The 72,089-nt window shown below is 42.5% G+C and overlaps 2 protein-coding genes and 1 pseudogene across 3 annotated transcripts; 2 read left to right on the top strand and 1 right to left on the bottom strand.

Annotated features, from left to right (window-relative positions):
- Nucleotides 1–28,906: 28,906 nt before the first annotated feature.
- On the top strand, nucleotides 28,907–29,227 carry LOC308248893 (NADH dehydrogenase [ubiquinone] 1 alpha subcomplex subunit 1-like). Its single transcript, XM_080669343.1, has one exon. The coding sequence runs from the start codon at nucleotides 28,970–28,972 to the stop codon at nucleotides 29,180–29,182; it is 213 nt and encodes a 70-aa protein (XP_080525469.1). The 5' UTR covers nucleotides 28,907–28,969; the 3' UTR covers nucleotides 29,183–29,227.
- Nucleotides 29,228–41,392: 12,165 nt separating this feature from the next.
- LOC308248531 (small ribosomal subunit protein uS3-like) lies at nucleotides 41,393–42,214 on the top strand (annotated as a pseudogene). Its single transcript has one exon. The product of its transcript is annotated as a small ribosomal subunit protein uS3-like (transcript).
- A 1,642-nt stretch (nucleotides 42,215–43,856) lies between these two features.
- MOGAT1 (monoacylglycerol O-acyltransferase 1) lies at nucleotides 43,857–71,840 on the bottom strand. Its single transcript, XM_080670127.1, has 6 exons — nucleotides 71,293–71,840; nucleotides 60,710–60,888; nucleotides 59,656–59,860; nucleotides 56,543–56,717; nucleotides 55,570–55,769; nucleotides 43,857–44,183 (listed from the first exon to the last, which is right to left on the bottom strand). The coding sequence occupies exons 1-6, from the start codon at nucleotides 71,384–71,386 to the stop codon at nucleotides 44,029–44,031; spliced, it is 1,008 nt and encodes a 335-aa protein (XP_080526253.1). The 5' UTR covers nucleotides 71,387–71,840; the 3' UTR covers nucleotides 43,857–44,028.
- Nucleotides 71,841–72,089: the final 249 nt, after the last annotated feature.

Here is a 72,089-nt window from a genome sequence, read left to right as displayed (position 1 = left end):
ATGTTGACCCAAATGTGTGGGATCTACTGGAAATTCCCCAGACGCTCCAGAAAATCTGACTTCTGTAGTTTAGGCAAATGAGAACATATTTTTCTCACACAGCCAGGTACCTGGAAGTCAGCAGTTGCTGGCTTTGGTTTAGCCGTTCAGTGATGTTGGAACTGAGGGTCAAGCTCTCCCTGACTGTTTTGGTCTTTTCCTCACAGTTTCAAAGTGACTTTTGCAGCATTTATCATCATATCTTCACTCAAGACAGAATTAAGTGGGGAGACTGCCAGAAGCCACCCACATACACTCTGTCTTATCAGGAAATCAAAAGCTCACCCACATGTTTCAGCAGGGACTTTCTCCAAGGTCTAGGTTACTCTAAGATTAGAACTGGTTTATCTGTTCACCTCAGAGTAACATTGAAGTGTGATTATAAAGGAAGAAAGTAGAGGGTGGATATTAAGAAGGAAATTGTGGCCGAAACCAGTTTGGCTCAATGGATAGAGCGTCGGCCTGCGGACTGAAGGGTCCCGGGTTCGATTCCGGTCAAGGGCATGTACCTTGGTTGCGGGCACATCCCCAGTGGGAGGTGTGCAGGAGGCAGCTGATCGATGTTTCTCTCTCATCGATGTTTCTAGCTCTCTATCCCTCTCCCTTCCTCTCTGTAAAATATCAATAAAATATTTAAAAAAAAAGAAGGAAATTGTGAGTGATGGCCATATTTTTTCAACAAGCAGCCGTTCATCTTTGCTTGAACACCTTCAGGGCAAGGGAACAGCCTATTTCATTTGAGGCAACTTCAGAAAGCTTTTATTTTAAACCAGAATCTACATCCCTGTGACTTGTCCCTGTAGCTTTTGGTTCTCTCCTGTGGGGCTATGTAGATGAATTTGAATACTCCTTCTGGGTGACATCCATACAAATATTTGAAGACAGCTGTCACATCTTCTCTAATTCTCCTCTTATCCATATGGAGCATCTCCAGCTGGGTCCTCGTGTGACATGACTTCAAGGGTTCTTACCTTTTTGTTTGCTCTTCTCTGGGTCTATTTCATTTATTGCAATTCTCTCTTTTTTTAAAAAATCCTCACCCGAGGATATTTTCCCATTGATTTTTAGAGAGCGTGGAAGGGAGGGGGAGAGACACAAACAGAGAAATACATCGATTGAGTGCCCCTCACACGAACCCTGACTAGGACCAGAAATCGAGCCTGCAACCGAGTTATCTGCCCTTGACCAGGAATCAAACCCGGGACCCTTCAGTCCACGGGCCAATGCTCTAAACTAAACTGGCTAGGGCTCATTATTGCAATTTCTATTAGACTTTGTTTCTTCAAATGATACCATTGGTCAAGGAGTGGCCTGAGCAAAGCCAGAGAAGTTGACAATTCTCTCTCTTATTCTGGGTTATTGCTAAGGCAGATTAAGTTTGAATTATCTTCCATGCACTTACTGATTCAGCCAAAAAAGACCATAAATGTTACCCTCCCTTCATGTTTCCTTACACATTTGGCCTAGGGATCCTATAGCAGAATTGATATTTATTAGTAGTATATTTTATGGTGTTTGATTTGACTTCTATTTCTAATTTATTGAGTTCTTTTCAGATTTCAATTCTATTATCCAGGACAGAGATTATTCCTTCCATAATCACATCATTTCCAAATGAGACAAATTGATCCTGTTCTTACCTTCATATAAATGCCCCTTAACTATTTTCCAGGAAAAAAAAGTCAGGATAAACTCTTTCAATCTGCCACCAGTGACTTCTTTCTAAACTGAAGCTGATCACCATTCAGATAGGGTCCTTCAACATGGTAGGAATTCACCTCATGATCATTCAGCGCACATTTTATTTATCTTTGTCCTCGGATACCATGAGATCCTATCTCAACTACTTTGCAAACATTTTGTCCTGCAAATTGGTCTCCCGGTCAAATAACTTAGAATCCTGGTGAAGTTTATGTGAGAGGACTTTTCCCAACTGAATACACATTAGTTGAATCCACACTAGACAATATTAATTCCCCTTCTGAGGTTTTCAAATTAGCTGTTCATACTGCAGTCTAGAACTTTTTATGATCATGTTGTACTTCTTACATTGGATACTGGAAAATCAGTGCAAAATTTAGAGCTGAATCACAACAATTGCTATCAAATTGCACAGTAAGCTGGGGATTAGCACGAAGGCGAAAATTATGTGTAATTAAAGTTGTCTTTGAAAATCACTTAAATGACTCATGAGGTCTAATATTCATGGTGTGCCATACACTCTTGTACTGTAATTCTTTTCCTTGTCAAAGCTTGATAACCACTGAGCTACACTAAAGAAAGCTACAAAAGCGGGAAGGAAACCAAGATGGCGGCATAGGTAAATACCCAAAGTGCTGCCTCACACAACAATTTCAAAACTACAACTAAAAGACAAAATGGACATCATCCAGAACCACAGGAAGGCTGGCTGAGTGGAAATTCTACAACTAGAAGGAAAGAGAAAGGCCCACTGAGACTCACAGGAGCTGTGGAAGGCAGAGATATGGAGGCGCGCGCACATGCGGAGCGGGCTGGCAACTGAGTACGCTGCTGGCTTTCTCAATCAGGAGGGAGACAAAAGCTCCCAACTGCTCTGAACTCCAATTCCGAGCGAGACTCTGGGGACCCAGACACATACGGGGAGAAACTGGACTGTCTGGCAATGGGCAAAACTAGAGGGCAGCTTTCCCTCAGAGGTGCTTGCAGTGATTACCACAGGCCACTGAGACCCAGGGGGCTTTTAGGGCAGGGCTGACAGGAAGACATTGCTGCTTGCTCCGCCCTGAGACTCCACCCCACACCAGCTGTGCGCAGAGGCTTTTGCATAAGAATGGCCTGGACCTTTGAAAACTAAACTTACCTAACAAATTGCAGCTAAGTTAATGAGACCCAGAACATCCAAAAGAAGGCCCAAGGCTCCTCAGCAGCTTGCACTGCTTCACAGCTGGGCCTCATCTTGGCACCTCCAAAACCCAAACAAAGAAGAGGAATCTGCAGATCTCTCCGCAGCTCCTGCTGGGTGGCCTCAGGCAGTGGTTGACTTTGCACCTCCTTGGAGATCCAAGAGCCAGTGTACCCAGGGGTCAGAGTGGGACCATACAGATTACAACTCTTCAGCCATAAGGGACACACTCAGGGGGCAGACTCAGTGAGCACCAAAGCCCCACTGAAGCAAGTCTTGCCCCATAAGGGTGTCTCCAGCACAGAAGTTCTCCCATCGTAGACACAGCTGATCCTCGCAGCCAATTGGCCTGGAGGTCAATTCCTCCCAGTGATACCAACAACAATCAAGGCTTAACTACAACAAGACTGTGCACACAGCCCACAAAGGGGTGCACCAAGAGTGTCCTCCTCAGGTAAATGGGGAGGCTGAGCCACTGGGACACCTAGAACACAATGCCACTCTATCAACTCAGGGAAGCAACCAAAATGCAGAGACAAAGAAACAGGTCACAAATGAAAGAAATGGTGGAAAGCAAACTACTGGATATAGAGTTCAAAACCACAGTTATAAGGTTTTTCAAGAATTTTCTAGAAAAGGCCGATAAATTTAGCGAGACCCTCAAGGATATGAAAACGGACCAACTAGAAATTAAGCATACACTGACTGAAATAAAAAATAATATACAGAGATCCAACAGCAGACTAGAGGATCACAAGAATCAAGTCAAAGATTTGAAATACAAAGAAGCAAAAAACACCCAACCAGAAAAGAAAAAAGAAAAAAGAATCCAAAAATATGAAGATAGTGTAAGGAGCCTCTGGGACAACTTCAAGCGTACCAACATCAGAATTATGGGGGTGCCAGAAGAAGACCGAGAGCAAAATACTGAAAACCTATTTGAAGAAATAATGACTGAAAACTTCCCCCACCTGGTGAAAGAAATAGACTTACAAGTCCAGGAAGCACAAAGAACCCCAAACAACAGGAATCCAAAGAGGACCACACCAAGACACATAATAATTAAAATGCCAAGAGCAAAAGACAAAGAGAGAATATTAAAAGCAGCAAGAGAAAAACAGTCAGTTACCTACAAGGGAGCATCCATATGATTGTCAGCTGATTTCTCAACAGAAACTATGCAGGCCAGATGGGATTGGCAAGAAATATTCAAAGTGATGAACAGCAAGAATCTATAACCAAGATTACTCTACCCAGCAAAGCTATCATTCAGAATTGAAGGTCAGATTAAGAGCTTCACAGATAAGAACAAGCTAAAGGAGTTCATCACCACCAAACCAGTATTATATGAAATGCTGAAAGGTATTCTTTAAGAAGAGGAAGAAGAAGAAAAAGGTAAAGATAAAAATTATGAACAACAAAAAAATATCTATCAACAAGTGAATCTAAAAGTCCAGTAAATAAAAAATCTGCTGAACAGAATAAACTGGTGAATATAATAGAATCAGGGGCATAGAAAGGGAGTGGACTGACAATTCTCGGGGGGAAAGGGTTGTGGGGGGTGCGGGAAGAGACTGGACAAAAAGCGTACACCTATGGATGAGGACAGTGGGGGGGAAGGTAAGGGCAGAGGGTGGGGTGGGAACCGGGTGGAGGGGAGCTATGGGGGAAAAAAAAGGAACAATTGTAATAATCTGAACAATAAAGATTTATTTAAAAAAAAAGAAGATAAAAGAAAAAAGAAAAGCTACAAAAGGAGGCCCATCACTGAACATTTAAAACATTTTATCAAATCCAGCTCTAGCAGTAAAGAAGGCTTCATTGCTTTTCATTATTAATCTCAGAATAAATAACCAGGTATAAGACTTTACTCTCTCTGAGCCCAGGTCACAGAATAACTTAGCAAGGACTTATATGTGTCCTATGCAAATTAGCAAAGGAAGTGGGTAATAACACAACAGTTTGACACATAATGAACATCTGTACCAATACTCAATAAAGACTATTTTTCTCCCTTTCGGTGACTGTCGACTGTTCAAAAGCTAATTTTACTAGAATTACTATGACGAAGAAGACAGAATACCCATAGTGTCTCAGAGGATTTCAAGGAAGGCTATCTATAGGATTTGGGGTGGGAGCTCATGTGACATAGAGCTGATTTTTCAATACAGGGGAACCAGTTGACATTGGGCAGAGTTTATGACATAATGGTTTAGCACTGGTGGGCACAGTGAGGTCAGGGTTTTAATGAGTAAGCTATTGTCTGATAGGCAAGCTTTCTTCACAGTGAGAAATCCATTTCCTGATAGTTTTCCCAGATGAGCAAACTATTTTCTGTGGATAAATTAGTTTACAGGAATCTCCTGAAGCAAATAGCTAAACTATTTATTGGTTTACACTTACCTTCCTAGGCAATAATTTCCAGAATATAATAACACAAGTGTTATCAGTTCTCACCTTTTTCATATTCTTGGACACAACCCAAAGTTATTTTATTTGTGGAATCTAAATTCAGACATCTTTATGGAATAACGATTAATTTTCCTTAGAGAACTATTTTCAGAAGATGAAAGGATATGTTTCCTTTTGGGTAGAAAAATCACAGACAGCCCAGCTGGTGTGGCTCAGTGGTTGTCTTCCTGTGAACCAGGAGGGAGGTCGAGGTTTGATTCCTGTCAGGGCACATGCCCAGATTGCGGGCTTGATTCTCAGTAGGGGGTGTGCAAGAGGCAGCAGATCAATGATTCTATCTTATCATTGATATCTCTGAAATCAATAATATATATACATATAGGTATATACATATATATATAATTTTTTTAAACAAAGACCACATACATGCCTACAGGCCTTTTGTAAGAGGTATATGATAACCTGTGGCCTATCCATGGAGCTTAAGCACATCATAGTCACAACTGGGCAGGCCAGCGAAATTTTCGTTGTTTTATGACTCTCATTATACCCATAACCTCAATTTCCCATTATGGATGCCATTAATCAGGAGAGACTAAATGTGAGAAACATCGGATGAATTAATAGTTGAATGAAGAAATTCATCTCCATAACTATAAAGAGAGTTCAAAGCATATAACCTTCAAAGAAGCATGTCTTACAAAGCTCAGCATATTAGCCAAAAAGCCAATATATTTCTCATCTCCTGTCAAGGTTTACTGTAGACCAGGGAAGTTAACTGAGTTAGGAAATATTAACATGATAGCACTGAAAGAAATCTCCATAATCAGTACCGGACATCAAAATCACAGTATGCGGGAAGCAGGGCTGATAGACAGGTGTGAGGCTGACAACTTAGGGAATATTTCTCTAGACAAATGGACTTTGCTGAAATAGCAACTTTCCTGCTGATAGCAGATCAGCATTTCTTCTAATCAGACTCATCTTTTCTGCAACAGAATCACTGGTTCAATGACATAAGGATCATTTCTGTTGTCCTTTTGAGACAAGTTATATCCCACCAGAAAACTTTGAGCCTGGGAGTGCGTTTGGTAGAATATTTTGTTACTGTTGATACCAAGAATAAAGACCAGATAAAACCAGAGTCTCTCTTAAGAGAATCTTAACAATGTTGCTCACAGCTTTAAGAAAATCACCTAGGGGGGAGGATCCAAGATGGCAGCGTAGGTAAACACCTAAACTGCTGCCTCGCACAACAATTTCAAAACTACAACTAAAAGACAAAACATCTATCACCCAGAACCACGGGAAAGCTGGCTGAGTGGAAGTTCTACAACTAGAAGGAAAGAGAAAAGAGCATTGAGACCTGCATAAGCGCTGAAAAACTGAGGTACGGAGGTGCACGAATCGGGCTGGTGGCAGGCGACTGGGAGCCCTGCTTTTTTCAACCCGAAGGGAGACAAGCCCCCGATTACTCTGAAATCGAGTTTCTGGGGGGACATGGGGGACCCAAACTCCTACGGGGTGAAGCTGGACTGTCTGCCATCGGGGCAGAAAGTGAGGGTGGCTTGCTTGCAGAGCTGCACGCAAAAATAATTGTTTACTGCGCTGGGGCACGGGGTGCGGGGACATGGTTGGAGACACAGAGCCGGCTAACTGGCAGCCATTGCTGTTTGTCACGCCCTAGCCTAGTGATGTCCTGAGACCCTGGTCCGCACAACCTATAAACCCACCCAAGCTCCAACCAGCGGCTTTAGCCTATGAATGACCTGCCCTATCACAGCTTAACCTAGCAAACTTGCAGCTCGGGTCAGACAGCTCCAAAACCTCCAAACCCCAAGCAAAGAGGAGAAAACTGTAGTTCTCGCAGTAACTCCTGGTGGGTGGCCTCAGACAGTAGCTGACCTGCACCCCATAGGAGATCCAGAAGCCAGTGTACCTAGTGGTCAGTATGAGACACCAGATTTCAACTCCTCACATCCAGAAGTGACACATTCAAGAGGCAGACTCAGTGAGCACCAAAGCCCCACTGAAACAAGTCCTGCACCATAAGCGTGTCTCCAGCGCAGCAGTTCTTCCATTATAGACACAGCGGGTCCTCACAGCCAATTGGCCTGGAGGTCAATTCCTCCCAGTGTACCAACAGCAATCAAGGCTTAACTACACCAAGACTTTGCACTCAGCCCACAAAGGGGTGTACCAAGAGCGTCCACCTCAGGTGATTGGGGAGGCTGAGCTACTGGCCCCTATAGGTCACCTACCACACAAAGCCACTCCATCAACACAGGGAAGCAGCAAAAAGCAGAGACAAAGAAACATGTCACGAATGAAAGAAATGGAGGAAAGCAAACTACTGGACGACATAGAGTTCAGAACCACATTTATAAGGTTACTCAAGAATCTTCTAAAAACTGCTGAGGAACTTAGTGAGACCTTTAAGGATCTTAATGAGAATGCCAAAAAAATGGAAAAGGACCAGTCAGAAATTAAGCATACACTGTCTGAAATAAAGAATATACAGAAATTCAACTGTAGATCAAAGTACCCCAAGAATCAAACCATAGACCTGAAATATGAGGAAACAAAAAACACCCAACCAGAAAATCAAAAAAAAAAAAGAATCCAAAAATTATGAAGATATTGTAAGGAGCCTCTGGGACAACTTTAAGCGTACCAACATCCGAATTTTTGGGGTGCCAGAAGAAGAGAGAGAGCAAAATATTGAAAACCTATTAGAAGAAATAATGACAGAAAACTTTCCCTACCTGGTGAAAGAACTAGACTTACAAGTTCAGGAAGCACACAGAACCCCATACAAGAGGAATCCAAAGAGGACCACACCAAGACATGTCATAATTAAAATGCCAAAGGCAAAAGACAAAGAGAGAATCTTGAAAGCAGCAAGAGAAAAACGGTTAGTTACCTAAAAGGGAGCACCCATACCACTGTCAGCTGATTTCTCGGCAGAAACTATGCAGGCCAGAAGGGAGTGGCAAGAAATATTCAAAGTGATGAACAGCAAGAACCTACAACCAAGATTACTCTACCCAGGAGAAACCAAGATGGCGGCATAGGTAAACACCTAAACTGCTGCCTCGCACAACAATTTCAAAACTACAACTAAAAGACAGAACGGACACCATCCAGAACCACAGGAAAGCAGGCTGAGTGAAAATTCTACAACTAGAAGGAAGGAGAAAAGCTCACAGAGAATTGGAGGTACGGCAAAGGGGCTTTGTGCGCGCAGAGAGGAAGGGCGGCTGAGAGCTTGGCTGACTTCCTCTGGCGGAAGGGGGAAGGAAGCCTCGGACCGCGAGCTGGGAAAGGCAGAAGTCTGAAGGCGCACATGGGCCAGTGCGCACAAAGGCTGCGGAGGTAGCCATAGGCTTTCCCTAGTGAAAGGGAGTCAGAGGATCCTGACTGAGCCCCAGTTCTGACTGCAGTGAACCCCGGTTCCAGGCGAGCCCCTGGGGACCCACGCTCTTGTAGGGGGAGTCTGGACTCTCGGGCGGAGACTCAGGAGCCGGGGAAGGCGGAGGACTGAAAGTGCGCACACGCGCCGCGCCGGTGCGCACAAAGGCTGCGGGGGTTGCCACAGGCTTTCCCTAGTGGAGGGGAGTCAGAGGATTCTGACTGCACCGAGCCCAGTTCTGACTGCAGTGAACCCCAGTTCCAGGCGAGCCCCTGGGGACCCACGCTCTTGTGGGGGGAGTCTGGACTCTCAGGCGGAGACTCGAGCTGGGGAAGGTGGAGGACTGAAAGCGCACATGCGCGCAGGGGCGGGGCTGACAGGAAGCCAAGACTGAGACTCCACCCCATCCAAGCTGAGCACAGAGGCTATTGCAATTTGGCAAGTCTAATCCTATAAGGCTGTCTCCAGCACCGGGCTTCTCCCAGCATAGACACAGCTGATCCTTACAGCCAACTGGCCCGGAGGTCAATTCTTCCCAGTGATACCAACAACAATAAAGACTTAATTACAACAAGGCTGTACACACAGTCCACAAAGGGGTGCACCAAGAGTGTCCACCTCAGGTTAACTGGGGAAGCAGACCCACTGGGCCATATTGGAAACCTAGCACAAATATCTACCTTACCAACTTAGGGATTCAGTGAAAATGCGGGGTCAAAGAATCAGATCACAAACGAAAGAAATGGAGGAAAACAAACGACTGGATATAGAATTCAAAACCACCGTTATAAGACTTTTTAAGAATATCCTAGAAAAGGCCAATAAATATAACGAGACCCTCGAAGATATGAAAAAGGACCAACTAGAAATTAAACATACACTGACTGAAATAAAAAATATTATACAGAGACCCAGAAACAGAATAGAGGAACACAAGAATCAAGTCAAAGAATTGAAATACAAAGAAGCAAAAAACACTCAACCGAAAAAGCAAAAAGCAAAAAAAAAAATCCAAAAAGTTGAAGATAATGTAAGAAGACTCTGGGACAACTTCAAGCGTACCAACATCAGAATTATGGGGGTGCCAGAAGAAGAGAGAGAGCAAGATACTGAAAACCTATTTGAAGAAATAATGACCGAAAACTTCCCCCACCTGGTGAAAGAAATAGACTTACAAGTCCAGGAAGCCCACAGAACCCCAAACAAAAGGAATCCAAAGAGGACCACACCAAGACACATCATAATTAAAATGCCAAGAGCAAAAGACAAAGAGAGAATATTAAAAGCAGCAAGAGAAAAACAGTTAATTACCTACAAGGGAGCACCCATACGACTGTCAGCTGACTTCTCAACAGAAACTATGCAGGCCAGACGGGAGTGGCAAGAAATTTTCAATGTGATGAATAGCAAGAACCTACAACCAAGATTACTCTACCCAGCAAAGCTATCATTCAGAATTGAAGGGCAGATAAAGAGCTTCACAGATAAGAAAAAGCTGAAGGAGTTCATCACCACCAAACCAGTACTATATGAAATGCTGAAAGGTATTCTTAAAGAAGAGGAAGAAGAAAAAAGTAAAGAGAAAAAATTATGAACAACAAATACATATCTATCAACAAGCCAACCTAAAAATCAAGTGAATTAAAAACCTGAGGAGCAGAATAATCTGGTGAATATAATAGAATCAGGGGCATAGAAAGGGAGTGGGCTGATAATTCTCAGGGGGAAAGGGGTATGGGGGGGTTCATGAAGAGAATGGACAAAAATCATACACCTATGGATGAGGACAGTGGGGGGGAGGTAAGGGCAGAAGGTGGGGTGGGAAAGGGGTGGAGGGGAGCTATGGGGGGAAAAAGGAGAAATAATTGTAATAATCTGAATAAAGATTTATTTAAAAAAAAAAAAAAAGATTACTCTACCCAGCAAAGCTATCATTCAGAGTTGAAGGTCAGATAAAGAGCTTCACAGACAAGAAAAAGCTAAAGGAGTTCATCACCACCAAACCAGGATTACATGAAATGCTGAAGGGTATTCTTTAAGAAGAGGAAGAAGAAGAAAAGGGTAAAGATAAAAATTATGAACAACAAAATGACATCAAATACATACCTACCAACAAGTGAATCTAAAAATCAAGTGAATAAAAAATCTGAAGAACAGAATGGACTGGTGAATATAATAGAATCAGGGACATAGAAAGGGAGTGGACTGACAATTCTCAGGGGGAAGGGGGTGTGAGGGGTGCGGGAAGAGATTGGACAAAAATCTTACACCTATGGATGAAGACAGTGGTGGGGGGTAAGGGCATGGGGTGGGTGGGGAATCAGGTGGAGGGGAGCTATGGGGGGAAAAAAAGAGGAACACCTGTAATAATCTGAACAATAAAGATTTATTTAAAAAAAAGAAAATCTCCTAAAAAGTAGTCCAAGAAGCTTCATTTTAACAAAATCACCTCTTTAAAGATTTAATCTCCAAGTATGGTTGCATTCTGAGATCCTAGGGATTTGGATTTCAATGTACAGATTTTGGGGGTCACAACTCAGCCTATAACAGAGGTAATGGAGGGAGGACAATTTCCACATTAAATACACCAGGAGAGGCGAAGCCCAGGGGATACTGAGTAGACAGGTATGTGTCTCGGAGAATCCTGGGAGATCTGGCAAATTCTCCGGCAAGAAGAAGTTAAAGAATTCTGGGTTCTGAGGCCTATGGGGAGCTAGTGCCAGGATCTGACTTAAATTTCAGGCATGGATGTGTGCAGAAGGAAGGCTCAGCTGCCTGAGTAACTGTGCCTGTTGTGATGGTTTGTTTGCGTGTCTATCTTTCTAGACTCTGAGGCTCTCAGGGCCATGGAGTGAAATTCATCCATCTTAGCATCCCCAATGTCTAGGGGCTGGAAGAAACACAGCAAAGCTTGTTAAATGAATTAATGAGCCTCTTACAGGGGCAAAGAATGAATGAATGCCTTCTTTTCAAACCATTTGTGAAGTGGGTCACTTTGCAGGTTGGTGGTCCCATTATTTCTATGTTTATCTTCTCAAACTCTGGTTCCTGTTCCCCATCCCCAGGGTACATGCATACACGCATGTGTACAGATACATGTGCACACGGACATACATACACACACACACACACACACACACACGTGAGAACCACTGGTGCAAATCTAATTCTAGACAAATTCTTCTCAAACTCTGTGTGTGTGTGTGTGTGTGTGTGTGTTTGTGTGTGTGTGTGTGTGTGTGTAGCCCGAGATTTGCATTTGTAACAAGCTTTTAAAGTGCTGTTGATGCCCTAGCCAGTTTGGCTCAGTGGATAGAGCATCAGCCTGTGGACTGAAGGGTCCTGGGTTCGATTCCAGTCAAGGGCATGTACCTTGGTTGCAGGCTTGATCCTTAGTCTCAGTAGGGGGGGGGGGGTACGGGAGGCAACCAATCAATGTGTCTCTCTCACATCAATGTTTCTCTCTCTCTGTCTCTCCCCCTCCCTTCCACTCACTCTAAAAATCAATGGAAAATATCCTCGGGTGAGGATTAACAAAGAGTAAAAACAAAGTGCTGCTGCTGCTGCTCAAGGAATCACGCTTTTGAGTAACCAGGCTCTAAACCCCTTATATAGTGGTAAGTGCTAACGTAAGTGCTGATTCGTTTTTCCCAGCTTTCCATTAGTGCACTTGAGAATTGACCATGACCTCTGTGTATCTGCAGGATCACTTTATACCATTTTACAGAATTCATAAACATGGGGACTCACAAATCCATTGAATGCTATAACCCTGGAGCCTGCCCCCTGCGTGACTTTATATATGTAATATTATTCACTTGGAAAGCCTTTTCTTTAATTGCCCCATTGTTAATTCTTTCAACTGCAAGTGCAATTATAATTTGATCTTCAGTGGTAGCATATATTTCCATTCGGTCATGGGATACCTTTATTCTAATCACACTCCATTATCTAATCAAAGTCCATTTTTGGATCATGGGTAAAATGCTGTCCCTTTAAATAGCCTAGGAGTCTCTCTTAGAGCTGACATATACTTAAATTGGCCACCCAGATGAGCCTCGTGTGACGGAACAGATATGACTCAGAGGAGTGGAACTGGAAAATCCCTCTCTCAAAATTAAATCGTATTTTCTCCAACTTACATAATTGGAAGTATATTTCCCCTGCAATGATACCCTTAGAAGACAATATCAGGAGAAAGTCACTATTAAGAATCCATTCAACATTTATTGAGTTCACAGATACTTACTGACCCCCTACAATGGGACGGGGACCCTGCAGGAGCCTGACAGACAAGCTGTGAGGGGATGGTGACATGGGAGGTGCTGCAGGTGCTCAGGGCAGGCCTCACTAGGGAAGTGTCGCATGGACGCTGAGGTCCACACCAGGAGCTGGCGCTGCGGAGATCTGCAGAGGGACACCTCACAGGAATGCAGAGTGATGTGATCTAAGAAGAGTGGACTGGGAATGAAGGGAGAGGAAGTTTCAAAGTCAAGATCCAGGAAAAAAAAAGCTTTGTCTCACTTCAGCCACTTGCTAGCTCTTGCACGTTGAACAAATTTCTCTGATCTTTTCTAGGTCTCAGGGTCTGCAACGTTAGTTGTTCTCAAACTTGGCTGCATTTTGGAATGCCCTGGAAACTATCCAAACATTGACGACTTAGTTGGCCTGTAGTGAAGCCTTGGGCATGGGGACTGTTAACAATCCCCAGGTGATTCTAATGTACACAGCTGTTTGAGAGCTCCCTGCCTCCCTGCCCCTGCCCCCCTTCTCCCCCCCCCCCCCCCTCCGCAAACATCTGCCCAGCCTCCCTGGGCCTCTGTGTCTCCAGCTGCTGAGTGGGCAAAGTTGACCTGGGTTTACCTATCCCCGTTTGTGTTGTTATTATTCTATGACGTGGGTAGATGGTTTGCTTGTCTAACCACAGGGCTGAAATCCCATCTTGGGCCAGCCTCCTTTCTCCCAGCTGGAGGAGGCAACGTGATATGATAGTCCCCGCAGGGTTTCTTTCTGTCTCTCAGCCTCTCCAAAGCAAAGGTACTTTTCCATCCCTTTCAACTGCAGCACGAAAAGAGAGACCTACAGTCTCTGCGGGCATTTCCTTTATGGCAGGAGGCGAACAATGAAATAGCTCTCAGCTTGCTCACCAGGTAAATTCAAGACAGATTTAGAAACCTCAAACTTGAGCCATCGTTGGACAAAACAGAATGAGAATATGTTTGTTTTGTTCCTTGACTATTTCACACCCCCCCATGCTCTTTTAAGTTCCTTAAAATATAATTCAAAAAGACAGCGTTTTCAACAGCCAAAGCTCACTAAAGGGCTTAACTCTGTTCATGACCCAGCCACTAAATTCCAGCTCAAGTGGACTAACCAGGTTAAGTCCTTTGCATTAGGGTTTTCGGTAACATCCACATCTGGGTCCGCTGAGCTGTCAGCCCTCCTCACAAATCCTCTATCAGCTCCAGGTGATAGCAACTTAATCTAAGGAGAAAGCAACAAAGGAAGAGATCTAAGCACAGCCCCTGCCCTTTAGAAATAGAATGTGAGCCGCATGGCTAATTTACAATTCTCTAGGGGCCCCACTAAACAAGTCGAAAGAAAGAGCTGGAATTCATTTTAATTAATATTTTATTTTATCCCATCTAGCCATAATATTATTTTAATACATGTTTGACATAAAAACCTTAACAATGAGATGTTTTACATCATCTTTCCCATCACAAGTCTTTGAAGCCCTATGTGTATTTTACAGCACATGACAAGTTGAACTAGATACATTTCAAGTGCTCAGTAGGCAATGTGGCGAGTGACAGTGGGATCTCAACGGACCCTGTCCCCTCCTGCAGGGCTGGGGGTGGAGTGAGGTGAAGTCTAACAAAAATTTCTTGAAGCAAGTGTGAAGCAGTGTGAACCCTACCTAGGAAAACATGTTGCCAAATTAATTATTTTATTAAAGAGGTGAGCTTGAATGAAAAAGGTTTTGTGGTCAAATAGAGCTAGGTTCAAATTCTGCCTAAGTCCTATGCTTTTAGACAAGCTGTTTACTTTCTGAGCCTCACTTTCCTCAACTGTGAAAGGAGGGGAAATTTGTCCTCATTGGTGTCTTATGAGAACTAAATGGGGAAACACGGAAAGGCACCCAGCAGAGCACTGACCTCGGACTGGTCACTGAAGAACCATGGGCAGCCACCCCTCTGACGGTGCGACCCTTAGTGCCTGCCTACAGCAGGTAACTGGTGTTTGCTGGGTTCACTATAAAATGATGGCATTAACAATAGCAGCAGCAGTCCACCTGATTCTTGTTGATAGAAGTTCAAGGGCCTTAAACTATACATGTTGAAATAAATCCAAATGCTGTTAATTTATTTATGTGTTTTCCTCTCATTTCTCTGACCTTTACACAGGAACTACTATTTGGAGCAAGTTGCCATATCACTTCTTAACATGGCTCCAAGATTTGGTGAAAACTTTAATTGTTGCCCAGCTGGTATGGGTTCAGTGGTTAGCATTGGCCCATGAACTGGGAGGCCATGGTTTGATTCCCGGTCAGGGCACATGCCCAGGTTGCAGGCTTGATCCCCAGTAGGGACTGTACAGGAGGCAGCTGATCAATGTTTCTCTCTCATCAATGTTTCTGTCTATCCCTCTCCCTTCCTCTCTCTAAAAATATATTTTAAAAACTTTAATTGTTCTTCCCTTGAGTTTAACTAGCACTGTTCTTCAATTAAACTTTAATTTTTCTCTTAGATGACTTTTCTTTGCTAAAACAGATGGCTGTGATTTTCTTCTCTTCCAGACTCCCACTGTTGGGTGAAAATTGACCTTTTCTGCTTTCTGCTTTGGGAAATCCTCTGTTAATTGCTAGCTCAGTGCAAAGTGCTGTGAGTTTATCCGCCGGCCTTCATAGGAAGAGTACAAGCTGAGAATGGAAAGCCATGAAGAAAAAAAATTAAAGTCAGAGTTGGCAGTGTGAAGAATATCATCATATCATCGCTTTTAAAATATATAAGGTGTTACCCATTTTTTAAATTTCAAAAAGACATAAAATATGTAATTTTAAAACAGTTTGGCCTTGATAGTGGGGGAGGCCATGTATGAATGGGGGCCGGGGGGATATGGGAATTCCCTGTACTTTCTGCTTAATTTTGCTGTAAACCTAAAACTGCTCCAAAACATAGTCTTCTTAAAAGAAAAAAGAAGAAAAAAGCCCAGCTGGTGTGACTCAGTTGGTTGGGCATCAAGCCATGCACCAAGAGGTCACCAGTTGGATTCCCAGTCAGGGCAAATGCCCAGGAGGGGGCATGAAGGAGGCAGCTGAACTCTGTTTCTCTCTTCCCCTCCCTTCCCCTCTCTCTAAAAAAATCAATAAAAACATATTAAAAGAGGGAAAAATTGGCTTAGGTAAAAAAAAATTATAAACATAGAATAAGACCATGGTTACTATGTTAGTGTGCAATTTAGTTCTTTCTTGTTTTTAGCTATAGTGAGACCTAGAAAGAAAGGGACTTCTAAAAATATCCATCAAGTTAAGTGAATAGACAGAGGCAAAACTCAAATTAAGATTTGCAACTAGCAAGTCAGCTTGTGTACTTATTGTTTTGCCAGGCTTAGAGCTAGCAGGGTCAAGAACAAGCACAGGGTTTTTTTTTTGTTTTTTTGTTGTTTTTTTTTTTTTTTTTTTTTTGTGTGTGTGTGTGTGTGTGTGTGTGTGTGTGTGTGAACAAACCAGCCTGGGTATAAGTTCCATTGCCTGAATTCTAATATTAATATAGTATCTAATAAGGCTGAAAAGATATCAGTGAGTTAAATTGTACTAGTGTCTTAGTTTGGGTTCCTGCAATCCAGACCCTAAGACAGCGTAGGACAAGTCATTTTAGGGAGAGGTGTTCTTAGTAAGTACCAATGAGGGAGCAGGAAAGGAGAAGGGATGCAGGAACGACCAATAAAATAAGTGGAATGTAAGTGAATATTTTCTCTAGAGGCATGTGGGCTCAGTCTCACTGGGACCCTCTGAGGATCCACGTAGAAGCTTACAGAATGGGTCCAGGGCAAGGGGAAGCTGGTGGTTATCCTCCCTCCTTGCCTCCCTCCCTTGCTTCCTGTTAAATTAAAAGAACTTTTTAGACTATTTGACCCTCACACTGGGAAATGAGCCTAAGTATCCGAACTTGCTCACCACCACCTGGTGGCAGCTCCTGGGATTGCAGACAAAGAGCTTTAGCAAATAACATCTCAGGTAGGAATTTTTCTATCCTTTTAATAGCCCCAGTTTCCTAATGTGTAAAATGATAACACACAGGAAGTTTTAAAATTTTAATAATTGCAGCATTTTTAGTTCTATATTGATCAATATTAGTTTTGATGACAATGAAAAGATAGTGCTGAAATGAAATGAAATATTTTATGGGTCCAGAGCAAATGCCATAGCAACATACATGATTCTGAGCACTAGAAAAAAATGAAAAGGTTTCTCTTTCATTACGGGGCTCCTCAGAACCTTTACACTATGGCCATATACTCAGAATTTCTAAGGAGAGAATTTAGTTTGCAGCTTTCTGATGATTAACAGTGGATCAATCAACAGTTCCATAAACCAGTGCTTTTTATATCACTCTTTGGGAATACTGGCCTATATATTAATTTGAAGCAAACATTTTGTTTTATGTAAAGACTGGAGCCTGATGCACGAAATTCGTGCAGGGGGCTCAGCCCTCGCAGCCCTGGCTTTGTCTGGAAGGTCATTCGGCTATCCGGTCTAATTAGCATATTGCGCTTTTATTATTATAGATTTAAAAAGCTTCAAAGTTCAATAAATGCATTTGATCTCATTTTTTAAAGTAAGTAAAAACCATTTGCTTACTCAAATTTTACTATTGCTTTACAAGTTTTATTTTTTTTAATGATTTTTAGAAAACATACAAATAAGATAAATAGACTGAATCTAGTCAACTAACAGTTGTCAAACTGGTTTGGTGTAACTTCTTCACTTGAGTTTAACTAGCACTGTTCGTAGCCATGAGAGTGACTGATTTATCACATTGGCTGGAGAAAATGGAAGTCCTGTTTCAGGAAATATCCAGCCTGGCCTAATTTTGTTTTGGGCTGGAAGCTGTGAAAATTCACTCGGTACAATGCATTAGTGTTGTGCTTGGGGAATTCAAGGACCTGGTAGAGTCCCTAGAGGTGCAAAGAGAGAAGGGCTGAGAAACTCAAAGAGCCAAACTCGGATACACTGAATGGCCTATAGCTAACATCACTAAGATGCTCTTAATGATCCAGAAAGAAAGTACCAGAATTGAAGATCAAACTAAACCCTGGGAGACCTATTGTCTAAGTCATCCAGATAGCCACCTGACTAAATAATAGTTATTATTATTAACTACTATTTCTGTTTAAAAAAGAAAACTTTCTACCCATCCTCATGCACACACAGATGTGTGTGGCCCTAAGCTGATTGAGCCTTACATAGCCCTTCGTGGTTCTCATCCAGCACTCTGGTCCTGCTCTTGGGCAATGACCAACTGCAAAGAGGAGGTTATAGTTCACCTCCTGTGCCATCAGACTTACTGTACTCAGTACTGGTATATATTGGATGTACAGTGGACTCTTGAACAACACAGTGGTTAGGGCTGTGGACCCCTTGCATAGTCAAAAATCCATGTGTAACTCAACTACTAATAGCCTACTCTTGACCCAAAGCCTTAGTGATAACATAAGCAGTCAATCAATACATAGCACTTTGGCCCTGGCTGGGTTGCTCAGTTGGTTAGAGTGTCTTCCTGATATGCCAAGGCTGTGGGTTCAATCTCCAGCACACACACAAGAATCAACCAATGAATGCACAGATGGGTGGAACAACAAATCGATGTTTCCTCTCTCTCTCTCTCTCTCTCTCTCTCACTCTCTCTCCTTTTCCCTCTATCTAAATCAATCAATAAAAATTTAACAAATACATAGTACTTTGTATGTTATATGTATTACATACTGTATTCTTATAATAAAGTAAGCAAGAGAAAATATATTATTTTAAAAATCATAAGAAAGAGAAAATACATTTTGAGTATTTATTGGGAAAAAAAAAACGATATATAAGTGGACCAACACAGTTCAAACCCATGTTGTTCAGGGTCAACTGTATTATCTTTTCGACATATGTCTAACCCTTTAAATGTCTGTTCAGAAAGACCTGCTGACTTAGCACCTGAGTGATGCAGCTCTTCCTGGTCAGGCAAACAAAAAATTCACCTTTTTTCAGATTGCTATGTGGCTGTCGTTCTTTCTTTCTTTTACACCATACAATATTAAGATACCTAATGTGAAACCAAAGACCAATTTTGTAAACATTTTGGGATACTTGTACTGGGCTTGAAAATTCACATACCTCAGGCCTGGGCCAGTAACAGACAAGAGAAGGGGTGTCAGCAATACAAGAGGATACAGGGAACTCTGCAAACTGGTGAGTACGCACCTCTTCTGAAGAGGAAGCTGATTCTCAGCTCCAGGAAGAGTGGCCATGTGGCAGTGCCAGTCTACCATTGAATCACCTTCTGATTCTTTCAGGAAAGCCGTCACTCTGCATTTAAGTGTGAACATTCTCAATGTTTGAAAGGGATAAATAAAATATAACTGCAGGCCAAGTAACGCCTGTGGGCTCCCAGTGTTTGACTTTAGCCTTAGAATATTATAGATGTTGTGTTGGGCAGCAGTAATAATAAAAAGAGCCTGCAGGCTACAAAGAAATAGATATATGCAAGTATTGAAGTATAAGGCAACATGCTATATAGTTAAGGAAGGTTCAATGTTGACAAGGGGCACAAAGGAACTAGGAATCCTTCTAAGATTGAACTCTGTCTCATCCTATGTTTGCAATATGTATCAGACTGTTTAGTAGAAACTTGAATGTGTGCAGACCCTGGCTCAGGTCTATAATGTTAGTACAGGAGTAAAGTGTTCCAGAAAAGTAAGCTGAAGTCACTTCCTCTTTTCTATTATAAGAACATTCATCTTAGGAGTAGACTTGGTCTATCCCCTCAGCCTCCTCCACTGCCTTCCCAAGCAAAGTAGACTTTACTAAAGATATAACACCATCATTTTCAACCAGTGGTGCTTTTTCTCCCAAGGGGACATTTGACAATATCTGGAGATATCTTTGGCTGTCAGACCTGCGGGAAGGAGGCAGATGCTACTGGCATCTAGTGGGTTAGTGGCCAGCAATGCTGCCAAACATCCTACAATGCACAGGACAGCTCCATGGACAAAGAATTATCTGGCCTAACCTGTTGATGTGCTGAGGGTGGAAAATCTTTTTTTTTTTTTAAATATATTTTATTGATATTTCACAGAGAGGAAGGGAGAGAGATAGAGAGCTAGAAACATCGATGAGAGAGAAACATTGATCAGCTGCCTCCTGCACACCTCCCACCGGGGATGTGCCCGCAACCAAGGTACATGCCCTTGACCGGAATCGAACCCGGGACTTTTCAGTCCGCAGGCCGACGCTCTATCCACTGAGCCAAACCGGTTTCGGCAAGGGTGGAAAATCTTGACTTAGACTTTACAATCATACACACTACAGCAAAATTAGATATTTATTTCTGTCTGCTTTTTGATGTACTATGTCTAAGAATTGTTTTCCCTCTCTTGTCTTCCTTCAGCAGTGCCCAGCCTAAAAGGGTCTTCTCTCAATTATGCAGAGATCTGCTTTCCTCCTACTCTCAAAGTGGCACCACACAGCCAGTTCATAGATCAGCTAAACCAATGGCCTCCTGTTAACAGGATTCAGGCTCCATAGAAGGCAGTTTACTATTACTAGTCATTATTACTATTATTATAATTATTACTAATACTACTAGTTAATCATGTCCTTGGGTTCCCATCCTTCCAGCCCAAGTTACTTATCAAAATATTTCTTTCCCATAAATAAAGTGCTTTCCCAAGAGAAATTCTGATGAATAAAATTTCTTTAACCTTTTATTGGTTGTTTCAACTGATTATTGTCCTCTTCAAATTTGTATTTAACAGGAAATCTAGCCCATCCTTGTGGGCCTTTGTTATACGTGGTTATAAAATTCTGACCTTACTCTTTTAAGGTATAGAAATTTTAACACATTAAAGAATTGAAACAACACATGCAACTACACATCAAATTAACGAATGTGCTACTTTTCCTGATTCCAAAACAATGCAGGGTTTTGTGAAGCTGCTCTAGTTTTTCTCACTGCTCTTTGTCAGTGTTAGACTGAGTGGAAGTTGTGTTGAAGATGTGAGCGGAAAAGAGGAATGTTGTGTGTGTGTGTGTGTGTGTGTGCATATGCATGTGTGTGTATTTGTGTGTGTGTGTTAATAGTCTAGCTGAGGAAAAGAGGTGAGACCTGTTACCTCCATGGCTAATGAGACTAAAAACATTGGGAAGCCCACACCTGGGCATATATCACATTAAACAAAGCATTCACAAGTTAGAATTCAAGTACAGAGTCCAGAAATTCCACTTGATCTAAGTTCAGAGAACTGGCTTGAAGGACTGCAATTCCCCTCTGACTGTTCCTGAGGGGAAGAACTAGGTGGGTGGGTGGCTAAAAGTAAAGATAATGTTTTCACTGCATAGCTTTTAGTCTATAATAATAAAAGTGTAATATGCTAATTAGACCAGACAGCCAAACAACCTTCCGGATGACCTTCTGGACAAAGCCAGGGCTACGAGGGCTGAGCCCCCTCTGTGAATTTCGTGCATCTGGCCTCTAGTATTTAAAATTTTTTAATGTTAAAAATATAATACCTACTCAAAATAAAAATAAAATGAACATGTAAATTCAATAAGATGCGGTATGTGTAATTATCTGCATATATAAAAGGCTAAGCAACCTTCCAACCAACCAACCGTCTGACCGGTAGCTATGATGCGCACTGACCACCAGGGGGCAGATGCTCAACGCAGGAGCTGCCGAGCTGTGGTGAACTGCTCTCTCACAATCCAGGACCCCTCAGGGAATGTCAGAGAGCTGGTTTCAGCCCAATCCCCACAGGCCAGGCCAAGGGACCCCACCTGCCAGAGGGACCCCGCTCACTCTACAGATGCCCTTCAAGCCTCGGAGCTGCCCCAGGTGTGGCCAGCCAGAGAGGGACCGAGGGAGGTTGGCTCCAGGGCGTGTCTGGTCCATCTCACCCAGTCTCGCCCTGCAGGCCACCTTCTAATTAATTTCCTTTCAATATGCACAAATCTGTGCACCAGATCACTAGTTAGTTCATATTGTGTATTATGATCCCATAAAGAATGTATAGCTAAAAAATAAATTTCTGGAAAGGCAAAAATGAAAAACAGAGACAAATGTTTTATCTTTTTAATTTTGAGATAATTTTAGATTTACAGAAAAGTTACCCAAAAGGTATAGAATTTCCTCAGCTCCTTTGCCCAGCTTGGACTTACATTAACATGGTACATAAACATAGTACCATTACCAACATAGGACATTAATACTGGTACAATATCAGTAATTAAGCTAACCAGAACTTTTAGCCAAAGTATTAATCTTCATGCCCATTTAGAAATTTCTTTGCTGACTTAAAGAAAAAGTTCAGAAGTGAAAAATAGACCAGAAAGTTTCTAAAAAGTCTCTTTTTTCAAAGTAGCACTCAGATACATTTCTTTAATTGCCTAGATGAAGCATAGTTGGAGTTATCAATTGCCCCATCTTTCTTGCCACCCTCCTCCTTGCTAAGTGAGTTCCAGTTTCTCTGATTCCTCGTCCACTTCTCCACATAGGCACATCCATGATGTAAATCTGCAGTTTGTTTGCAGGAGACCCAGGCAAAGTGGTGATGTAGCTTTTATCTTCACCACCCTCCCCACCTTCCATTCTGTGACTTTCCTCAGGGGAACCTCAGGACCGCTGCCTCTGTACCCCAAGACCTGCCCTGTTCCCCAGCTCCCACACACCCTTCCAGGTGCATCTTGTCTGGCCTTAGTCTGTGACAAAATATATATATATATATATTTGGTAAAATGTTAGTGCTGGATTCATATGCTGCTCCAAGAGGAGTTTACCTGAATATGGAAATTCTATAGGCAACATGGTACACTGGATAATGGTGATGGGGGAAAAGGGGGGAGGATAAGGCAATCTGAGTGTCTGTAGAACTGTCACTAATGAGCTGGGTGACCTTAGCCAAGTCACTCTGTTGTGGCAGAATGCACGGGAGAATGATCAGTCAGCAGTCTGAGGGAGGAAAGTTTAACCTTTATTTTGCAGATCTGCTAGTCCAGGGGAATTCCGGATCCAAAGCCTGAACTGAACTTGTGGGGAGGCTCTGACCTATATATCTCCTCCTGTGGCGGCCCCTGAGGGTCCCTGCAGCTCCGCCCAAGTCAGTCTTGGCAGGACCTTGGGGGCATGCTCCGCAGCTCCGCAGCTCTGCCCAAGTCAGCTGTGGCGGGGCCCTGGGGTTAGGCCAGGGGTGGGCAAACTTTTTGACTCGAGGGCCACAATGGGTTCTTAAACTGGACTGAAGGGCCGGAACAAAAGCATGGATGGAGTGTTTGTGTGAACTAATATAAATTCAAAGTAAACATCATTACATAAAAGGGTACGGTCTTTTTTTTTTATTTCAATAGTTTTATTCATTTCAAACATTTTAACAAGAAGAATGTAAACACTAATTATTATAATTTGAAACTTCAGAAAATGGAAGAATCATAGCACAATAACATACCTTATATTGAAGATGGCAAAGGCAAAATAAAATTGCCTAACAAAGGAAAGGTACAAAAGCCTTTCAAATTAAACTTAAATATAATAAAATAATTTAAAACTAAAACAAATAGAAAAGAACAAAATGTGTAAACAGTAAATTAAACATTTTCTTTAGTGCACCTTCCAAATTATGCCCGGGACATAGATGTAGATGGCAATGTAGACTGGGTTGAAAGGTTTTTGGTCTTTAAAACATCAACTTCAGTGGGAACAGTGTTGTTGGTCTCCTTTTTAGCTAATGCTCTGATACTGTGCTCTCCAGGGGCGTGTCTCCCTACATCACCACGATAACGTGTCTACGCATTCCCAGGGTGATGTCGGGGGACGCGTCCGCGGGCATTACAAGGAGCCTCTGGAAGATTGAGAGGTTGTTCCTTCTACTGAATGGGCGGATATAAATCCCCCACTCAGAAGAAGGAGCTGCGGCCGTGTTTCCCAACGTTGCCATGTTAACACTGCTGCTGGTGAAGGAGCGAAAGGGAGAGCAAGAGAACCCTCGGCTCTTTCGGCTCCACGGGCCGGATAGAACAGCCGAAGGGCCCGGATCCAGCCCGCGGGCCGTAGTTTGCCCATGGCTGAGTTAGGCTCTGCAGCTCCGCCCAAGTCAGTCAGAGTGGGGAAGTAAGACTACAGTTTTAACCAGATACTGAACTAGGTTGCAAGCCCCCCCCCCACCACTCGCCATTTTCCTTTTCAACTCAACAGCTCTGGGTCATGTTTTCCTATAAAAGAGAAGAATGAGGCTAGATGCATGTTTCTTAATATTCTTGGCAAGAAAGATAGCTTTGAAAATCTGATGAAATAAATCTGCAGACCCATACCCCCAGAAAAATGCACATGGTGCCTAAGTATTTTTGTATATCTGAAAGGGACAATGATATGAAAATACAGGAGTCACAGTCTTTCCTCCTCATTTCACATTCTAAAGAAGATGTTGTTCTACTTTCTCAGAGCCTTTGTTATACGGTTCAGGGTAATGTGCAGAAAGGAGAATTGGAAGTAACAAGAGAGGCTAGATTGATTTACCAAAGGGTCAGGATGCTAATGTAGAAGGTAAGTAAGAATAGATCTGGGGTAGATAAAATGTACTTCATCAAAATTAAAAACTTTTGTGTTTCCAAGGACATCATCGGGAAAGTGAAAACCCACAGAGTGGGAGGAAACATTTGCAAATCATATGTCTGACAAGGGACTTGTAGAGATGAGGAAGAGATGAAGAACTCATACAGTTCAACAATAAAAAGACAAATAAGCCAATTTAATAATGAGCAAAAGACTCAACTAGACATATTTCCAACAAAGGTTTAGAAATGATCAGTTAGCTCAATATCATTAGTCTTGTTAGTCATTAAGGAAATGCAAATAAAAAATGCAATGAGATACCACTTTATACCCATCAGGATGGCTATAATAAAAAAGTTGGATACCAGCAACTGTTGGCAAGGATATGGAGAAAATGGAAGCCTCATATATTGATGGTAAAACTGTAAAAATGTTTCAGTAGCTGTGGAAAACAACTTGGAAGTTCTTCATAAAGTTAAACATAGAGTTATCATATGACTAGCAGTTCCACTCTTGGGTATATACCTAAAGAACTGGAAACACATGTTCACAGAAAAACTTGTACATGAATATTTATAGCAACATTATTCATAATAGCCAAAAACTGGAAACAACCCAAATTTCCATCAACTCATGAATAAACAAAATATGGTATATTCATATGATGGGATATTATTCAGCCATTTAAAAGGAATGAAGTAGCCGAAACCGGTTTGGCTCAGTGGAAAGAGCGTCGGCCTGCGGACTGAAGGGTCCCGGGTTCGATTCCGGTCAAGGGCATGTACCTTGGTTGCGGGCACATCTCCAGTGGGAGGTGTGCAGGAGGCAGCTGATCGATGTTTCTCTCTCATCGATGTTTCTAGCTCTCTATCCCTCTCCCTTCCTCTCTGTAAAATATCAATAAAATATAAAAAAAATAAATAAATAAATAAATAAATAAAATAAAAGGAATGAAGTAGTGATACTTGCTACAATATAAATGAACTTTGAAGACATTATGCTAAGAGGAAGATGCCAGACACAAAAGGCTGCATATCATATGATTCTATTTGTGTAAAATGTCCAGAAGAGGCAAATCCTTGGAGATAGACAGTACATTAGTGGTTGCCAGAAGGTGACAAAAGGGATAATGGGAGTGGCTGCTAATGGGTACCAGTTGCTTTATGGGTTGATGAAAATGTTCTGGAGTTAGTAGTGATTGTTGCACAACCTTGTGAATGTGCTAAAACCCACTGAATTGTACCCTGTAAGCGGTGAATTTTATAGTATGAGAATTATACCTCAATTTTTAAAAATATTTTTTTATTTATTTCAGAGAGGAAGGGGAGAGGGAGAGAAAGATAGAAATATCAATGATGAGAGAGAAGCATTGATCGGCTGCCTCCTACACACCCCACACTGGAGATCAAGCCTGCAACCTCGGCATGTGCCCTGACCAGGAATCAAACTATGACCTCCAGGTTTATAAGCCAATGCTCAACCACTGAGCCATGCTGGCCGGGCTATACCTCAATTTTTAAAAAACAAGAATAGGTCTTGGGGCAGACAAGGAGAGAAGAAATGAGGAAGACAAGGGAGCCGTTTCAGAAAGAATGAGAAAAGAAAGTTCAAGACACTTGCCTTGTATAAGATGTGGGAGAGATGAATGAACAAAGATGATTTTTAGGAAGTTTAATGTATATTTAGGATATATTTACACATCATTTTGCTACATATTATAGAATCTTCAAAAATTACGTATTTTAATGTATTTTGGAATTGTATTTATGGATTTGGGGGATGGGATATTGAATTGAGATTGGTTCCAAAATAATTCACTTACTTTGGTTTACACATGTATTCAGTCAGCAAATGTTTATTGAGCAACTACTGAGTGCCAGGCCCTCTTCTGAGGACACTGGGGTGCAGGGATGACTAACACAGGGTGAGGTGCTGCCCTCCTGGAGCTTTATAGTCTAGTGGCGCCTGTATGTGCGCGTGTGCAGAAATGGAGAGCACAGACACAGACTTGATAAAAGTTTCAAGTAGTGATAGTGCTTTTAATAAAGAGAAGGTAGAGAAAAGCAATAAAGAGTGACAGGATTCTGAGGGCCCCATTTTAGGTGTACATGAAACCCTCAAAACCCAGGTTCTGAATGACTGAATAAAACTATCTCTAAATATCCCTTTTATCTAAAAAAAATAAATAAATAAATCTCTAATTCATGGAGTAGGTATGAGAGATGTAAAAGTGACAAGCACTCCACGTTAAATATAATGTCAATAACTTGGAACCTGCCACCTTGAAATTTGCACTAATATAAAGAGGGGCTTGGCTGAGATTTAATTTATTATCCATAAAGAAAGAGTTTGCAAAATAAACAATGTTGAAGTCAAACCACTTCACTAACTCCCTCCCTTTGAAACTCACAGGCATTTCCCGAGGTGCACTGGGCCCAAGGCATTGAGATGGCACAGAGAGGCCCACACTGGGTGGCTGCTGAGGCTGGAAGGAACTTTGGTGATGACCTATTACTGACTTCAATCCCTTCATTGTACAGGGGAGGAACTGATATTCAGAGGCTCGAGGGACTTGGCCACATTTCCACAGTTTGCTGGTCACAGAGCTGGGATTACAGTCCAGGTGCCCTAATTCCAGGTTCAGTCAGAAACATTCATGAAAAATAATTGATATGTTAATAGAAGATTGTCTGTTTACTAAATGAAGGGCCTAAAGTTCCCTCTGAAACAATATATTGTTTCTTCATTCTGCCTCTACCAGTTAACAATAATGAAACAGCATTTTGTTTGTTGATTTATCAGGTTCTGTATGAAACAATACATCGCTTCTTCATTGTTTCATCAGTTAACAAGAATGATTGACTGATTGTTTTCATTCATTGGCACTATACTATACGCCATTAGGAATGAGAACGACATTCAGATAAATGTCGTTTATCTGAATAAACGACACTTATCCCTGACCTCAAAAGATAAAAATGAAGAAATAAGACATGTTAAATCATTATGATGAAGGGTATATCTTAGTAACACCATTAGATGATACCATGTGTCATGAAGTTCCAGAGGTGTGAAGTCACACCTGCTGGGAGGAAGGAAAGCAGGAAAATACAGGGTGAGGGAAAAGTAGATTTATAGTTGCAAGTATGTGAAACAATTTATTCTATTATTATTTACTAGAGGCCCGGTGCACAGTTTCATGCACCAGTGGGGTCCCTCAGCCTGACCTGTGCCCTCTCGCAATCCGGGAATTCTCGGGCAACCTCAGCACTGCCACGGAGGTGGGAGAGGCTCCCGCCACCACCACTGTGCTCACCAGCTGTGAGCCCAGCTTCTGGCTAAGCGGCGCTCCCCCTGTGGGAGCACACTGACCACCAGGGGGCAGCTCTTACATTGAGCATCTGCCCCCTGGTGGTCAGTGTGCATCATAGCAACTGGTCATTCTGCCATTCGGTCAATTTGCATATTAGCCTTTTATTATATAAGATAGATTAATTATTGCATTATTTCCCTTACAAACAACTATAAAACTACTTTTGTTTCACCCTGTATGTTCTGACTTTACAAAGCTTCAGAAAATAACTTCTACAGTTTATGGAAACTGTTTAAGTCTTCAGGCAACAAAAAACATATAAATTATAAGGAAAAACCAGCAATTTCCTTAAAAGCACCCAAATAATTTAACCACAGGGCATTTTTTTTTTTAATTTTAGTGGAAATACAACGTCGTTTCAGACAATCGGTGGAGTTTCAGACAATCAGTCCAGAAGTTAAGGAAACAAGCAGAAATGCCACCCACGCCTGGGTCAAGCCCAGCCTGCTCCCACGCAAATTCCCCCCCCCCCCCTCATTTTCTCACCATAAGCCCTGGCACAGGGGCCTAGCACAATGCCATCTAGTGGAGTTCAGGAGGCCAAAGAAACAAATGGTGAAGGAAGTACATTCGGGCCTCGGTCCAGCAGAACAATGCGGCCACTGTCTTCTGTTCTGGTTTCTCGGGTCTTGTCACATCTCCACAGACCACGAATAAAGAGATTTGAGTTGGCCGAACCACCCTCATTCTCTCGGCTTTTAGCTCTGTGGTTGCCAAACCATCCTTCCCTCACATCACCCCACTGGCTTTCTCCTCCCATCGCCCTCAGCACTGAAAGTTCATCATTGTCCAGCAGACGCAGAGGGAAGTGGGAAGTGAGAAGGGAGAGCTGGGAATAATGAGCATGCCTCCTCTCTCACAGTGGGGTGAGTCTGGAGACCGAGGTCCAAATTCTGACTCTGCACCAAATGGCTATGCCAATTGGAGCACACTATTATCTTTTCTTTAAAAAAAAAAAAAAAATGAGGGGAAAGGATCGAAGTCGGCCACTTTTAAGGACCTGGAGGTATTTTTCTGGCCTTGGTAACCTTGCCGCGATGTGGTTCGAGATTCTCCCCGGGCTCGCTGTCATGGGCGTGTGCTTGCTCATCCCCGGAATTGCCACCGCTCACATTCACAGGTTCAGCAACGGGGGCAAGGAAAAAAGGGTTGCCTGTTATTCATATCAGTGGTCTTTGATGGAAAGAGATAAGCGAGTCTCTGGAGTTAATTGTTACTATGGGTCAAAGGGTTTGGAGAATATCGATTAAGGAAGCACTTCCTGATTAATGAAAAATAACTCAGTTTTGCTCATCTACCCCTGTTAGAAGGTTATGCAGTGTATTATGTAATGCATAATAAAAGTTAAAAAGTAAGAAAAAAAAAAAAAAGAGAGAGAGAGAGAGAGAGAGACTGCAGTTAAGAAGTGAACTTTATTTCCCGTATAATAATTGGTTTGGGAGCATGCCAAAGCTAAAGGACCTGGGAGGAGGACAGCTTCTTTCTGATCATTCGATACCCCTGTACGTCACTGTCTTTTACACTTGAAATCAGCCTTTCTCCACGTATACCAACAAAATATCATGTCATGGAGTTGAGCCCCGTACTGTGAGAATTTAGGCACAACCTAACAGGCTTATCCCTATTCTGAGTTTTGCCCAGTTGGGGCTTCTCAGGGATTTTCAGTTACCAGTGTTTTCTTTTAGGCCTGTAAGCGCATAGCAGTAAAGGCTCTCTGCCTATACTTTCCAGCCTCCCTTGTAGCCCTGTGACTAAGTTCAGGCCGATAGAATGAAAGTGTACGTGATGTGTGTACTTCTGAGCCTTGGCCTTAACATACAACTCAGTGCTTCTCAGCCCTTTTGTTTTTCCCATGGGCTGGAATGTGAATGTAGCCGCAGGCAGCTCCAACTGTGTATCCTCCTAGGGCAGTGGTCGGCAAACTCATTAGTCAACAGAGCCAAATATCAACAGTACAACAATTGAAATTTCTTTTGAGAGCCAAATTTTTTAAACTTAAACTTCTCCTAACGCCACTTCTTCAAAATAGACTCGCCCAGGCCGTGGTATTTTGTGGAAGAGCCACACTCAAGGGTCCAAAGAGCTGCATGTAGCTCGCGAGCCGCAGTTTGCTCACCACTGTCCTAGAGGATGGTGGAGCAACCAGATAGAAGGGACATGGGTCTTTGAAAGAACACACCCATCTTGGTCAGTTTACCTCCAGACTATCATGTGAGGAAAAAAAATTAACTTCTTATTTAAGCCTCTATAATTTGAGATCTTTCCTATGGCAGCTTAGTTTAATGCACTGTAATGCAACCCAGTTTAGTGGTTAACAAAGTAAGTCTATGGATAAACTGCAAATCAATTGCATGAGGTGATTTAAAAATATACAGAATCCTGGATACCACTCTCAGACTCATTTATCAGTTAATCTGGGGTCAGGTGCAGAAATCTGTTTTTGTGGGGGTTTTTTGCTACCTAGATTTTTCAGATGCATTGCCAAGATTATAAACTACTGACCATGCTCAGAATAAAACATATTCTTTATATTCCCCTGGTTTTTCCATTCCTCATTTATTTTCTGATTCCTTGGTTAAAAGTCAAATGTTAATGTTATTTTGGTAAATAACTGTTTGTGTCTTTCCAGAACTCATTCACCCTGTTTCTCCTTTGGGAACTACTATCCTTTGTTTTCTGTCCATGTGGTTCAGACAAACCAGCCAACCCAACAATATCCCCAGCTCTGGGAGGGGACATTCAGCCACACAACCCAGGCCAGGCCAGTCAGCATATTCCAACCTCTTGACCATAGTGATATGTTCAGGGGTGGACACATGATCCAAGTCAGTTCAGTGAGGCCCAATCCCAGGAAAAAGAGCAGATCTTTTTCCTCTGGGAAGCTGACCTGGTAGGATGTGTGTCTTCAGCTGCTGGTGCCCATCTTACTACCATGAAGGGGGTCGGAGAGTGAAGTCAACACAATGGGGAGAAGATCAGAGAGAAGGAGTAAGACTGAGTTCTCAGGATATCATGTGAGCATCTGGATCCATGCCTGAATCCCTAGACCCTTCATCCACATAATTCAATACATTTCTCTTTTTAAGAAGGAGAGTGTCCTATTACATATATATTGATATATTATATATGTATATATAATACACTAGAAGCCCAGTGCATGAAAATTCATGCACTGGAGGGCGGTCCCTTAGCCCGGCCTGCCCCCTCTCACAGTCCAGGAGCCCTCAGGGGTGGGAGGCAACCCAGCGATCAGGGGAAGGCGACGCCCCCATCACACCTCTGCAGCTGCCACTGCCGGCAGTACAAGCCTCGGCCGGCCCTGGTTACCTGGAGCCTCGGGCGACCCTGGGTGGCTGGGCAGCCACTATCTGAGGCTTGCCTGCGCCTCGGGCTGGCCCTGGGCGGCTGGGGGGCTGAGGGGACTGAGGGACTCTAGAGGCAGGCACATGGAGCGGCCGGACCCACCTGCCACCCCGGCAGGACTGAGGGGACTGGGCACCGCCATCTTGTGGCTGTGGGCACTACCATCTTTAGGGCGTGGCAGTCAATTAGCATATTCCCTCCTTATTGGCTGTGGGTGCCGCCATCTTTGTGAGGGCGTGATGGTCAATTAGCATATTCCCTCTTTATTAGATAGGATAATGTATATATTATTATATTAGAACTGTTATAATTGTATTATGTTTATGGTACATGTGTATGCATGCATGTTTAAATGTTTTATATTTATATACAAATACACATACAATCTATACTAATAAAAGGGTAATATGCTAATTAGAGTGGACGTCTTCCGGATGTCCTTCCAGACAAAGCTGCAGTGGCTGTGAGGGCCAAGGCTCAGGCAGCTGAGGGCAGCTGTGAAGGGCTGAGGCTCAGGCCGGCAGTGGCAGCAGCAGTGGGGTAATGGGGGTGGTGCCTTCCCCTAATCCGCCAGGTCACCTCCCACAAAGAGAGGCCAGACTGGGGGCTGAGGCAGAGGCGGTTAGGGGCGATCAGGCTGCCAGGGGGGCAAGGTAAGGGCGATCAGGCCGGCAGGGGGGCAAGCTAGGGGCAATCAGGCCAGCAGGGGGGCAAGGTAGGGGCGATCAGGCCAGCAGGCAGAGAGGTTAGGGGAAATCAGGAAGGCAGGCAGAGGGGTTAGGGGCAATCAGGCAGGCAGGTATGTGAGCGGTTAGGAGCCAGCAGTCCCGGATTGTGAGAGGGATGTCCGATTGCCGGTTTAGGCCCCATCCTACAGGCCTAAACCGGCAGTCAGACTGATCCTAAACCGGCAGTCGGACATCCCCCGAGGGGTCCCAGATTGGAAAGGGTGCAGGTCAGGCTGAGGAACCCCCCCTCCGTGCACGAATTTTGTGCACTGGGCCTCTAGTATAATTATAAAGTTAATTGTAAAGTTCAAAAGAGAACAAATAGAAATTTTCTAAGGGAACAAACAGGTAACATTTTAGAGATATTTTCAAAAAGAATAATCATTAGATCAACATATCTAACAAATCACTGTGCTGTTTTAACTAGCCACTAGAAGAGTGCTAGCTCTGAATTTTCATGAAGCTAAGGCAAACGGGCCTTTGAGTGATTATGCAAATGTCTGTGGTACAAGTGTCAATAATTTTCTGGTTACAGTTCTAGACTTTTTTCTAAAGTTTTTTCATGTAGAGTTGGACCCAGTTTTACAGTCATTATAGAGCAACTTAAAACAAAACATATCAAGTCTGGCCCAGAAGATCAGCAATACAGATTTTCAGTTTAAGATATCTGGTAAACTTCAACTTGTTCATGACAAAGAACATGATTTGGAAGCTTACGCTTCTTGTTGATCTCAGGAAAATTGAAGTTGGCTTGATAGGCTGAGCTTGTCATCACTTCCCAATACTCCATGTTCCAGGTACAGATCCTGTCGGCGGCAGCAGTGGTGGCCTCCCAATGCCATTCTCCCCCTCCTCTCACCAGTGAACAGCCCATGACATTTTTATTTTATATATATATATTTTTTATTTATTTCAGAGAGGAAGGGAGAGGGAGAGAGAGAGAGAAACATCCATGATGAGAGAGAATCATTAATTGGCTGCCTCCTGCCCACCCCCTACTGGGGATTGAGCTCACAACCTGGGCATGTGGCCCTGACTGGAATCGAACCCGGGACCCTTCAGTCCACAGGCCGACACTCTATCCACTGAGCCAAACCAGCCAGGACCCATGACATTTTTAAATGGTTGAAGAAAGATCAAAAGAAAAATAACACTTCATGAGTAGTACATGAAATTCAAAATTCAGTGTCCATAAATAAACACAGCCACATTCATTCATTTACACATTATCTCTGGCTGCCTTTGCACCATATGGCAGAGTTGAGTAGTTGTGACAGAGAACGAATGGTCTGCAAAGCCTACGATATTTACTGTCTAGGTCTTTATTGAAAGTTTGCTGATCTCTGCTAAAGAGAATGGAAAGTCAGCTCAGCCAGTTGGCTCAGTGAAGGAGCTTCTACCTATGAACCAGGAGGTCATGGTTTGATTCCTGGGTTGCGGACTCGATCCCCAATAGGGCGCGGGCAGGAGGCAGCCGATCAATGATTCTCTCTCATCATTGATGTTTCTATCTCTCTCTCCCTCTCACTTCCTCTCTGAAATCAATTTAAAAAAAATTTTTTTTTTTCAAAAAAAGAGAGAATAGAATGTCAATCACTTTCCCACCATATTTGTACCTCCTGGGTGATAACCACATGGCCCAGTTCTGACCAATGAGATGTCAAGGAAAATTTGCAAGAGGATTCTGGAAAAAATAATGTGGTTCTTAATAAAGTAAAAGAAAGGAGACTTCTTCTTTCTTCTTGCCTTAAATACAGGTGTGACATTCAGAGCTCTGGGGATATTTTCTGTCACCATGACGAAATAAGCATGAGGTCACCAGCATTTCTATCTGATATATTGCTTTGTTGGTCAACGATCTAATGCTTTCTTGAATCTCTGGATTTAATTTGAAGCAGTCTATCGTTTTTCTGAAACTAGTCTGAATAACGGTCCCTGGGGAAAGAATAATTTGGACAGATGCTTCCCAAGGGAAACATTCTGTTTCTTTAGGAATTTGATTGTGGTCACGTAAGCCCAGACTCCAATTGAGGGGAGTTCAACTTCAGCCCAAGTTCAATCTGCCAAGGTACTTGGAGTGGGAAGGACATAAAAACATTTAAGAAGCAGCCTTCCAAAGTTAAATGTGCTCATTTAACTGTAGCAAAGAGGTAACAGCATCAGTGATGACTTATTCCTACTATGCAGTGCATCTTCTGTCTAGGAAAGAGAAGTTTATACTCAGCTGAAATTTGATTTTATTATGTTCTATTCCCATTTTTATTACATTTTGTGACCATGTAGATAATGAAATCTCTAACACATCTATTTCACCTATGGTCCTTTTGGGAACAAAGTATAAATCAATAAGTGACCTTTAAATATACATATTTTTAACAAGTAAGAACAAAACAAAATAAAAACTTTGAGTAAATGCTATGAAAAGATGAGGGTATTTCTTAACATTTCAGACATGTTAAGTATATCTTGGGTTTCAAAAGTCCTAGGGTCTAGAGACCAATAGTTGGCAAACTCATTAGTCAACAGAGCTAAATATCAACAGTACAACGATTGACATTTCTTTTGAGAGCCGAAAACCGACTTCTGCGCATGGGCCACGAAGTTTCAATTGCACTGTACGTGCGCACACGCACATGGTATTTTGTGGAAGAGCCACACTCAAGGGGCCAAAGAGCCGCATGTGGCTCGTGAGCCGCAGTTTTCCAACCACTGGTCTAGGCAATCTTTTATTAAAAACATTTTTGCCCTGGCTGGTTTGGCTCAGTGGATAAAGCATCAGCCTGCAGACTGAAGGGTCCTGGGTTTGGTTCCGGTCAAGGTCACATGCCCAGGTTGTGGGTTCAATCCCCAGTACGGGGCATGCAGGAGGCAGCGATCAATGACTCTCATCATTGATGTTCTATCTCTCTCTCCCTCTCCCTTCCTCTCTGAAATCAATAAAAAAAATTTTAAAAAAATTTAACTCCATTATAGGAGAAAATAATTTCTCCTTATAGAGAGAAAAACCGAAGCCCAGAAAATATGGGCACAGTCACTGAATAGCGCTCTCCACAGGACCGTCCCTCGGAATATTCACTGCCATTAGTGCAAGGCCACCGGGACAAAGCAAGGCATCACCAGGAACTCCTGACAGAATCTCACTCAAACGTGTGGAGACCTCACCTTCCAGAGCCGTAAGCCTGTCTGTCATTCACACTGAACTCCTAGTACCTGGGAAACTGCATAGCATCATGGGATATGTATTACATATGTAAAACATAGCATGTACATAACTGTGTCACTTCAGAGCATCATAAGAAAATTATTTATTTCCACAAAATTATTTTAGAAGCTGATCTCTGGGACATTAAAAAACAAAAAGCTCCCTTGCCATTCTTTGCAGAGGTGGAGAGAGCAGCTAGCTCTGCCTTCCCACCCAGGGTGGCCACCAGCCCCAGTGTGCGTGGGACCAACGGGAATCCCAGGATGGAGCTTTCACAGCTAAAGTCAGGCAAGTCCCGGGCAAACCATGACAGGTCACCACATCCTGACTGCTCTGCCTGGTTCCATTCCCTGCATGGCTCCTACCAGACCCACAGGCAAGGATGCCCCTCTCCACACAGCCACACAGCCAGAGCTCTGGGCTGCTGCTGTTCTTGTGACACTTGCCTCCCTCTGTCTCCGATGAGACACTTTTCTGATTATGGGCCCCCGGAGGGCAGCACACAAGTCCCACACTGGTTCTTTTCACCCAGTGCTTGATCACATTCATCCAATTGACTGGGAAGGCATTCAGAAGAACTGGGCCCCGGGTGTCTTCCTCCATCCTGTGTCCTGAATGCTCGCATTTATGGGCAGAAACACACCTTGCAGCCTGGGCCACCGCCCCTCCACAAAAATCTTAGAATCGCTGGGAAATGCAGGAAATTCCAATTGAGTCTAGTAACCACAAATAAAGCTGGAAACAATTCTTCAGTGGATTCTTGCCAAATAGCTCCGACGGAGAAATAACCCTGATGGAACTCGGTGAATTAGCAGGAAACACATTATATAACCCAGACAGAGGATCTAACTGAAGTCGCTGCATGCCTGGTTCACAAATATCAGCAGCCAGAGCACAGAGAAATCACAGGCAGGATGAAAAAGGAATGTCTCCTTTGAAATAAGGGCCCTGGGGCAGTTTCTAAGCCTATAGAGATGTGGAAAGGGAAATAACTTCTGCAACCAAGTCAGGCAGAAAGGATGTGGTAACAGCTTCAGAGCCATTCAAGAGTTCAAGAGCAACCGTTCCTTATGAATAGTGTTTTCTCTGGCCACAGATGACCATTGGGGCACGCTGCTTTCAGAAGCTCTGTCATCTAAACATCTAAACTCAGTAATTGTAGCCCTACCATCCGGATGGTTTGGTTCATGGAACTCTCAACAGTAACAGTGGAAATGTATAGTTCTAAAGGTCATGTTTCCTGTGCTGATCTGAACAAACACAACTTTACTATTCTGTTTCTGATTTGAACAAACACAACTTTACTATTCTGTTTTCACTTGACTATTTGAACTTTGGACCAGTTGCTATAATATCATCTGTCAACTTGGCAGAGTATCAGGAGGTGGGGGCGCTTTCAGGGTCTCCCATAAGATTTTCAAATGTGTGTCTAGACAGAGATTGATAACAGTAACCAGTGTTACCCATAGCAGCCTTTTCAGAAAGTGTGAACTTCTACTGCAGGACTCACTCCTTCAGATTACCAGAAAAAGGCCAACAAGGGGACGGACCTTCCTCCAGGGGGGCGCCATCTCTAGACAATCTCACACAGGCAGCATTGGGTGTGCTCCTGTCCTATCACTGAAATGAAGGTCCTCGGGACAAGGACACACCATGGAATGGAATGTGAGAGGTCCTTTAACATGTACTGCTGTCCTTAGGGTTGCCTGGCAAAGTTCTTAGACCCTCTGAGGCCGTTTCCTATGGGATAAAAATAGTACCAACCTCTTTGGGCTAATTTAAGAGGTAGATGTCATAAAGTATTTAGCCCTGTGTCTTGGCACATTGTAGGAGGTCAATAAATATTGAGTGTTGTTTTTATATGGTAACATTTTAATTAGCATATGTTGCAGTATTAACAAAATACCGGGGAAAATTAAAGTCAAACAGCATTTTACACAATAATAAAACAGCATGTTCTTTACCCAGTAAGACACCCGAAAAGAATATTAAAAACACCTATTTTGACAAAGAATACCAGAAATACCAACATTCTCAAAAAATCAAGGGCTAAACTTTATTGTACAAAGTGCTGGCATCGAAGAGAGGCAACTTCACTTTTGACACATTTTTAAAGGGAATTTAGGTTTTAGTTGCTTCCATTATTTTGGCAAGTGTATGACGGACTCAATTTTATAAAACAGCTTTATTGAGGTATAATTCACAGACCACAAAATTCACGTTTGAAGTGCCACGCTTAGAGGTTTTTAGTGTATGTATTTGCAGAGTTGTGTAACCATCACTGCAATCTAATTTTAGGACATTTCCATCACCCACTGGCAGTGATTCACCGAATTTGTAATCTATACAGGTTTGGACCAGTTTTTGAAGATTTCGGATTCTGGGAGGTTTCACTCTCCTCCGACGCCATGAGACCACGGCAGTTCCCGGGCTTGTTTTCTTCTTACTGTCCCCTGTTCTGGCTTCACCCTACACACCTGCAGTTTTCGGTTACCCTGCCCATGCTTTCTGTACAGTCCTTCATCCCATCAAAAGAATGAAAGGACTGACTCTTCAGTATGAGAATTCACAATGCTCACAATTTCAATGTCGTTTCCTTGACAACATTCACCCATAAGTCCAAGGTAATTCAGCCTTGCCAAGGTGTGTAAAAGTTAAACCGTTCCACCCAGGTTAAACACCACACCCACACATTTATAACCCGGGCACAAAACACATTTATTGGTCAAAACTTTACAAACCAAGAGCTTGTAAAAAAGCACACCGCAACACATAAAAATATAGAAAATATAAAAATTCACCACCTCGTATAAAGATTTTAACAATAAACCATTACTTCATAGTTTTGAATGATATAAAGGAAGAATCCTTGTAGATCAATTTCTCCTCTCTTTATTTAGAGAATTACATTATGTTTTTGAAACACCAGGTCTAAAGGTCATTGTGGCCCTAACCGGTTTGGCTCAGTGGATAGAGCATTGGCCTGTGGACTGAAGGGTCCCAGGTTCTATTCTGGTCAAGGGCACATGCCTGGGATGTGGGCTCAATCCCCAGTGCGGGGCGTGCAGGAGGCAGCCGATCAATGATTCTCTCTCATCATGGATGTTTCTATCTCTTTCCCTCTCCCTTCCTTTCTGAAATCAATAAAATATATATTTTTTAAAAAGGTCATTGTGATGCTGGACAAATTGCAGTAGCAATTTATGTTTTATATACACCAAGAGAACGAGGCATTCATTTGGACTCACTGCATGTCTTACGGGAAAAATCGAGATAAATCTACGTCTCTAACTCATTGTCATTACAATGACAGGAAGAAAGTCAGCAGAGACCACAGAGATAGAACCAGAAGGGACCTTGACCTTTACTCCTAACTTGATTTACACAGGAAAGAACTGAGCCCCGCTTGCCCAGTTAGTGGAGGACGAGAGGCCAAACATCTATTTGAAATAGAAGCCTGGAGAGCGGAAAAGTGGGAGTTAGATTCTCGGGTTGTCTTGCCACGACTGCACCCCCACACTGGAGGGTTTAGAATCCAACCAGAAAGTCCTAGGCTCTAAGTTGGCCTAGAAGTAAAGTTGGGGAGAATTATGCAGCCCTGGGAATACAAGGGAGGGAAGTCAGATTTATCTTTGTTCTCCAGAGAGCCTTGGATCATTCCCAACCAGAATCTATGAGCTACAAAAATAAATAAATAAATAAATAAATAAATAAATAACGCAGCTGTGGCAACCCAGCCGGATGAGATTGGAACCAGGATGGACTCGGGGCTTGAGGCGGTCATGCGGTGACAGAGACTCCCTCTGTCTGAATGACAAGGTTGCTTCGTCCTGTGCAGAGTCTGTCACCATCCCGAGCACGGGCACCTCGCCTTCCCCTGCTGCTCCAATACAAAGGGCTCTGGTGGCTAAGCTTGAGGTTGAAAACTTGGACGTGGCCCAGACACATCACCAAAATAGCTCTAGCAAAGGGGAAAAGTCAACACTGCGGTAGACTGGTCTCAAAAGAAGAAAAATGTTCTCAGTCAGTCCCAGTAAGACAGAGCTGGCTTGGGAGCTGTTAAATCCCTTGCTTTAGGTGTATTTTTAATCACACTCTACTTTTGGACACATCTGTTTTATAGGGGATCCCTGGGTTTATTAACTAACAACCAAGGAATAGCGGCACCTCCAGCTCAAATCTAGAGCAGAGCGATAGGAACATGGAGTTGGCTCCAATCCGCATTCAACTTCACTGGGTTCGACTGCTGCATCTAGACAGGCTGTGAAGTCCCTTCTGGCTCTAAAACTTGGTCTCTGCGACACGATCCATCGAAGTGCCAGGTTAGGGGCCCGGCATCCTTTCAGAGACTGCTCGGAGTCCAGATCTACGTCAGAGAAGGCAGACTGTGCTATGGAGGTTAACTACGGATTGAGGTACACTTGCACCTCCTCATTTAAGATAGTAAGGCACTAAGCTGAAAGTGTCTGGGGAGGATTACTTTCAAAAATCAAAGTATAGCCCCAGCTGGTTTGGCTCAGTGGATAGAGTGTCAGCCTGTGGACTGAAGGGTCCTGGGTTCGATTCTGGTCAAGGGTACATGCCTGGGTTGTGGGCTCAATCCCCAGTAGGGGCCATGCAGGAGGCAGCAGATCAATGATTATCTCTCATCATTGATGTTTTTTTTTCTCTCTCTCTCTCTCCCTTCCTCTCTGAAATCAATAAAAAAAATAAAGATATACATATTAACCAATGTCACCCCAATAAATTTAATTTAAAAATAAAAAAAAGAGATACAAATTTTACCTGGAGGACCTCTCCCAGAACCACCAATAGATATTTTATCACTTAGTATGAAAAATGCATGAGAAAGATGACAACTAGCAATCCTGGGCCATTTGGGGGAAAACACAATCAGCAAATCCCATCCACATTGTCTCTTGTCCAAGGAAGAGAAGACGAACCCCAAGCCAACCTGTTTACATGTCTACCCCAGACTTTGGTACCTGGCACCACAGAGGTCGTGTGGAAGAGACATCACGCTCCACAAGTGTGGGCATCATGTCCAGATGCCACCTCTTGTGCTTCCCATGACAGAAATGTGCCTCCTACCAACAGTGGGGTGGGGGGGGGGTTACTTTCAAACCTCTGCGTACAATAAAGGCTCACCCATCATCCCCAAAGTATGTACACTTGGACCATTTTCATAGCTGTGGAGAAGGGTTCACATAAATCATACACAGCGTCCCTTACCCTGGCTCCTCTTGGGCCAGAGCAAACCTGGCTGGCCTTCATCACACTGAGGCTGCAGCCTCCCATGGACTTAGCCGGACACAGACCCCTTCAATACTCCTGGCGGCCAGACAAAGGAAATGACAGCCTGCACCCCGTGTGCGAGGGAAACAGGAAGAAGACCATCCAAATCAAACAGCATAAATGCACATTTTCTCAAGGCAGCTCGCCCAGTTTCTCTTCCAGGGTCCTAGGTTATTGCTGTTGCTGTTATTATTTTGCTTTGCTGCTTAAATTTTAGGTGCAAGTGTGTAATAGACAAGAGCCTTGAAAATAGAGATCTCCATCAAACCACACTAGTGAATACAATAGATGACCCACATTGGTGTTGCAGCAAAGATTCATATAAAAAATTCACTTGCAATTGGTAGGGCTCTATGGAACTCACAACTGTGCTTTGAGCTTATGTAAGGAAGTCTGGCCTGGCAGAATTAAGACCTCTGGAGACCCTAAGAAAGGAAGAGATAAATTCCCTAATATGTACCTATTGTTATAGGGTTTTAGGTATGCCGAAAAGTGAAGGTGCTGATGTCTAGATGTTTTAACTGGCAAATTTCTAGATAAAGTCATTGGAGCAGAACTTTTCTCACTTCTCAGTGCCTCTGTGTTACTGCACATGGGCTGCAACCGCTTACCAGACAATCAGCTGATGTTGGTGGTCAGTGTGGCCCTCTGCCTCCCAAGTGTGAGATTAAAATTCATAACTTTGTGAAACTGCAAAGGACTAGGAACGTTTAATGAACTTCTCCAGAGAGAGGATATTCATGTGTTTTGTAATAACTTAAAGACCTTTTGATCGATGTTTCTCTCTCGCCTTCTCCCTTCCATTCTCTCTAAAAAATCAATTTTAAAAATATTTTTTAAAAATATCTTTAAGGGCTTTCTTTTCGGCGACGCACGGCGGCAAGATGGCGGTGCAAATTTCCAAGAAGAGGAAGTTTGTTGCTGATGGCATCTTCAAAGCTGAACTGAATGAGTTTCTCACTCGGGAGCTGGCTGAAGATGGCTACTCCGGAGTTGAGGTCCGAGTTACACCAAACAGGACAGAAATTATTATTTTGGCCACCAGGACACAGAATGTTCTTGGTGAGAAGGGCCGACGGATCCGGGAATTGACTGCTGTGGTTCAGAAGAGGTTTGGCTTCCCTGAGGGCAGTGTAGAGCTTTATGCTGAAAAGGTGGCCACAAGAGGTCTGTGTGCCATTGCCCAGGCAGAGTCTCTGCGTTACAAACTCCTAGGGGGCCTTGCTGTGCGGAGGGCCTGCTAGGTGTGCTTCGGTTCATCATGGAGAGTGGGGCCAAAGGCTGTGAGGTTGTGGTGTCGGGGAAACTCCGAGGACAGAGGGCTAAATCCATGAAGTTTGTTGATGGTCTGATGATCCACAGTGGGGACCCTGTTAACTACTATGTTGACACTGCCGTGCGCCATGTGCTGCTCAGGCAAGGTGTGCTGGGCATCAAAGTGAAGATCATGCTTCCTTGGGACCCAAGTGGTAAGATAGGTCCTAAGAAGCCCCTGCCTGACCATGTGAGCATTGTGGAACCCAAAGATGAGATACTGCCCACCACGCCCATCTCAGAACAGAAAGGTGGAAAGCCAGAGCCGCCTGCCATGCCCCAGCCAGTACCCACAGCATAACAGGGTCTCCTTGGCAGCTGGATCTGGAGTCTGGATGTTGCTTTATAAAGACCTTTAATAAAATCTTTTTAAAAGATAAAAAAAAAAATATATATATATATATATATATATATATATATATATATCTTTAAGGCCTTTGGTTGTGGTTATTCAGGCCTCACAGCTACTTTCTGAAGGACTGAACCCTGATCAGCCAGAGTGTCATTTAATGTAAATGAGGCTCCTTTTACATTGTTTTTGGTTTTGAGTAATACCCAAAGGATTTATAGTCGAATTTTCTGCATCTAGTAAAGCAAGTGTGTCTTAATCCCTGCTTTGACACACGGAAGGAAGGAAGGGAGGGAGGGAGGGAGAGAGGGAGGAAGAAACTGCCCTAATTTCAAGGCCATGGTCAGTGGATTCCAGGATTGCTCAGTGTGAAGACAACAGGACGTTGGCCACAAAATACTATGAAGAACAATCGAGAAGGTTCGCTTTCTCATGTGTGAGATGCTTCCCTAGTCAAGGCATCACCCAGCGTGCTTTCATTCTGCTGTTGCTGAATCCAATCCGGGCTCTAGCACAGGGTCTGATGTTTTAAAAATTAGAGTCCTGAAGACATTTTACCAATGAGTTAGAACAACTTAGTAAAGTTACCCTCAAACACCTAGAGTGGAGGAAGTACAGACACAAATCTAGCAATGGAGATCTTTTGGAAACTTAACATTCTTCTTACCTACTGAATAATAACTTCACACTTAGAGACTCATTATCAGAAACCTCCTTCTGGCTTGCTCCTTCCAAGCCAGCATGCAGGACAATGAGACATAACCAGTGATCTCCTTCTGAGTGGGGCTTGTCTTATTATAGGTTTCATCCTACAGTAGAGCTTTAAAAATTCCTCCCCTATGGTAAAGTTTGTCTCTGTGCTCATCTACAAATACATTCATAAAGCACATACTTATTTTGTGCCGACTAAGTGTCATGAGCTGACCCAGGCACAGGGAGACATCAATGCACAGAAGGGAGAGGTTCCGGCTCTCACAGACCTGATGTTGTAGTTCAGAGGAGACTCATATAACCCACGTCAACGGAGAACTGGCCACATCTCACCAGAGAGGGTGTTTTCTTTCATAGCTCCTCTTATTCAAAGAGGCCATTTGGGAAGCAAATTAAAACCATTTCTATTACATGAAAACCTTCTGCAATTACAGTGTCCTAAAACATACAGGAAAGTGTGTCTTCCTCCTTTTTCTATAGAAAATGGACATATTTCTTAGCAGATGACAAGGATGAATATTTCAAAGCATGAATAAATAATGAGACATGCTCTCATACACATGGATTTCCTACTCTGAAAACTGCATAACAATTCTGCCCCATTGTATAAAAATGTGTTGGTAGACATGACCTAACAGATCAAATGGTCTAAGTCTTAAAAGTAACATTATTCACTAAAAAATGGTCTGTTCAAGCAACAAAAGTTAATGATCTCTCCTAGCTCCGTATGGCAAATTATTTTACACACCATCTCTTAAATGTTCCAGCTGCATAGGATAACAGCTAGTACACTTAGTGAAGACACCACCCTAAATGATTGTAATATTGAGCCTAAGGGTCTAATTATTTTTTGAAGCTGTCAATTTTTTTAGCACGTGAATAATTCTAAACCATTCCTGAACCTGTAAGATGATTTCATCTTCCTCAATGAGGAAGTTATTAATAGACTTATAGTCATCTCTAACCTTATCCTATCATCACACACTGTATTTTTATTTATCACAGATCTACATCAACATCTGTCACCATAAATAATACTTTTCAGGTGCAAATTTAATTCCATAGTCAAGGAACAAAATTAACGTATTTAACATATTTATTCTCCCATCCTCCTGCGGCCTTCTAAGAGGACAGTTATCTAAAAACGAGAGTGTCGTGCTCTGGGATGCCATACTTCCCTTTGTGCTCCTCAAATAACTTCCTGAGCTCCTCCATGTAGGTCTGATGCAGCTCCTCGACCTGCTCCCGGGTTGGGTTCAGAGTCTGATGAACAGGGATTGGATGGCCAACTGCAAAAACAGAGAATACATCAGACGTAAGAAACCAAACCACTCCACTCCAGACCACTGCCTCAATGAACAGCCCTGGAGAGATCTTGCAATCAGACCCATCAGCCCCGCAAGCTCCAAGCCCTCTCTCATTTTACTGGCTGCCGACAGTGGTCACCCCATGCCATTTGACAACAATTAAAGAACTTCCCTTCCCGGCAGACACTGGATTGTCAGTTCCCTGGTGGTTCAGACTTCGAGTCAAGTGAGCCACTGTGCTGCCCGCAGCTGTGAGGGAAGAGGCCACAGCTGCGCGCGTGCGTCACCGGCATTCCTCCTCTGGTGCAGCTGACAGCCAGACCACAGTCCCCTATTGTGAGTGACTGTGAAGTCTTGAATCCTGAGACATCAACCCTCTCCTCTGACTCTGTTTAATGTCATCCTAAAAAATTCAAAAAACATATATCTTCGTAGCTAAATATCTGTACTAAAAAACATACATAATCATAAGGATTCCACTGTTTGTAATAGTGGGGGGGAAAAAAACAACCAAAAGTCTCAATAGAAAAATTATTAAATAAACCATAGAACATTCATTCAATGGAATCCCAGGCAGCAACTTTTTCAAATAAAATAGTATTTTTGTAACTATGCATGGTGACAAATGTTAACGAGATTTATTGTGGAGATCATTTTGCATTATATACAAATATCAAGTTAGTACATTGTACACCTAAAGCTACTAAAATGTCAATTATACTTCAATTTAAAAGAATAAAATAATATATATGTATGCACACATAGAGATGTCTAAAATGTAATAAGTGGGGGAAAAGTAAAAAATATATGATCCCATTTATGAAAAAAATTATATTTCTAGGTACATTATAAACGTTTTATGTATTTAAAAAGTCTGGAAAGAGAGACTGATAACCCAAGGAAGGAGAGATAAAGGAACTTTTCACTTTATCTGTACTGTGTAAATTTTCTACATTTGTGTTTTACCTATGTAATTAAAGAAGAGCTAATTAATTTTTTTTAAAACCTGGAAACTACTATACGTATTTTAAAAGCCATTTATATAATAAATAACTTTTATCTAACCTGTCTCAGGCTTTAGAAAACAGAGATAGGTACACATGGCTTTTCCTCTCCTGTGTCTTTTCTGCTACTCACTGCGCCCTCTGCTGGTCCGATGCTGCTACTGATGCCAAGAGTTTAAAATGTGCAGGATGTTCAATGACCAGCTTGGACAGCAAACTGCTTATTCCCTTTGATTAGCTTGGCCTTTCAGTAAGAGAATAGAACTCAAAGAGAAGGATATTTCCTTTGGCCTATCCTGAGTCATCCCCATGACACATATACGCATTAATATTCTCAAACTGCTAACTTTTAAACCAGATATAGCCTCAAGAAGCTCATGTACAGTTTTCTTTGATAGTTTTGATGTCAAATTTCTATAAAGTAGACATCAGTCCTTTGTAATTCAACACGGATAACTAGAAACATAACCGTCACGCTGTGAGTTGTGGCTGGGAATATGCACTGAGGCTAATGTGGTCAAGGGCGGAAGTGGGAGCTGGCGAGGCATAGAAAGCACTGGGCTGGACCAGGCCTAGTGCTAGCTCACCAGCAAGCACACTGAGCTAACAGGCAACTTCTGCCCTGGCCTTGATTGTCACATGCATGGATATGAGTACAGTTAGGAAAAGTCTGAAGCTTCCTTTGAGCTCTGAACTTTAAGCTTCCTTTGAGCTCTGAACTTTGTTGTTGTTTGGGACGGGGGGGGGGGGGGGGGGGGGAAGAGACGAGACTATATGTCAATCTCCTAGTGCAGTGGTCGGCAAACTCATTGGTCAACAGAGCCAAATATCAACAGTACAACGATTGAAATTTCTTTTGAGAGCCAAATTTTTTAAACTTAAACTTCTTCTAACGCCACTTCTTCAAAATAGACTCGCCCAGGCCGTGGTATTTTGTGGAAGAGCCATACTCAAGGGGCCAAAGAGCCGCATGTGGCTCGCGAGCCGCAGTTTGCCGACCACTGTCCAAGCGAATTGTTGATTTTATAGAAAAAGCTTCTGTTTTCATAGTGAAATTATCCCACGGACAGAGGTCAAGTGCAACTAACTATTCAGTTTGGGAGTGGGGGCCACATAAAGAGACACAGCCGCCTAAGGAGATGAGGTGTATTGTTTCCAGCTTGCTTTAATTAGGACTTGAGGATTCTGACGTTGAGTCTTATTTTCTGTGCACTATCTCACAGTTAACTTCAATTCTGTCCTTTTCTTATTAGTGGTTTTATTATACACTGAGTGGCCAGGTTATTATGATCTCTGAAGGCATAATAATCTGGCCACTCAGTTTGTGTGTGTGTATATGTGTGTGTGTGTGTATGTGTGTGTTTGTGTGTGTGTGTGTGTGTGTGTGTGTGTGTGTATGAGGCCCAGTGCATGAATTCGTGCATGGGTGGGGTCCGGCCAGCCTGGCCAGGGGGAGGGGACATGGGCGGCTGGCAGGCCTGCATGCTAGTTGAACTCCTGGTCGAGGGGACAATTTGCATATTAGCCTTTTATTATATAGGATATACACTGAGTGGCCAGATTATTATGCGTTCAGAGATCATAATAATCTGGCCACTCAGTGTATTTCAGAGAGTTCTTCCAGCAAGCCCAAACATGGCCACTGTATTAAATGTATCATCATTAGACCTTTCCCTTCAAAGTGTGAGACATAGTCATACTCACCTCCTCCTATTTACATGTAGGGAAACTGAGCTGCTGAAAGTTCCTCAACTACACACAGAAAGGAAGTAACTTCAAGCCAGTATTCCTGCCCCTCATTACAAAACTGATCCCAAAATTGGACCAGAATAAGAAATCTTTCTCAATTACTTTTTAGGGATAAAGACAGAGATAATGAACAAAAATATGCAAATCTGAGAAGGGTCCCCTGATCAGAATTCTCTCTCTCCTCAAATAAGGAGAGGTTTACTACTAAGGAGAAGAAAAAGATGTTTTCAACATAAAGCTAAGTGAGTGGCAAACTGCTGCATAATTCTCTTTTTATGACACAATGGAAAAACCAGCTGCATCAGGCTGCTCTTGGAAAGAGAACTCGTTGCCCTGGAAAAAAATCACCCAACTTCTACTTGTGGCAGAGTCAGGAACCAGAGCACTTGTTTATGTTTCGGTGCTTTTTATAGCTGGCATGCTTGCCTGTTCCGTGTTCCAAGTCCACCCAACAATCCGAGGTCAGTTATGCATCTGTTGCCTTCCACAGCAGCCTCGCTCTAACGTCTATGGCGCTGTGTTGTATTTATCAAAGATGAAGAACGTGGGCCACTGTATATACGGCTGGAGAAAAATTAGGAAATGGGCATTATTTTCTTCTCGTTGAGGCAAAGAGATTTTTCACAATAAGAAATCTCTGTTCTGCTTTTCTGTGGTTATGAAAACTCCACAGAATTTCTCTCCCTAAGGGTCTCACATAGGAATTACTCTCTCTAGAAGCTACATAGCTGCACACTAGAGGAAGGACAGGCGGAGAGCTGCGTGGCTGAGCAGGGTTGTGAAGAGTCCAAACGTGGGTGCCAGATGAAACCTGGGTTCAAGTCCAACCTCTGGGTTATGGTGAAGGCTTAAAAGATGCTCAGTGTAAGTGTGTGTGTATCCATGCACACACACACACACACACCACACTCATGAACATTTATTGAGCACTTTATACATCATACTGGCACAATACTGGTCCCCTTAACATGATCTCTTTTAATCTCTATAATTAATATTTCAATTAAAGGTTCCCCTTCCTTTCCTTCTAGTTCAGAGAATCCCTTAGTGTGCTTTTCCCCCCATCAGGATATAAATATGACTTGAAACACAATAGACTACTTTTGTCCTCATGTGGTTTCAAGCCAGTTTTATTTAAAGTACATCCCTTCCCTATCTTTTTCCCCCTACCTGTTTTTATTTTAAAATATTTCAATCCTAGAAAACATAATGCAAAATCACTTGCACACTCTTCCTCTAGACCAGTGATTCTCAACCTTTCTAATGCCGTGACCCTTTAATACAGTTCCTCATGTTGTGGTGACCCCCAAGCATAAAATTATTTTCGTTGCTACTTCATAACTGTAATTTTGCTACTGTTATGAATCATAATGTAACTATCTGTGTTTTCCGATGGTCTTAGGTGACCCTGCTAGCGGTTCTCAACCTGTGGATCGCGACTGTAGACTCACCAATTTTGAACTTTTTGCCAACACACGTATATGAATCTGATATATGTATATGTATAGGTATTATTATTTTTATTTTTGTAGGACCATTTGAAAATTGTAGACAATAAGCATTCAATCATCCCTGTATATTTCAGCATGTAAGAACAAAAACACTGTCCCACATAACACCACCATTATCATACCCAAGGAATTAAACCTCTACACAATATTATTTTGTACTTAATCCACATTCAAACTTGACCAAATGTCTCAATAGTACCTTTTATCCCTGTTCCCCCGATCCACAACAGCCAGTGTGTCTCTCTGAGTACTCACCCTCTCCTTTCGGTCTTTCACAACATTGATATTTTTTAAGAGTTCAGACCAGCTGTTTTGTACAATGCCCCACAATCCGGATTTGTCTCATTATATCCTCATTATTTGATTCTGATTAACATTAACAGGAAAATGGAAACACATTTGCTAGCTCCCAACAATCTAGTCAGGAAGCTTCTGCTCTGTATCAACTCGCACTCCCCTAGCACCTGAGGGTACAGGTGTCTCTCCACAGATTACGTCACCTACTCCCCAGGAACCGTTAGAGAAGACAGACAATTCTAATCATCTCCTCTTTGGAGGTGTAAACTCTGAGGCTCGGAGAAGATAAATGAAACATTCTAAGTCTCTCCGCGTCGGACCTCAAGCCCACACCACCTCCTTGCACATCTGGCTGATGCATAATAACCAGCTTTGTGACATCAGTATTTTTTTTTAATTTTTAAAAAATATTTTTACTGATTTTAGAGAGGAAGGGAGAGGGAGAGATAGATAGAAACATCAATGATGAGAGAGAATTACTGATTGGCTGCCTCCTGCACACCCCCTGCTGGGATGGAGCTCGCAATGCTAGCATGTGCCCTTGACCAGAATCGAACCCGGGACCCTTCAGTCTGCAGGCCAGTGCTCTATCTGCTGAGCCAAACCAGCCAGGGTCGTGATGTCAGTATTGATTGTGCGTGTGGTCAGTGCTGAGCGTTAGGCACAGCCATCAGGGTGCGCCTGCAGATAAAAAGGGCCAATGGCTTAATGGCATGGTTGTTTTCAATGCTGCCATAAGGATCAAAATGAAACCAGCACTTCTATGACACCCACAATCAGAAGACAGGCTGAGGAGTTAACAGGAAGTCCGTGGAAGTCTAGCAAAGATGGTACTAGATCCCTTTCTGTGCTGCACACAAACACTGATGGGAAGCCTGTAAGGGTATCCATAATGCAAATAATCTAACACTGGGACTTTTTGGCAAATTACAACTAATTAATATAGAAAAAGAAGTGAAAAAAGAAAAATATATAAACAACAAAATAGCAATAACTACATATCTACACTAATAAAAGAGAAACATGCAAATTGACCGTCACTTCATGACACCCACCAGCCAATCAGGAGTGAGTATGCAAATTAGCCCAACAAATATGGAAGAAGCCCCACCCCCCCCAGCTGCTCCGGGCCTCTGGGCAGCACGCATGCAGGCGCAGGACGGGATGCCTGCTATGAGGTGGAAGGTGGGGGGCGGAGGGAGCTACAGGAGCGGCGCTCCAGCTACAGCAAAGACTGAAGTCTTCGGCTGGAACTAAGATGGAAGGTGGTGGCCAGAGCGAAGGCCTGGGTCCCAGGTGCCGGAGGAAAACCGGTGCCGGCAGCCAGGGGAAGGAAGGCCTATTACACAAATCTTCATGTAACAGTCCTCTAGTCTATCAATAATTACATTAAATGTAAATGGATTATATGCTCCAATCAAAAGACAAAGGGTGGCTAAATGGAAAAGAAAGCAAGACCCATACATACGCTGCCTACAAGAGATCTAGTTCAGATTGAAAGACACACATAGACTGAAAGTAAAGGGATGGAAATGAGAAAAAAAAAAGGCTGGGGTAGCAATACTTATATAAGACAAAATAGACTTTAAGGCAAAGGCTATAACGAGACAAAGAAGGACCCTGGGTTTGAAGTGCATTCATCTAAGATAGAAATGAACATGGTAACTTCACTGTTCCAATATAATACAGTATTTTATTCTATGTTGCATCTGACTGATCCACAGCTTTTGTTTATGGAATTTATAATAATAAAAGCATAATATGCTAATTAGACCGGACAGCCGAATGACCTTCTGGACATCATTCTGAACGTCCTTCTGGGCAAAGCTACAGCGGCGGGGGCTGAGGCAGAGGTGGTTAGCGGTGATGAGGCAGGCAGGCAGAGTGGTTAGGGGCAATCAGGCAGGCAGACAGGCCAGCAGTTAGGAGCCTGCGGTCCTGGATTGCGAGAGGGATGTCCAACTACCAGTTTAGGCCTGATCCTGCAGTCAGACATCCCCTGAAGGGTCCTGGATTGCGAGAGGGTGCAGGCCAGGCTGAAGATTCCCCCCACACACACACACAAATTTCATGCACTAGGCCTCTAGTTGTAAATATCTTGTCCTCAACTTGTGTTATTTCAAGTCACTACACAAGTCTTTAACTACACCTCATCTAGGGATCTAGCTCACACCATCAGGCTGCTCTCAATCATCTGACTCCCACCAGACCACCACTGGATCATGGCAGCCAAGTCCTCGAAACATTCAGATTCATAGCGTGGGCTTCGAGAGATTTCAAGTAATAGTGGAAACTAAGATGCTAGCGACGAGAAATGGTCTTTCTGATGTAATTGTTCAGGGGTAAATAGAAACATGTGCTGAAGGAATCTTTCCTTTTCCTGAATCTTTAAGAGAAGACCATTGGACACAGGCATGAGTGAAAACCAAGCTGCAGTTTTCTAGTCTTGACAACAAATTTGAATTTGGTCATTTCCATTTGACCACTGATCAATTAATTACTTGTCAGTAGAGGTATAACCAGTCTATGTCGAATGACAAACTACTTTACTTTTTTTAAAAAAAATGTTTACAGGGGGAATAAATGGTGTTAGCAGGAGACTTGACTTGGGATGGTGAACACACAATATGATCTACAGAAGATGTATATTATAGAATTGTACACTTAAAAACCTATATAATTTTGTTAATCAATGTCACCCCAATAAATTCAATAAAAATTTTAAAAGGAGTAAAATTTTTTAAATGTTAAAGCCAACCAGGTGATAACTATGATCATTTAACCTGAAAAAATATACTTGCTTTGAACATTCACAATTTCTTTCATGGTGCATATGTGTTACACTTAATTAAACTTCCAGTTCCTAAAAGCATGTCTTGCCATTTTCCTTAGATCCCCCCAAAATACCAACTACAGTATTTTGCACATAAAATATAAAAATGACTAATTAACAATTAAAATGTAACCAGCTTATCCTGAAAAACACAATTGCAGACTTAAATTTATCTCAGTATTTCTATTACACTAACGGATCAACACCTTCTAACATTCCATTTGAGTTAAATATAGCATTTAAAAATGTCATGTGACTGCATGTGAAATGCTAAGTTCTTGTAAGCTAACAGTAATAAAATCCTATTTTAAAGAAAGAGACCTAAAAAGAAAACATCTGTATTTTAGTTAATGGGCTATCCATAGTGGGACTCTTACTTCAGTTTCCTATGAAGTATATAATTTTGGTCAATTCTGATATTAGCACCTGACTCAGCTTTCCCATTTCCAATTCTCCAGTTCCTTTTCAACCTAAGGAGCTAATTACTTTCCTCCTCAGCCATTTTATCAACATGGTCTGTCATCCTCCTCCCCCACCACCATTTCCCTAAACATGCAACTTTGAAAAACATATATTTTTTATTGACTTCAGAGAGGAAGGGGGAGAAAGAAAGCGATAGAAACATCAATGATGAGAGAGAATCATTGATCAGCTGCCTCCTGCACACCCTACACTGGGGATCTAGCCAGCAACTGGGCATGTTCCCTGGCCAGGAATTGAACCGTGACCTCCTGGTTCATAGGTCCACACTCAACCACTGAGCCATGCTGATCAGGCTAAACATGCAACTTTAAAAAATAAAATCAGTCTATAGTAGGATACACATAAATATAGCTAAGTTGCATAAAAATATGCATTTTCTATAGAAACTGATGCCTATGTATACTAACATGATGAAAACATCTTTTATACAGAAACTTGTGTATATTAATACATTCGGAAAACAAAAAACTGGAGAAACCAAGATGGCAGCATAGGTAAACACCTAAACTGCTGCCTCGCACAACAATTTCAAAACTACAACTAAAAGACAAAACGGACATCATCCAGAACCACAGGAAGGCTGGCTGAGTGGAAATTCTACAACTAGAAGGAAAGAGAAAAGCACACTGAGACTCAGAGGAGCTTCAGGAGGCAGAGGTACTGAGACACGCACGGAGAGGACTGGCAACTGAGTGCACGGCTGGCTTTCTCAAGCCGGAGAGAGACAAAAGCTCCCGACTGCACTGAACTCCAGTTCCGGGCGAGACTCTTGGAACCTAGACTCATACGGGGTGAAACTGGATTGTCAGTAAAGAGAAAAGCACACTGAGACTCAGAGGAACTGCGGAAGGCAGGTACCTAGGTGCGCACGCAGAGAGGGCAGGAAACTGAGTACGCAGCTGGCTTTCTCAAGCGGGAGGAAGACAAAAGCTCCCAACTGCACTGAACTCCAGTTCCGGGCCAGACTCTGGGGACCCAGACTCATTCGGGGAGAAACTGGACTGTCTGGCAGCAGGCAAAACTCGAGGGCGGCTTTCTCTCAGAGGTGCTTGCAGCGATTACCACGGGACACTGAGACACAGGGGCCTATTAGAGCAGGGCTGATGGGAAACCAATGCTGTCTGCTCTGCCCTGAGACTCCACCCCATCCAAGCTGAGCACAGAGGCTTTTGCAAGTCTTGTCTCATAAGGGTGTCTCCAGCACAGAAGTTCTCCCAGCGTAGACACAGCTGATCCTCACAGCCAAATGGCCTGGAGGTCAATTCCTCCCAGTGATACCAACAACAATCAAGGCTTAACTACAACAAGACTGTGCACACAGCCCACAAAGGGGTGTACCAAGAGTGTCCACCTAAGGTAACTGGGGAGGCTGAGCCACTGGGCCCTATAGGACACCTAGCACACAAAGCCACTCTATCAACTCAGGGAAGCAGCCAAAATGCAAAGACAAAGAAACAGATCACAAATGAAAAATATGGAGGAAAGCAAACGACTGGATATAGAGTTCAAAACCACGGTTATAAGGTTTTTTAAGAATTTCCTAGAAAAGGCCAATAAATTTAGCGAGACCCTCGAGGATATGAAAAAGGACCAACTAGAAATTACGCATACACTGACTGAAATAAAAAATATTATACAGAGATCTAATAGCAGACTAGAGGATCGCAAGAATCAAGTCAAAGATTTGAAATACAAAGGAGAAAAAACACTCAACCGGAAAAGCAAAAAGAAAAAAGAATCCAAAAATATGAAGATAGTGTAAGGAGCCTCTGGGACAACTTCAAGTATACCAACATCTGAATTATGGGGGTGCCAGAAGAAGAGAGAGAGAAAGATACTGAAAACCTATTTGAAGAAATAATGACAGAAAACTTCCCCTCACCTGGTGAAAGAAATAGACTTACAAGTCCAGGAAGCACAGAGAACCCCAAACAAAAGGAATCCAAAGAGGACCACACCAAGACACATAATAATTAAAATGCCAAGAGCAAAAGACAAAGAGAGAATATTAAAAGCATCAAGAGAAAAACAGTTAGTTACCTACAAGGGAGCACCCATACAACTGTCAGCGGATTTCTCAACAGAAACTATGCAGGCCAGACAGGAGTGGCAAGAAATATTCAAAGTGATGAATAGCAAGAACCTACAACCAAGATTACTCTACCCAGCAAAACTATCACTCAGAATTGAAAGGCAGATAAAGAGCTTCACATATAAGAAAAAGCTAAAGGAGTTCATCACCACCAAACCAGTATAATATGAAACTAGAGGCCCGGTGCACAAAATTCGTGCATGGAGGGGTGTGTCCCTCAGCCCAGCCTACACCCTCTTCAATCTGGGACTCCTCAAGGGATGTCCAACTGCCTGTTTAGGCCCAATCTCACAATCCAGGACTGCTGGCTCCCAACTGCTCGCCTGCCTGCCTTCCTGATTGCCCCTGTTTCTGCCTGCCAGCCTGTTTGCCCTTAACTGCCCTCCCCTGAAGGCCTGGTCCCCCCCAGCTGCCCTTCCCTGCAGGCCTGGTCGCCCCCAACTTCCCTCCTCTGCCAGCCTGGTCACCCCTATCTGCCCTCCTCTGCAGGCTTGATTGCCCCCAACTGCCCTCCCTTGCAGGCTTGGTCCCTCCCAACTGCCCTCCCCTGCTGGCCATCTTGTGGCGGCTATCTTGTGTCCACATGGGGGCAGCCATCTTTGACCACATGGGGGCAGCCATCTTGTGTACTGGAGTTACGGTCAATTTGCATATTACTCTTTTATTAGATAGGATGCTGAAAGGTATTCTTTAAGAAGAGGAAGAAGAAGAAGAAGGTAAAGATAAAAATTATGAGCAACGAATACATATCTATCAACAAGTGAACCTAAAAATCAAGTGAATAAAAAATCTAATGAACAGCATAAACTGGTGAATATAATAGAATCAGGGGCATAGAAAGGGAGTGGACTGACAATTCTCAGGGGGAAAGGGGTGTGGGGGGTGCAGGAAGAGACTGGACAAAAATCGTATACCTATGGATGAGGACAGTGCGGGAGGGTAAGAACAGAGGGTGGGGTGGGAACCGGGTGGAGGGGAGCTATGGGGGAAAAAAGAACAATTGTAATAATCTGAACAATAAAGATTTATTAAATTTAAAAAAAGTAGATTCGATGTAACTTCATCAAAGAATTGCTCTTATATTCTACTGCTACAGAGAAACAGATTCATCCTAGAGGACTAGAAATTTTATTTCTAAAATTGGATTCTACCTGCAGTTCAAGAGCAGTGATCTTGGAAGTCATCAATTCCCACTCAAATGCAAAATACAGTCATTTTATAAATAACAGGCATACTGGATGTGAAGCTCAAATAACATCTATGGAATTGTTATTTTAAGGAGTTCTTACTCAAAGCTACTTCCCTTGGATTAGCACCTCAGTCAGTAATAACAAGCAATGCTCCAAGTAAGGTAACGCTTTTACTTGTTTTAACAAGCGTCAGTCTTCGATGTACATACCAACAGTGTGAATAGGTTTCCGATAGGGCACTAGGCCAAAACTGTACTGAAAAATTCCTCTTGCATGGAACAGTGGCAAAGCAAACCCCATGATCTTCTGTAGTTTATCCTGCACAGTTCGAAGCAATGAGCCTTCAGGGTTGCTAACTTGTTTAAATAGTTCATTTTCACCAAAAGAAAACACAGGGACCAAATAGGCACTGCAAATGAAAAACAAAGAAAAAAAGAAAGAATAAGACGTTTCAATGAAAAGGATGCAAAGGTGTGATAATGTCCAATTGACTTTGCAACAGATTTCTAACCATTATTTAATGTCCCCAAGTCAACCTATGCTACTAACTTTGTGTTTCATACATTGAAACTGACTTACAGTTGAAATTCTTTGGGAGGCACTTCAGCAGCTTAGTGATTATGGGAATTATTCTATAGAAAATCAAGGGCCCTAACCAGTTTGGCTCAGTGGATAGAGCGTCGGCCTGTGGACTGAAAGGTCCCCGGTTCGATTCCGGTCAAGGGCATGTACCTTGGTTGTGGGCACATCCCCAGTAGTGGGTGTGCAAGAGGCAGCTGATCAATGATTCTCTCTCATTGATGTTTCTAGCTCTCTATCCCACTCCCTTCCTCTCTGTAAAAAATCAATAAAATATATTAAAAAAGAAAATCAAGGTTCCAGGAAGATTTTTCATCTATGGTTTTGGCCATGGTTCCTTTGTTCATTTGGCTGGACATCTTGTATGTTTTTTGTTTGTTTTGTTTTTAAAGACATTTTAGTTGGTGGGTGCCATGGCTTTGAGCTACCTTTGTGGGAAGGTCGTAGTCCATTCCCCATGAACATCCACACATGCTTTTATGGTAAGGTCGATTAGAAGGAGGACTATCTTTAAGGGCTACAAAAATTACTTTACTTCCTCGTGATCATTTAATAATGTCTTACCTTCCCTGACGCAGTCACCCGAAATGAAAAGTCACTTACCCGTGGGTCAAAGCAATTTTCACAAATCCTTTCCGCCGGCGGATGAACAGAGTGAATTTCCCGGGATGGGCATCTAAGGATTCCTCTGCACCCCCAAGAACAATGACTGAAATGTTTCCACCTCCCTCCTTGCTCAGCACGTGGGACACACTTTTCTTGGAAACTGAGACTGGCCCTTGGTGAATAAAACAAAAGGTGTAACTAATTATCCCGTTTAAAAATTGAAAACACATTAATCACAATATTCTATGGCATCAGTGCACATCTAACAAGATTTCATATATGGCTTAGATTTGGAACACTCTGTCTACCTCAACAGTTCAGAGACACCTCCGATTCCATGTTTCCAAACCCAATGAATTCAATCACTCATCAGAGTTGTTCCTTGTCCAACGTTACCTATCAAGGTGAATGGAACCATCATCTATCTGAGTCACTCAGGTCAGAAACCAAGTCCCATATGTAGTCCCCTCTTCTTGGCCATCATGTTGACCATATTCATTCATTCAAAAGCATTTACTAAGCACCTGCTACAAGCAGGACACCCTGCTAGATGCTGATTATATGGTTACAGTATTACTATATGGTGCCTTCATTAAGTATTGCTGAATCTATTAACTACTTTTCCTATTAATCTCCTCTTCTGTATTTCCACTGCCGCAATCACTGTGCTAGCTGAGCCCTCATCACCTCTCCCTGATCACTCCAACAGGCCTCTTCTATCATCACAGTCGCTAGGCTCACCTCCCTCTAATTGTCTGAATGATCTTTCTCACATGCACAATCCAGTCAGGTCCCTCTTTTTCTCAAAACCCTTCACAAGTTCCCGTGGCTTACCTCCAAGCTAAAATCTAAAGTCCTCCCCATGGTACATAGCCTGTTGTGATCTGACCTCCACTACGTGCCCAGCCTTAGTACGAGCCTTGAAACACAGAGTGTGCTCCGGCTGACACCTGCTGGGTGCCTATTCAGCAAAATGAGCCAAGAGGAAGCGTTTGGAGGCAGGACTTACAAGGACTTAAGCCACAGAAATCCCATGAGTAAGAGCAAAACGAACATCTGACAGCAAAGGATCTCTAAAACCCTATTGGTTCTTCACTACCTGAGGTCTGCGCACGCGTCTGTCTTTCGCACCCAGAGCAGCAGCTACTGAGGCAGACACAGAGTAGATGGGCAGCCTCGGACCCAGGCCTGTCCTGAGAAGCAGGTTCTGGGAGGGTTTGACTCTCTAACTTTGCACCTCCACTGGCTAAAAGTTTGGATATTTTTATTTTAGTGTTTAAAAATGTTTTATTGAATTTATTGTGGTGACATTGGTTAATAAAATCATATATGTTTTAAATGCACAATTCTGTAACGCATCATCTGTATATTGTATTGTGTGTTCACCACCCAAAGTCAAGTCTCCTTTCCTCTGGTAATCACCAGACTGTTGTCTTTTTTATTTTATTTTTTCTTAATCCCTTCACCTTTTCACCTAGCACCTGACAGCTGTTAGTCTGTTCTCTGTATCTATGAGTCTGTTTCTATTTTGTTTGCTAGCTTATTTTTGTCATTAGATTCCACACATAAGTGAAATCATATGGTACTTGTCTTTCTCTGACTGGCTTATTTCACTTAGCATAATGCTCTCCAGGTCCATCCATGCTGTCCCAAAAAGTAAGACTTGCTTCTTTTTTTACAGCTGAGTAGTATTCCATTGTGCAAATGTACCATTTATTTCGTTTTTGGAATATCTTAGGTTATAGCAAAGGAAAAGGTCTCGTTGTGTCATAAGCCAGTGATAGACATGTCTCATCTCAGATGACAACTCCAGTAAATGGCAGTGGCTGTGGGGGCACCACATGGAGAAAGACTCTATGGTTGATTATTTGTATCTGACATGCAACGGACAGGGTGCACTGCATCTGTTGTGCCATGAATTTGCCACACCAGCTCTCAATTACACTATTCAAACTCACCTATGGCTATACTTTGAATCAGCAACTATATACTGTAAATATCTTCCTGTGCTTTTTTGAAATTTTTAAAGCTTCCCTGCCCTAACCGGTTCGGGTCAGTGGATAGAGCATCGGCCTGCGAACTGAAAGGTCCCAGGTTCGATTCCGGTCAAGGGCATGTACCTTGGTTGCGGGCACATCCCCAGTAGGGGGTGTGCAGAAGGCAGCTGATCGATGTTTCTCTCTCATTGATGTTTCTGACTCTCTATCCCTCTCCCTTCCTCTCTGTAAAAAATCAATAAAATATATTTTTTAAAAAAGCTTCCCTTTAATTTTTTTTATGAAACTCTAATTTGTTAGTTTTTTTTGTTCATTAGATTCCACATGTGAGTAAAATCATATGGTACTTCTCTTTCTCTGACTGGCTTATTTCACTTAGCACAGTGGTCGGCAAACCTCGGCTTGCGAGCCACATGTGGCTCGCGAGCTGCGGTTTGCTGCTCTGTTGACTAATGAGTTTGCCGACCACTGACTTAGCATAATGCTCTTCAGGTCCAACCAGCTATCCCAAATGGAAGTTAACAAACAAAATAGAACAGACTCATAGATAGCGAATAGACTGACAACTGTCAAAGGGGAGGAGACAGGGGTGAGAGGGGGTATGGATCGGGTGAAAAAGGTGAAGGGATTAAGGGGGGGATCCCTCATAGACACAGACAACAGTATGGTGATTAGTAGAAAGGGGATGGGGGAGGTAGAAGAAAGTAAGGGGGGGATAAATGGTGATGGAAGGAGACTTGACTTGGGTAGTAAACACTTAATACAATATTCATAAAAGTGTATCAGGCACCTTTCCAACGCTGCCATTTACCACTTATTTTATTCTCTCTACCACATCTGGGATCATAAAATAGACTCATCAATTTATTCTTTCATTAAATTCACATCTATTGAACATCCCTAAATTCCAGGCAGTATGCTAGATCTGTGGGTGGACAGAGAAAAGGACAGTCTGTGTTGTGCTGGCATTTACAGTGCAGTGAGGGAGGCAAGAAATATCCAAAAAGTGCCAGATGGGGATAAAGACTCTAAAGCTAGGTTTGGGGGGGTGGGCATTCTGTGTGGTCCTGTCTTCCTAGAACATTGCAGAAACAGCAATCTGCCTTTACTTACCACTGCTCATCAGGTATTCTCGGAAGAGAGGGCACCGGAACCAAATCGGAAGCACATGGAGATACGCAGTAAAGTCGGGGAAGAGCTTCTTGAAGTCCGAATAATTTGTACAAAAATTTCCAAAGGCTCCAGCCACGAGCACTCCATGGGGATGAAACCCAAATATGTAGTTGTGACTTGGATCCAAATCACTAGTTTTGATGAGCTACAACACATTTACATTGAGATTTAAAAAAAAAAAAAGTTCCCTGACTAGTTTCCAGGAAGAAACTAAATAGCTAACAATTATGTCAAGAGGATATGAGCCCTGGCTGGTTGCTCAGTGGTTAGAGCATCCACCTATGGACTGAAGGTCCGGGTTTGATTCGCAATCAAGGACAGGTACCTGGGTTGTGATTTGATCCATGCAACCAATCGATGTATCTATCTCACATTGATGTTTCTTTCTCTCTCTCTTTCTCCCCCACCAATCTCCCCTCCACTCTCCCTAAAAAAAAAAATATCAATGGAATAAAATATCCTTGGTTGAGGATTAAAAAAAAAAAAAAGAAAAAAATTTTAAAAAGGAAATGGAGAATATGACTTGTTTTAATTCCCTGGATTAAAACTGCTCCCCAAATTTTTAACTATTTCCTGAGCTCAGAGCCCCTCACAACAGCCTAAGTTTTAACTTAGCTTACAGTCTATTTAGTAACTTGGGCTGATTTGTAGGCTTTCTCCCTCTAAAAGAGGAAAAGCTTAAAATACATGTAATAGCCCTACCTGGTTTGGCTCAGTGGATAGAGCATCATCCTATGGACTGAAGGGCCCCGGGTTCGATTCTGATCAAGGGCACATGCCAGGTTGTGGGCTTGATCCCCAGTGCGGGGAGTGCAGGAGGCAGCCAATCAATGGTTCTCTCTCATCACTGATGTTTCTCTCTCTCTCTCTCTCTCTCCCTCTCCCTTCCTCTCTGAAATCAATAAAAATATATATAAAAAAGAAATATATGTAATAAAAATTTTTCATTCTTCTTCAAACTCAAAATCATACTATATAAAACAAGTCTACTCACATTAATTGGAAAGTAGTCCTTAAAGTACTTCCAAACGGCCCAGCTTCTGACCCAGTTGGATCTCCTGCCTCCTTGCTCTGGAGTACGCCAGTCAAAGTAGAGCCATGTCAAGTAAGGGATGTACAGGAACCAGTAGTTGTATAAGATCAGTAGCAAGAGGATTCCAATGCACACCTCCGCTGTAAGAAAGGGAAGCCCTCAGGAATCAGGGTTAGCATCTGCTCACTCTTGTCCAATCACTGGCCCATGGAGGGAGATTTAATACATACAAAGGGTGTTAAACTGAGCCTCAGTTCAAGTGGGTAATAAAACAAGATGGCAATGACATAGTATTATTTGACATTTATTGGATGTTTACTATATACCAAGTATTGTATTGTGTATTCGGCCAAAATATTTCCATTTAATCCTCATATATTCATGGTATCAATGAAGCAGCCATAGTATTCTTAATGTCCTTTCCATAGAAGAGACGATGGGGCTTAGAGAGGTTCAGTGAATTGCCCAAGCCACATACTATATATAAGTGGTTGATCTGCCTAAATTCAAAGTTCGCACTGACGTGAGATAAGGGGGGAAGGGAGCGGGGGGAGAGGAGAAGAGGAGGAGGGATTGTTGCTGACAGGAGGGATGCATAGGGATACAACAGGTGTTCACCTTGACCGAGCAGCCATTACTCATGTGCCCACACAGGGGCACATTCTAGTGACAAACTTCATTTTCAGGAACTCTATTGCCAGAGATAGAAATAGCATAGGAGGGACTCTTTCTATATTAGCTCCTCTATCTCTACTTGTAACATTTCACAATGACAGAGCAAAATCCAAATTGTTCATGCACCTAATGATGCAAAAACTGACCGATCTTGGCTTGAGTAGTAGTAACAAGAATGTACGCCTTAAAGTAATATATTAAGCTAAGCTGGAGATTTCCTTCTTATGTCTATGCCACACGTTACACTGAAAAATGTTTATAAAAAGAGAAATATATCAACGAGAGGGGAGGGAGCATAAAGACATAAGGTTTGGTGCATAGTAAGTGCTCAATAAATGCCAGCTGTTACTATTACTTTAAGGAGTGCCATTGCCTCCTTCTCTGCTATTATGTGCTGCAGTCGCTAATCCAGTGCTGGCTTCAATGCCCCAAACTCCTTTCCACTCTCTATCAGCTTGAACTCAAAAAGAACTTTCACCCTTCACTTCCGTTCAGGGCACATGCCCGGGTCGTGTGCTCAATCCCCAGTAGGGGTGGTGCAGGAGTCAGCCAATCCATGATGTTTCTCTCCCACTTTTTGATTTACTTCCATAGGATAGTAAGTCAAATACTGGAGCACTAAGCAGAACATCTTTGTCGCCTGATACACTTTAATATCTTAATATCTAAAGAAGTTGTTCTCATTTAAACTCCCACTACACACATTGCACACATTCTTTTCTATTTCATATCGTATCAAAGAAGATTTTTAAATCCCTTGATCCTAAATTGGATCGAAAGCAGAAAACCCTACAAAAACTAGGTGAAGGGATCACCTCTATTTTCTATTTTTATCTCATCAAGCAATCCAAGGTAACATGATTCTTCTAAATTGGAGGTCAAAGAGACAAGGGAGATACGAAGTGTATTCCAATATATTATACAGCTCTCAAAGCTGATGTTGATACCTGCTAGAATGATCAGATTCACAAACCAAGCTACATTGAAGGCCTGAATTTCAGCTGCCTTGACTTAGGTACATCCTGGATGAAAAGCTGAAGGTCAGCCTCTATCTCTTACATTCCCATAGACTTGGCTTTCTCCCCACTGTTGAGGAACCTGCCTCCCCTAATTTTTATTGAGGTAAAATTCATATAACATCATTCCAAAATCAAACCCTGTACCCATTAAGCAGCCACTCCTTATTTTCCTCTCCCCTGACCCCGAAAACCAACAATCTGCATTCTGTACCTATGGATTTACTGCTTCCAGACATTATATATAAATTGTATGATCCAATATGTAACCTTTTGAAGACATCGGTTTTTTTTTTTACTTTAGAGCAAGCATGTGAAACTTACAGCTGGCGGGAGGCATGCGGCCCGCTGGCCACGAGTTTGACATGCTTGCTTTAGAGGAAGAGAGAGAGGGAGAGAGAAAGGGGGAGAGAGGGGGAGGGAAAAAGAGAGAGAGAGAGAGACAGACATTGATTGGCCTTCTGCACACATCCCAACTGGGGATTTGATGCTCCAACCAACTGCGCCAAGGCTAGACATCAAGTTTTTGAGGTTCATCCATGTTGTAGCATGTCCCAGTACTTTATTCCTTTTTAAGGCTGAAGAATATTCCCTTGTATGAATATATTGCAATTTATCCATTCATCTGTGGATGCACATTTGGGCTGTTTCCACCTTTTGGCTACCGTGAATAGTGCTGCCATGCCCCGCCCACTTGAAAAGCGTATACATCATCATTACATTTAACATCAGCAATACCATCACAAAATAACATAAGCCTCTTAATATGATCCAATGGAAAATATACCCCATCACCTTGCTGGTCTTCTTACCCAAAATGTTTAATCCAACTCTAATCATGAGAGCATAATTAGGCAACTCGGACTGTGGGACATTCTACGAGATAATTGGCTGGGACTATTTTTTTAAAAATCTCTTAAAAAGATTAAAGAACAAGTAACAGGTATAGGAACTGTTCACTTTAAAGGAATATATGAAGACAATTAGGGAAATCTGAATATGAACTACATATTAAATAAGATCACTGATACATTTTTAAAAATATATTTTTATTGATTTCAAGAGAAAAAGGAGAGAGAACTAGAAGCATCAACGATGAAAATCATTGATCAGCTGCTTCCCGCACACCCAACACAGAGGATCAAGCCCGCAACCCGTGCATGTGCCCTGAGTGGGAATTGAACCATGACCTCCTGGTTCATAGGTTGACGCTCAACCACTGAGCCATGCCAGCCGGGCTGATAAATTTCTTGAAGATGATAATGGAATTGTAATTCCATAGAAAATCCTTCTTTTCAAGAGACATACTCTATGGTATTTCATAGCAATGAAGGACAATGATTTCTGTAACTTAATTTCTTATTTTCGGATGGTTCAACAGCAGCAGTCACAACAAAGTGTGTGTGTGTGTGTGTGTGTGTGTGTGTGTGTGTGGCAAAATGCTAAGAGCTGGTGAATCTAAGTACAAACAATCTTTACTGAACTATTTTTTTAGTACTTCTGTAGGTTTGAAAATTTCTAAAATTAAAAGATGGGGGAAATTATGAATCATACCTATAAGCGATAATAATGCATCGTAGATTAGACAGTGCTGCCTGGCTAGGAACAAGTTAGAACCTCACAGGGAGACCTCTATTTGCAGGAAAGTCTTGACTTCTAATCTCATACAAGTAGACATAGTGACTGATCCAATGACCCACTTTCAGCTTCATAGTGGCTTTTAGCTATCCCTAGCTTTATAGAAAAGATGTATTCTAGCAAAATCACATCCCGAATGGGGAATGAAGTTTCTCTCTCTCCTCCCTTCCTCTCTCTCTAAAATCAACAACAAAATAAAAACATTAAAAAAAAAAAAAAAAGCAATCCCAATGAAAATCCCAGCAGGCTTTTTTCGTGGAAATTGACAGGCTGATTCTAAAATGCATATGGAGCCCTGGTCAGTGGGCTCAGTGGTTAGAACATCGGCCCTTGCACAGAAGGGTCTCAGGTTTGGTTCCCATACTTGGGCACATATCTGGGTTGCAGGTTCAATCCCAGCCCTCGTTGGGGGACATGCAGGAGGCAACCAATCGATGTCTCTCTCTCACATCAATGTTTCTCTCTCTCTCCCTCCTACTATCTCTAAAAAACAATGGAAAAAATATCTTTAGGTGAGGATTAACAAAGAAATTGAAAAATAAAATGCATATGGAAATGCAAAGGAACTATAATAGTCAAAATAACCCTGAAAAAGAAAAAGTCTGGGTGCTAATACTATTTGACTATTTGATTTCATGAATTATTATAAAGCCACAATAATTGAAACAATATGGTACTGGCATCAAGACAAACAGATCACTGGAACAGAATAGGGTCCAGAAATAAACCACACATATATGGACAACTGACTTTTGACAAGGGCAGAAATGCAATAGAGAAAAAAAAAAAAAAAAAGCTTCTTTTTTTAAACAAATGGAGCTGGAAAAATTGGATTATACATATGCCAAGAAATGAATTGAAACCTTACACTATAGGCAAAAATTAACCCAAAATGTATCATTAACCTCTATGTAGAACCTAAAACTATAAAACTTGTAGAAGAAAGCATAAAAAACTTTGTTACCTTGGAGTAAGCAAAAATCTCTTAGCTATAATACCTATGTCCATATTTTTAACATCCAGATTTTAAAATATGGATAAACTGGACTTCATGTAAATTAAAAAATTGTTTTTCAAAATATACTCTGTAGAGAATAAAAAGATAATTCACAGGTTTGAAGAAAAACCTATATAACAACACACAGAACTCTCAAAACTCATTAATAGGAAAATAAGCAACTCAAAGATAGACAAAGGATTTAAAAAGGTACTTCAACAAAGAAGACATACAAATGGCAAATAAGCACGTGAAAAGATGCTCATCATTAATCATTAGAGAAATGCAAACTAAAGCTACAATAAGACAGCACTACACACTTACTAAAATTACAAAAAATTATAAAGATTGACTATATGAACTGATGGCAAAGATGGAGTGACTGGAACTCTCACAAACTGCTGATGGGAATGCACAAAAATACAACCACTTGAGAAGAAAGTTTTGCAATTTCTTTATAAAGAATTTTTAAAAATATGTTTTATCGATTTTAGAGGAAGAGGAAGGGAGGAGAGAGAGAGAAACATCCATCAACTGCTCCTGGACACCGCCCACTGGTGATCAAGCTCGCAACCCGGACAAGCGACCTCTCGATGCATGGGATGATGTTCAGCCAACTGAGCCACACCGGCCAGGGCCTGGCAAGTTTCTTTAAAAGTTAAACCTTTCAGGAGGCTGGGTGAAAGAAGGTGACAGGATTAAGCAAAAAACAAAAAACAACAACAACATCATAGGGACAGACAACAGTATGATGATTACCAGAAAGAGGGGTAGGGGAGATGGAAAAGGATAAAGGGGGAATAAATGGTGATGGAAAGAGACTTGACTTGGGGTGATGAACACACAATACAATATTCAGATGATGTGTTATAGAACTGTACACCTGAAACCTATATAATTTTATTAACAAATGTCACCCCAATAAATTCCATTTTTTTAAAAAAAAGTTAACTCTGAACCTACCATGATCAGCCATTCCATGTTTAGGTTTACTGAAGTGTAAAGAAAGCCTGTGTTGCCCTGGCCGGTTTGGCTCAGTGGACAGAGTCGGCCTGCGGACTGAAGGTTGCGGGCACGTCCTCAGTGGGGGGGTTGCGGGCACGTCCTCAGTGGGGGGGTGTGCAGGAGGCACCTGGTCGATGTTTCTCTCTCATCGATGTTTCTAGCTCTCTATCTCTCTCCCTTCCTCTCTGTAAAAAAAAATCAATAAAATATATTTTTTAAAAAAAGAAAGAAAGCCTGTGTTTATACAAGGACTTGTAGGTGAGTTTACACGAGTATTATTCACAATGGTTATCACCCAAATATTCATCAACAGATGAATGGACAAATTGCAATATACTCATTCACTATAATTCCACTTCATAACAAAAAGGCAATGAACTACTTATACACACAACAATAAAAATGACCTCACAATCATTACATTGGGTGAAAGAAGCCAAACAAAAAAGAATACATATGATCTGACCCCATTTTTAGATAAAACACTGGAAAATGCAAACTAATCTGCATGACAGAAAGCATATTAGTGGATGCTTGGAGAGATTACAAAAGGGGTATGAGAAACCTTTAGAGATGATGGCTATATTCACTATCTTAACTGTGGTGATGGCTTCTTATATCACAACTTGTCAGATTGTACACTTTAAATACGTGCAGTTTACCTCTGTATCTCAGTAAAGGTGCTTAAATAAATACGTAAATAAATAGACCCATTCAATAAAACATCATAGTCCCACCCATGTGGTCTTAGGCAAGATATTTAACCTCTTGAGCTTCAGTTTTCCTCATCTAAAATAATAAACCTAATAATCTGTGACATGTGGGGTCGTAGGTAAAAGATAGTCAATAAATGTTGGCTCTCTTTTTTAATTTGCTCCTTTTCAGTCAGCAGATTGGTAGCCCACAAGTTAGTAATGTTTTTATTTTTGGAATATTAAGATTGGATCACAGGTGATCCAGCAATCCTATTTCTGGGTATTTATCTGAAGGAAATGAAATCAATATCTTGAAAAGATATCTGTACCCCAACAGCCAAACATAGAAACAACCCAAATGTCCACTGATGGATGAACAGATAAAGAAAATGTGATACACACACACACACACACACACACACACACACACACACACACACTGGAATATTATTCAGCCATAAAAAAGGAAAGCCTACCATTTGTGACAACATAAATAGACCCTGAGGGTATTAGGCTAGTGGACTAAGCCCCATAGAGAAAGACAAATAGTGTATGATCTCATCGATATGTGAAATCTAAAAAAAAAAAAACCTTATTCAGAGATATAGAGAATGGATTAGTGCTTCCCAGAGGCAGGATGGGTGGGGTTGGCAGCAGGGATGAAGGAATCAAAAAGTACACACTACCAGTTATGAGATAAATAAGTCCTGGAGATGTAACGTACAGCAAGATGACTATAGTTAACAATACTATAGTATTACATAGTTGAAAGTTGCTAAAAGTAAATCTTAAAAGTTCTCATCACATGGAAAAAATTGTAATTATGTGTAGTGACTGAGGTTAACTAAATTTATTGTGGCAATCATTTTTCAATATATACACATATTCAATCATTATATTGCACACCTAAAACTAATACAATATCATCAGATTGGATGACCCATACTTAACACTGATCTCAAGGAAACAATGTTTGGTTTCATGACTAAGTGAAACATTTTACTATTTGTTAAGAAAACCCAATGGCTAATAACAGACTCATTTCCTGATAGTGGAAGAAAAGTGCATTCCAAGATTTTGATTTAGAGATCTTAATATATATAGTTAATAAAATCCCCCCTTTCACCATTAGAAGTAGCTATTACATCAACTTCTTACTTTAAAACTGATAACTGCCCTGGCTGGTATGGCTCAGTTGGTTGAACATTGTCCCATGCGCCAAAAGGTCACTGGTTCAATTCTCAGTCAGTACACATGCCCAGATTGTGGGTTTGACCCCCAGCGGGGGTCCAATCAATCAATGTTTCTCTCTTACATCAATGTTTTTTCTCACTCGCCCTTCCTCTCTCTCTAAAAATCAATAAAAACATATTTTTAAAAATTTTATAGTTAAGTAGAAAGAACTAAGCCAGCTTTTATCCTACTTTTCCTAGAAGAATTGAATTGTAGGGTAGTCAACTGACTCTAAAAGATGGAAGGAAAGTCTTCCATAAATTCTAGTTAATATGTGAAGAATGAAAGAAAGAATAAGTAAGCTACCATTTTTTTGCCATCCAAATAAAACAGTTAATTCAGGCAAGAATCATTAAATAGGGACTTAACCACTAGGTAAAGGGGGAATTTTTGTTTGCAACAAACCAATTACCACCTCTCAGATGACATCTTACCTGATCACTCTTGGCACTAATAATGGAAGTAGGCATTACTTGCATCCTAATATAATGCAACGTGAAGCACAAAGCAGCACCTAGGAAGAGGTCGTGTCAAAAAGGTTTCAACTAGCCCTAGCCGGTTTGGCTCAGTGAATAGAGCACTTGGCCTGCAGACTAAAGGGTCCAGGGTTCAGTTCTGGTCAAGGGCACATGCCCAGGTTGCAGGCTCGATCTCCAGTAGGGGGTGTGCAGGAAGCAGCCAATCAATGATTCTCTCTCATCACTGATGTTTCTCTCTCTTTCCCTCTACCTTCCTCTCTGAAATCAATAAAAAAGGTTTCACCTAGCCCTGGACAGTGTGGTTCAGTTGGTTGAATGTGGTCCCATGCACCAAGAGTTCCCCAGTTTGATCCCTGGTCGGGGTACATGCCCAGGTTGCAGGCTCAATCCCAGGTGGGGGCGTGCAGGAAGCAGCCAATCGAACTCTCATTTATGTTTCTCTCTCTCTCCTTCCCTCTTCCTTCCGCTTTCTCTGAAAATCAATTTAAAAATCTTTAAAAAGAAAAAAGGAACCTGTGAGTTGAATAGCTTCCCTTCTGGGTGACAAAGTGGAGGCAGTCATTCAACGCATATTTATTTCTTACCTCCCATGGGTGAGGCATGTGCTAGGGGCTCCCTCACTGAACTTGTGGACAAGGATGGCAAGACAGACCTTTCTCAAGTAACCACAGACATACACAAATACAAGCAATGACAAGCATCATGAAAGAAAAGGACAGTGTACTATCAGAGATGTGATGATTGATCAGCAAGCAAGTCAATCTCCAAGTTCAAGCCACTACACTGGACGCACAGGGGTTAAAGCAAGGACTTGGGGTAGAATACTTGGGTTTGCATCCAGCTCCTCCTACCTCTGACTGTGTGACCTTGAACAATTTATTTCACCTTTTAGTTCCCTCATCTGTACAAGTGCTATGAAACAAGTGTGGGGCCTGGCCAGTGTGGCTCAGTGTTTGAGCATTGACTATGAACCAGGAGGTCACAGTTTGATTCCCAGTCAGGGAATATGCCTGAGTTGCAGGATCTATCCCCAGTGTGGGGCGTACAGGAAGCAGCCGACCAATGATTCTCTCTCATCATTGATGTTTCTCTCTTCCTCTCTGAAATCAATAAAATAAAAATATATTAAAATAAAAAACAAGTGCAGGGCCGAAACCGGTTTGGCTCAGTGGATAGAGCGTCGGCCTGCGGACTGAAGGGTCCCGGGTTCGATTCCGGTCAAGGGCATGTACCTTGGTTGCGGGCACATCACCAGTGGGAGGTGTGCAGGAGGCAGCTGATCGATGTTTCTCTCTCATCGATGTTTCTGACTCTCTATCCCTCTCCTTTCCTCTCTGTGAAATATCAATAAAAAATATATTAAAAAAAAAAAAAAAAAAACAAGTGCAGGTATGAACAGTCCTTACATCAGAGAGTTGCTGTGAAGATGACATTGACTATATGGTGCCAGAATAGGCCTGGCACACACTAAGCTCCCCAAAGTGTGTCTGTTATTATCTCCATAGTCCTTTGGCCCAGAGCAAAACGGAATGTAATGGTATCAACCCTCTGTTTGGCCTGTGAGGACTTAATGAGTTAATGTTTTGAATATCTTTTTTTTTTTTTTTCAGTAAACCCTAGCGACACACTACACTCAAAGTTTGTTAATATATTTTTTATTTTTTTAAATATATAAATTTTATATATATACACATACATATTGCATAATAGCTTTACAGTTGTGAGTACATGAGTTTATGTTTGCACTATTATTTATTAATTATTGTATTATTTATTTGTTTTACACCTGTAAGTCTACTTCTGCCCACCCCTGTATATGATGCATGGGCTCCATTCTGAAACAAAAGCATTAGAAATTCTAGGGATAGAGCCTGGGTGTCCATATGCTTGAAGTTCCTCAGACTGGGAACCACTGATCTGGGTGATCACATTCTAAAGTGGTTCAAAAGTGTAAAGCTCTCTGGTGTAATGAGTTTACTAGTGCTGTTACTATTATTGCAGCCTCAACAGTGTGCAACCCATGATCTGATCTTACATTGTATAAATGATGTCAGCCTTGGGAGAATTGAAGTTCCTACTAATTTCTTTCTCCTCTCATACCATCCCTCATTTCTCCAAAGCAGAACAAATATGCAGACAAAAGGCGCTTGGGTAAGGCCCGACGCCCCCCAGCCCCACTCCTTGTCCTCTGTGACTGGCTCCAGTGCGTTTCCATGCGGGCTTAACTTGGGAAACGGTCAGAACACACTCCTGGGTGGAATTATTTACAGATAGAGCCACCCAACCAATGGTGGAGCAGTCCTCTTTGCATCCGTAAGGTCTCAAACACGGAAAAGCCAACACGGCTATTTGTCATGAGGGTGGGGAGAGGAAGGAATCAGGTGTGAAAGACTTGGGCATTGTTTTTCCATTTATGAGGGGCTAAAGTGCAATGTTCTATAGCTCCATTGGGTCGTGGTTACACGTGAGTGTATACATTTGCCAACATTCGTTGGGCCGGACGCTTATAACCTATGTCTTTTATTGTAAGTAAAGTACACCTCAGTTTAAAAAAAAATAGCACAGGGAAAAATAAAGTTGGCAGTCATTCACTAGGAGGTTCACGTGGGGAGAGACAGCGAAGAGGAGTTCCAAGATAGCTCCAAACGCCCTCTTTGACCTGTTCGTTCTGGCTCACAGGGGAAGAAGGGTTGGAGGGTCCAAGCAAGTCCTTAGACAAGGATTGTCGGGGCGGGAGGAGACGGAGCCCCACGCACCGCGGTGTTTTGCCTGGATCTGGCTAGCCCGGAGCGCGCGGGGTTCTTACCTAGTAGCAGGAAGGACAGGACCCACTGAAACACCGCCGCCGTCTGCAGCCGCCGCGCCAGCGGGATATTGAGCGGCGCAAACTCCAGCTTCATGGTCCGGCCCCGGCGAGGACGGCGCAGAGTGCGGCCACCTGGAACCTTGCTGCTCTGCAGCGCCTGCGGGAAGTGCACGGTCTGAGCAGGATCCCACGCGGGATACCCGCGGGGCGGAGAGGAGGTGGCGGTGGCGGTGCCGGAGCGGACGGGGGCTGGACTTTGTCTTGGGTGGGAGGGCGCGCCGGGGCCAAGGCTGGGGGCTGCCAATCAAGCGCGCCCGGGCCCCGGAGCAGCTGGCGCGCCCGGGGCGCATTGGCTGGCGCGTCCGGGCGCCGGCGATGGCGCTCCGCGCTGGGCACAAGGGACACCGAGAAGGATAAGCTGGCTGCCCGCCACAGCTCGGCCGCGGGAGCTCCTGCAACCTAGCAGAGGCCCTGGGGTCTCCACCGGAATCTGACTGTGGTGCAGCTGATCCATCATCGAGCGCTCCGCTTCAGCATCCGCCTTTAAACCCACCCCTTCCTCTGAATCACCCACCAGCTGGAGGAAAACGCGGGACTTGGCTTCTTTGGGAGCAGGGTACTCATCTGTTTATTGGTCTGTGCCCCCCACACCACCCCAAAACTGGAGAGGGGCGGGGACATGGCCTCCTCACTTTTGTGTCCTCAGTGTCCTGGAAATCTTTTACTTACTCACTCATTCGGCAGACACTTAGTACTTATCGCATGCCAGGCACCATTCTGGACTTGGAGGATACATC

The sequence above is a fragment of the Plecotus auritus genome (assembly GCF_963455305.1).
Source record: "Plecotus auritus genome assembly, chromosome: 5".
NCBI classification, from domain to species: Eukaryota; Metazoa; Chordata; class Mammalia; order Chiroptera; family Vespertilionidae; genus Plecotus; species Plecotus auritus.
Note: the sequence above shows the minus strand (reverse complement) of the source record. Positions and strands in the feature narration are given on the sequence as shown.

What these genes read in the sequence shown, in the direction of transcription:
- LOC308248893 (XM_080669343.1), top strand. Translation starts at nt 28,970, where the DNA reads ATGTGGTTCGAGATTCTCCCCGGGCTCGCTGTCATGGGCGTGTGCTTG.
- MOGAT1 (XM_080670127.1), bottom strand. Translation starts at nt 71,386, where the DNA reads ATGAAGCTGGAGTTTGCGCCGCTCAATATCCCGCTGGCGCGGCGGCTG. An exon ending in CCTGTCCTTCCTGCTACTAG is followed by an intron (nt 60,889 to 71,292) that starts GTAAGAACCCCG and finishes CCTTTCTTACAG; the next exon opens with CGGAGGTGTGCATTGGAATC. An exon ending in GAAACCTATTCACACTGTTG is followed by an intron (nt 44,184 to 55,569) that starts GTATGTACATCG and finishes CTGTTTTTGCAG; the next exon opens with TTGGCCATCCAATCCCTGTT.